Source organism: Erythranthe guttata, chromosome 3, assembly GCF_056151865.1.
Source record: "Erythranthe guttata isolate IM_541 chromosome 3, IM_541, whole genome shotgun sequence".
NCBI lineage: Eukaryota > Viridiplantae > Streptophyta > Magnoliopsida > Lamiales > Phrymaceae > Erythranthe > Erythranthe guttata.
This window is the reverse complement of record NC_142535.1, coordinates 3,657,021-3,729,109: the sequence shown is the minus strand read 5'-3', so window position 1 is coordinate 3,729,109 and position 72,089 is coordinate 3,657,021. Positions and strand designations below refer to the sequence as shown.

At 35.2% G+C, this 72,089-nt stretch overlaps 5 protein-coding genes and 1 pseudogene across 5 annotated transcripts; 4 read left to right on the top strand and 2 right to left on the bottom strand.

The window, feature by feature from the left end:
• Positions 1-25,430: 25,430 nt before the first annotated feature.
• On the top strand, positions 25,431-27,428 carry LOC105962758 (uncharacterized). Its single transcript, XM_012987080.2, has 2 exons — positions 25,431-25,888; positions 25,999-27,428. The coding sequence occupies exons 1-2, from the start codon at positions 25,843-25,845 to the stop codon at positions 27,426-27,428; spliced, it is 1,476 nt and encodes a 491-aa protein (XP_012842534.2). The 5' UTR covers positions 25,431-25,842.
• Positions 27,429-30,025: 2,597 nt separating this feature from the next.
• Positions 30,026-30,977, bottom strand: LOC148771559 (uncharacterized; annotated as a pseudogene).
• A 10,461-nt stretch (positions 30,978-41,438) lies between these two features.
• Positions 41,439-42,937, top strand: LOC105973952 (uncharacterized). Its single transcript, XM_012998998.2, has one exon. The coding sequence runs from the start codon at positions 41,609-41,611 to the stop codon at positions 42,767-42,769; it is 1,161 nt and encodes a 386-aa protein (XP_012854452.1). The 5' UTR covers positions 41,439-41,608; the 3' UTR covers positions 42,770-42,937.
• A 5,943-nt stretch (positions 42,938-48,880) lies between these two features.
• Positions 48,881-51,966, top strand: LOC105973937 (uncharacterized). The gene is made up of 2 exons (XM_012998981.2): positions 48,881-50,363; positions 51,554-51,966. Exon 1 carries the CDS (start codon positions 49,179-49,181, stop codon positions 50,340-50,342), a length of 1,164 nt encoding a protein of 387 aa, XP_012854435.1. The 5' UTR covers positions 48,881-49,178; the 3' UTR covers positions 50,343-50,363; positions 51,554-51,966.
• A 6,258-nt stretch (positions 51,967-58,224) lies between these two features.
• On the top strand, positions 58,225-59,982 carry LOC105973938 (uncharacterized). Its single transcript, XM_012998982.2, has 2 exons — positions 58,225-59,569; positions 59,774-59,982. The coding sequence occupies exon 1, from the start codon at positions 58,225-58,227 to the stop codon at positions 59,527-59,529; it is 1,305 nt and encodes a 434-aa protein (XP_012854436.2). The 3' UTR covers positions 59,530-59,569; positions 59,774-59,982.
• A 2,201-nt stretch (positions 59,983-62,183) lies between these two features.
• LOC105973921 (F-box protein AUF2) lies at positions 62,184-63,528 on the bottom strand. Its single transcript, XM_012998962.2, has one exon. The coding sequence runs from the start codon at positions 63,412-63,414 to the stop codon at positions 62,395-62,397; it is 1,020 nt and encodes a 339-aa protein (XP_012854416.2). The 5' UTR covers positions 63,415-63,528; the 3' UTR covers positions 62,184-62,394.
• Positions 63,529-72,089: the final 8,561 nt, after the last annotated feature.

Sequence of the window (72,089 nt, the reverse complement as noted above, 5' to 3'; positions counted from 1 at the left end):
TTACTTGAGTTCATGGTTTTAATAATGTGATAGATGAAAGTAGGGAAAAAAATGAAGCATAATACATCATCTATAAATTAGGTTAAGTCCTATGAAATTAAAGATATTAGATTTTCATTGCATTAGTAAGTTGTGAAAGTAATTGTAATTGTATTCTTTTGTTTGTACAACTTCAATATGTAGTTACGCTTGAACCGAAAAATAACTGAAACCGAACCGAAAAAAACCGAAACCGAACCGAAACTGAAAGAAACCGAACTGATAAAAAACCGACATACACGGTTTTTAAATTTACAAAAACCGATATATTCGGTTCGGTTCGGTTTTTGGCTAAAACCGAACCGAACCGACCGGTGCACACCCCTAATTACAATTTCCTTAGTGTTTAATTTAATAATTTCATATTATTTGATTATGATTACGAAGTCAACATGAATGTAATGTATGTTATTTTTATAGTTAACTAAAATATTTAATTTTTAATGTTAAACAATCTAAATCGGTTCTTATTACATATAAACTCTATTTAAATTTGAAACATTACCCAAACCTCCCTTGACGTTCAATTTGTACTAATTGTTGATCCTATTTGATGGGTTAAATTGTTAGAAATTGATTTTAACTAATTTTTTTCTTATCCAGTATTATGATTGAAAAGAATTACAATCACTCAGATTTGACGATTAAACGGCTTAAGAACCACTATGATAACATATTAAAAACTACTAACTAAGTTATTCACAAAATATCGATTAAATTATTCATGATGTTTCATTGAAAAGGTACTTTTATGTGAATAAAAATATCATAATTGAGTTTTTGATAAATTTTAAATCTTAATTGATGGTGATTTAAGTAATATTTTCAAATATGAGGGGGTCACATGTAATTGTAAATAATTTTAGGGGGGGGGGGGGGGGGGGGGGGGGAGTGTAATTAATTCAATATTTGGCCGAGATAAAAAATTAAAGGGATTATTAGCAAGACCCCCTCATCTAGGAAATGTAGTCAAAGAAAACCCCCCACCCAATAATAATTAGAGAAACCCCTTTACTTTTAATATAAGTCTCATCACAATTTTAGTTACCCAATATACCCTTCCGTAAACCTAGTCTTATTATTATTTTCTCTCTCCTTTTCCAGTGTCGACCGCATCGTGAGTAGATCCCATCCTCCGTCGTTTTCTGCTCTCATTCACGCTGCTCTTACAAACCTCCAAAACCAAAAAATCCTCGACCTTAATTCGACGAAAAAAAAAGATATCGCCGGAGAAGAAGATCGGACTCTTCACCGGCTCCGTTCGCATCTAGAAAATTATTGACCATCCTAGATCTATCGTTGGATAATATTTGTAGATCCATCGTCGTGAGTTTGTAGATCCATTCTCGGACAATCATCGCCGGACGTTCAACAGGTATGAAAAACTCTTGTGTTTTGGTGACAAGATTTTTTTCAAAGTGGATTCATTTTTATTATGTCTTTCGTTTTTTTTTTGAATTATGTTTTTCAGTTGTGTGCGAGGCCATCATCAATGAGGAGATTGTAAAGAAGGTGCTCAAGACTGATTTTGCTTCATTGCTGGAGCTTTCATTGGTGGAGCTGAACATGCTCAAGAACCTGACGGGTTCGGCCATGGCAGGAGCTCTGGGTGGTGTGGTGACGATGGGGAGGCTGATTTTGGGTTTTTTTGTGGATCGGACGGAGGACGGCGCATGTAGAGAAATTCGCGCAGGCTGAAACCTTAATCGACTATGTACATGTTCACAGTCGATTAAGCTAATCGACTATGTTCTGGTAGTCGATTAAGTTTGATCAACTACAGTTTATTTTTTTTTTTGGATTTTTTGTTTATTGATTTCAATTGTATAAATCATTTATAAATTTTGTATATTTTTTGTTTTTGTAATATGTAGTTGATTTTGCATTTTTTTTGCTGTTGTGATTTGTTATTTTTAGTAGCAGATTCTTAATCGACTATGTTTTACATCATAGTCGATTAATATGCTTCATTGACTCCAATTTTTTATTTTTTTTGTGGATTTTTTGTTTATTGATTCCAATTGATAAATCAATTATACTGTTTGTATATTATTTGTTTTTGTAAAATATAGTTGAATTTGCATTTTTGTAATTGTGATTTGTTATTTTTAGTAGTCTGTTCCTTAATCGACTATAGTTAATCATAGTCGATTTAATATTCTTCATAGTCGATTAACATCCCTGATAGAGATAAAAGTTAAAAAACGATTTTTTTTTTTAACTTTAAAAAAAAAAAATTTAAATATTAAAAAAAAAATTAATAATAATAATAATAATAATAATAATAATAATAATAATAATAATAATAATAATAATAATAATAATAATAATAATAATAATAATAATAATAAATTAATAATAATAAAAAAATAATAATAATAATAAAATAATAATAATATAAAAAAATAAAAAAAAAATAAAAAAAAAAGAGAAAGACATGGCTATGGGTCATGGGGATGTGTAAGGTGGAGGGACATAAAAGGAAAAATGGGTGGCTGAAATTTGGAGTGAGTTTTTCTTAAATGGTGCAAAATAATTTGGACATTCATTCCCCTATTAAAAGAAGTATTGAGGGGTTATATCAAAGAACCCCAAAATTAAATACGAATAAGCTGTGATGGTCAACTGAGGTCAATTGTAATCAAAATCAAATTTATTCATTCGTGTAGTTTTTTAAACTCGGGGTCTTTAATTACATTTAATTTCAGTGAACATAGGCGTAATATGCCAATATTAATTATACAAGTTTGAATCAAAATCGTTTGGTTCTGAAAATTTTAAACCAATAATTACGCATCTCAAAACCATTTATCTTACTTCAACCAACAAAACGGTATGATTTCGAGTCTAAACTCTGATGAATCCACATCCAATGCCGTCTCATATGAGAAGACATCTCCCATAATATTTTCAGAAATTCTACTACCAGCCCCGCTTTATGTTAAGTGTCGTTTAAGGTTGTTGACATTAATTGTCTTAATTTGCTCTCTATCTCTCCTTTCTCTCCCCTAAAGACACTTTACACGTATTAAATTGTAGTTGAAGATTAATCTTCTCTCTCTCTGAAACGTGTAAAACCTCTTTCTCTTCCACTATTCAAGTTCTCCATCTTCATTCTCCCTCAAACTCTATTATCGAAAATACTTCTATAACATTGAGCTACAATTCAACTTATTCCCCAAAGATTTATCTCTATCTTCTCGCTAAAAAGCTAAAACATCACTTATCGGTTCAATTTCTCTTAAAATTCCTTCTCCATGGCTTCGTCTTCCTCTCCTACTCATGCTAGAAATTTATCGTACATACATACGAATTCCCAAGAACCAACATGCTTGAATCAACGAGAATTAAACCTAAACACGGAAGCGTACCTTACATCATGAAATCGAATCTTCGAATCTTCACTGGATTTGGGACAGGTCTTCCAAAGAATCCGCAGTTCCTTATAGCATCTCTCTAACGATGGATTTTAGAAGAGACATAATAGTTGCGTTTCTTTGGGGACCACGACCCTTTATTTAACTGTAGAGTCCAGTTATATTATAATTGTGATTCAGCCCCATCAATAAATCACAATTAAACCCTAATTGTCTCTATAGTCTAATACCCATAAGTCCAAATCCATTCTATAGCTATATTAAAAAACAAGATGCAAAAATTTACCATAAATTCTTAACCATCGTGAAAAGAGCTTAAAGTGTTTTCATAACATCCATGACGAAATAGCTCAATCACTTAGGTCTATATTAACCAAAATGGATCTATACTTTATACACGTCATAAAACTCAAAATCAAAAATAAACCACACGATCTCCCAAAATATCTGATGTTGATAAATGAGCATGTGTATATAACTTACATTCCCTATAATTATTCTATAACCGATTTGGCTACTTTGTAAATGATCCACTTTATAGGGTTATTCAAATATCTGCCTAACTTTATGCACGCCGTAACCGAATGCGTACATTCTTTTACTTTAAAAATATTTATTGGGCATTGAAATGAGACTTAACAAGTCTTCTTTGGTGTAAGATTATCTCCCACTGATCCTTGGGTATGAACAATCATTCACTTTATTTATCTCAAGGTGCATATGTGATAATTAACTTAGGATTGTAACATCATTAACGGGAATTTTAATTTCATTAATGGACTACTTTAGTTTGCAATCAATATCCTTCAAATCTTTAAATATTAAGATTGTATTGTTGCACTTTATTGTTCCATAAATTTCTTAATAAAGTCGATATGAGTGAAATCTTTAAATGACTAAACGTACCATATATCTTTCAATATTGCCCATTTGAATTACATTTGGTCTCAACTATTTGTAACCAAAGAATTTCACACCTTGTGGCAATTCAATAAGATCCTAATGTCTTGTCATTCTAAATTTCAACTCATCTTTAATACCTTATTCTCTTAAGGTTGTTGAGTTTGCTCTAAAGTGACAATTACCAAAGCTTGATTGGGAATTGTTCAACATTGTCTTATCAAAACTTTAAATCTATTTTTCAAATAATGACTAGTATAAAAACATGTATATTGTCAAAACTAGTATTAGGAGTCAAATTGATTACTCTTTAAAGACAATGTCTATAATCTAAATTTCTCCCCTCAAACTCAACATCCTTAAAAGATTTTAAATTCCCCTTTTAAAAAAAAGAGTAAATTACACCCACACCCCTGAGGTATGCTTAAATAACTTTAAGGTCCATGTGGTATCGATAATTACACTCACCCCCTTGAAACGTAGTTATAAACTCTAATGGGATAATGCATTGGATACGTTATTACGATAGAGGTCTAACGGACTATTGGTTTCAGGAAGTGGTGGAGACAACAAAGAGTTATGGGTAACTTAAAAAATATTGGGGGAGCCATGTAACCCCATAACTCTCCGTAACTCTATGTTATCTACACCACTAGCTAAAAATAATAGTCCATTAGAACGCTAACGGAATAATGTATCCAATGCATTATCCCGTTAGAGTTTCTAACTACGTTTCCGGGGGGTGAGTGTAATTATCGATACCATAGGGACCTTAAAATTATTTAAGCATACCTCAGGGGTGTGGGTATAATTTACCCTAAAAAAAACATATATTGCAGCAATTAATGTTTCTCCTAAATGTACCTTAGTGAAGAAGAATGACTTATCATACTTCTTTGAATGTCCTTGAATGTTCTATTCTTGAATTTTGTACCATTTTAAATTGCTTATGCAAGATTTTACTCTATGAGACTTTTACTTAAATTATAGGTCAAATTTTGAATTATGAAATAGACCAAGCTTAATGTTTTCAAATGAACAAGCTTACCGAATTTTTTCAAGAGAAAATCTAAATCCATTTAATGACGGTACCAAAAGTCTATTTCATAATTCAAAATAAAACCTATGAGTCCTCATAGCCTCAATTCTAGATGTCTTACATAACCTTTATAGATGTATATATTTCGACATCAATTAAATGTTGGTTATGTGAATAACCCTTTATATACACACTTACGTGAATAGTGTAACCCAGGATCTATTCACTAAATGTGTATAGGTACAAAGTCAAAATATATTTTAGAACAAATTAAAGTGAGAAACAAACATAATTACGTTATTCAACGTACATGAGATGTAAACTGCAATTATAAATATTTATCTTAAGGGTGTACTAGTCAAATTTGCACTTAGTCTTTTCTCTCTTAATTATTTATTCTTCTTGTGTACGGTCAAAGTTTTATTCTTTACGTTTTACAACAAACCTTATGTTGACCATTCACGGAGAAAAATAAATTAAACCATATTCACTTTCAAGTCAGCGAAACCACACTAACTGAAGTGCTATAACTGAAAATGAGATTAAACTATTACTTAATGTGCTCATTTATGTTCCTTTTCTTTATACCTTATTCAAACAATAGATGTTAAAATCTAATTTGTTGCAACTTTATCGTTTTAAAATAAAACGTATCCTTATTATCTTTAAGGAACCTTCTAGTACGTCGCCCCTACTTAAACCTTATGCCCCCAAAAATTATTTAAAATAGATGCACCTAATGATCTTAAATTTTATAATTAGAACGATGATATAGTCTAGGTTCTTCAATTGTTCTATCCAAAATAAAAAATAAATTAAGATCTATGCACCATAATAAATAATAATAATAATAAATATTTGTGCAACTAAGCACAAAAGTGTTATAGACAGATAATGTGTAAGCGGATAAATAAATACATAGAGAACGTAAATAAAATCAATATGCTCACATTATGATCCAAAGTTTGACTTTGAAAACTTTAAATAATTATGGAATACATCTCAAGATGCCTAGCACAACATTAATATGGAGCCGAGGGGACAATAATATTAACTGTAAGTGGCACTCTTGTTGTAGTAATCAAACATTGATAGTAAATCCTGTCAAATAATAAGTCCATCGAGGGATGCAACTATCATTAACATGGAGCCCAACAACCATCACATATTTATTACCACAGATGCATATGTGGTTCGGCCAAATATGAACATACCGAGGGGTATAGTTAAATATTCGCATGAATTCGCATGAATTCACATACACACAATAATCTTGACATTCTCAATAAGCTAACTTACGCAGAGAGGTCACGAGGGTGGCTTCATGCTTCAATTAGTTCTTTTAAATGTCAGACAAACTTAATAACAAGTCATTAGATGTACCCGAAAAATTATTCAAAAATTTAAAGTCGTTGTTAAACGCTAAGGCTCTAATGACATCACCTAAGCGCTAGCAGACTGTATCCAACACTAAGGTTGCCTCACCGTATTGTTTTTGAATCAAACTCAGCAATATGGTTATTCAACAAAATGAGTATGAATTGAAAACATCGAATCCATCTTATTTTGAATTTGAGCTAAAGATAATGTGGGGCTCACAATTCAATCTTATTTAGATTTAGTGGCCAAAATAAACTTTTAACCAATAAATCTAACCTTATATGGATTGGAACTAAATTAATAAACTTATAATTAGACTTAAATAAAAGCTTTGAATCAAATATCGAAAAAATCAATCCTTATTTGGTTAATAATAACCACTACCCATATTTTGACTCAATAACGATGAAATGACAATGGATCAGAAGCTTATTAAAAAATAATTTGTATCCTTAATTTTGACCCATTACTCAAAAAATTAAGTCCAAACGACATCAACTTTATAATCTGAAAATTCACCAAATTAGCCTTCGAAAGAATCTGAAATTCAAAATGAATTTCACTTTATTGACCAAACAAAACCTCAAAAGAATTTAAAAGAATTCACATATTAGTTCGGTCCCTCAAAATAATTGAAATATTTTAAACGGCCCCAAAACCTTAAATTAACTTTTTAGTCCTTAAAAATTGCCCTTGCCCCAAAACCAGAAAATCTTTCAACTTAAAGGACTGAATTGAAATTTTGAAAGAAAAGCCTTTGAGTGAAAAGGGATTTAAGATTCAGAAATACTTAATTTGAGATTTATAATATATTTTCGAAAAACATATGACTGCTTTGGGAGAAACTTTAAAAGTGGGGACTGAAATGCAGTTTTCGAAAGCTTGAGGTCTGTAATACAGATCTTTCATCATTTCAAATTGACCCCGGCTGAAGATCAGGAATAACCAACTGAACGGAGATGGTCCTGAGTGTGGCTGCCTCGTTGGCTGCCCTGAATCGGGATGGATTGATGCACTCGTCTCGCCAGAACCAAATGGCGAGATAGGCGAAAACTGGAAAAAACCCATTCCCCGTTTCCCTTATGTGTCTGTAGTTTGTGGGAAATATGAAAGAAAGGATGGTGGTGGCGTTCACACGCCAATGGTGAGAGACCCAAATTAATTTCCTTTTCTTTCCTGCTTAGGGCTTCTGCGTAGGACTTCTTCAATTTCTCCATTAATTTTGATTCTTGAGCAATATAATTGTTCAATTCCAACAAACTATCAACTCCTCCAAGGGCATAACGCATGGGTCAAGATTATTGAGAAGGATTTGCTAATATCAGATTTTATCCTTCTTTGTTAACTGTTGAATTTTTTTTTTTTTTTTTAGTTTTTTTTCTTTGAACTTGGTTGTTGTTTGGGCGTTATTGGCCTGCTTGTTGCAATAAATTTATTGAATCATATATTATAATCATGAAACAACTCTCTGGATGTCAAAAACGAGAAAAAAAGAAGAACGAAGAAGAGGAGGATAAACGTTAAGAGATTCAATTAAAAAACTTTGGAGTAAGAAGTTCAATGTCACGGTAGAAAATTCAACTCATAATCGAGAGAATGAAAATAATTTGAGTGATGAATTTTTTGAGAGTGAAAATAATGTGAATGAAGAACTTTTAGAAAATGAAAATAATTCTAATGAAGATGTTAATGAGAATGAAAATGATGTGAATGAAGAACCAAGTTATATTTTGAATATTTATGACCCAAGAACATGGGATGGTCTAGATAAAAAAATGAGAGATTTGCTTGTAGAAAATGGTCCTAAAAGAGATGAAAATTTCAAGTTTCCCATGGATAAAGAATCCAGACGTTTTTCCTATACATATTATGTTCAAATGTTACCAAATGGTGAGACTCGCGATAGAAAATGGTTGGTCTACTCAAAGGAGTTAGATAATGTTTTTTGTTTTTGTTGTAAGTTGTTTAAAGTTATGAACACCAAAAGTACTTTAGCAACCGATGGAGTGAATGATTGGAAACATTTAGGTGCCAAGTTGAAACAACATGAAAATAGCGTAGAACACCTTATTAATTTAAGAGCTTGTGTTGAACTACAAATGAGATTGAACAAAAATAGCACAATTGATAAAGAATTACAAGAACAAATTAAAAGTAATACAAAACATTGGAAGCATGTTATGTTGAGAATAATTGCCGTTGTTAAATGTCTTGCTACGCATAATTTGGCATTTCGTGGTACACATGAAAAAATTTACGAAGATGGCAATGGCAATTTTTTGGGCATACATGAAATGATTGCGGATTTTGATCCTATAATGCAAGAACATTTTCGACTAATTCGAGAAAAAAAAAATTCATTATCATTTTCTTAGTCATAAGATTCAAAATGAGTTGATGTGTTGCTTAGCCTCAAAGTCAAAGAAGCAATAATTAAAAAAATTAAAGAGGCAAAGTATTTTTCGGTAATTCTTGATTGTACACCGGATGCAAGTCACAAAGAACAAATGACTCTTATAATAAGATGTGTAGACATGTCAAATTCTCCAATTAAAATTGAAGAATATTTTTTAGAGTTTTTGAATGTTGAAGATACAACTGGTTTGGGACTTTTCAATGAATTGCAAGTTATTTTACAATCTTTAGAACTTGATATTGATAATGTGAGGGGGCAAGGCTATGATAATGGCTCTAATATGAAAGGTAAACATCAAGGTGTGCAAAAAAGATTGCTTCATATTAATCCTAGAGCATTTTATATGTCATGTGGTTCTCATTGTCTCAATTTAGTTGTTTGTGATATGACAAATTCTTGTGTTAGAGCAAAATCATTTTTTGGAGCATGTCAATGCATATACAACGTATTTGCTAATTCTACAAAGAGATGGAATGTTTTGCTTGAGTATGTTGATGAATTAACTTTGAAATCACTGTCTACAACAAGATGGGAAAGTCATATTGAATCTGTAAAAGCAATAAAAACTCAAGCCTCTAAAATTAGAGAAGCTTTGTTTAAGTTGGTAGAAATCAGCGAGGATGCGAAATTAAGTAGAGATGCCGAAACTTTAGCATCCGGTGAACTTTCAAGTTTTGAATTTATTTTAAGTTTGGTGATTTGGCATGATATTTTGCAAAAAATTAACTTAGTCAGCAAAAAATTACAATCCGAGGACATGCGTCTTGACATTGCTGTAAAACAATTGGCCGGACTTCTTTCATTTTTTGAATTATATAGAGAAAACGGGTTTGCTTCTGCCATAATTGAGGCAAAAAACATAGCTTACGAACTAGAAGTTGAACCTCTTTTTCATGAGAAACGTAAAATTTGTAGAAAAAGAAACTTCGATGAGGTTTCTGTTAAGTGTATATTTTTACACTTTATCGTACCTTTTTATTTGGGCTTTTGGTGTGTTTTAATGATAATTGGTGCTTAAAAAGTTGATTTATTGTATTTTAGGTACAAATTGAAGAATTGGAAAAGTATGGGGTCAAAACTGCAATTTTGGAGAAAATATGGGCCAAAAGTGAAAAAATCAAAATTCTGAAGATTTAAAGCTCGGACCCCCGTCCCAGTTTTAGTGCAATTCGTGGGACCCCCGTCCGAGACTCCGAAGTTGCGCAGAAAAGGGATTTTAATTGCACAAGGAAACTGCCTTCTTCCCCAAGTTCTTCACCCTATATAAGACCAAGTCAGGCACACAATTAGGGACTTTTTTTATCTTTTTTTTCATCTATCTTAATCTTTATTTTTCTACACGCAATCAAGGAGCAAGAGAACGAAGACGAAGACTTGACGATTCTTCATCCTAGTTTTCCTTTTTCCTTTTCTTTTCTAAATTTATGAATTCTCGTATTTTTCTTATGCTTTTCGTTACGAACATGAGTAGCTAAGTTTTTATTCTAGGATTTTATTGGAACCCTATGTGGTGATTCGAACCTATTTTTCTACTTTATGCAAGTTTAATTCTTCGATTATTTCTTCTATCTTGATCTTATTTAGTGCATGAGCGTAGCTAACTTATGTTGCTATTTGTTATTGTTAGAATTGATTGACAGATCGTTTTAATAATTAGAACAGGGATAGAAGAGCCTTCGAGTAGTTTTTCACCGAATGCGTGTGTTGATTGCATGTATTATCGTAGACATACAGATAATACCTTAGGTAGCCGTTTACGAGACTTGTTATTTAATGCTTTATTTATACTAGGTTTGCATAGACATATAGTGAATCTTTTATGAATAATAGGTTTATAGCGCAGCGACAGCTGGTTATGAATAATTTCGTGTCTTGGGTTAATAATCGGGAATCGTAACTTGCATGATAGGAGATTAATTGGGTGAAGAATTATCGCATAGGGGGAAGATAAAATCCTAGATCCGTTTTATATTGATATTTTCTCGTGTTTAATTGCTTTCTTAATTAGTTTAATTTATTTAGTTAATTAATTTGACAACCCTGCGTAGGCTGGATAAAAATAACAATTGTTAGAATTTGGTACTTAGGATTAAATAATTTGCGTATTCCCTGTGGGATCGACATCCGACTCTCACGAGTCTACTTTACTACTTGTTTGCGATACGTACACTTGCGTGTTGGTATTTAGCACCCAACAAGTTTTTGGCGCCGTTGCCGGGGAATACGGCTAAATTATTTATTTATCCTAATATTAAATTTGAACAATTTTTCTTACTTCAGCCAATTTTTTTTATTTTATTTAATTATTATTTTTTATTTTTTTTTTAGGTACTTTTTATGCGAAGAGGACACGACACGAGCTTGCTACCTCTTGACCCCGAAATTGAGCGAACGTTTAGGCAAGCCAGGAGAAATCAACGGTTAGCCCAAAACAATCCGGCAACGATGGAGGACGAGAATAATCGTGGAGAAGGTGACCAAAGGCGCCCACCGAATGTGGCAAGAGAAATCGTCAACGAGCAAGAGCAACGCCAGCTGATTAATCCACCGCCTCGTCAACGAGCACTGCATGAGTATACCGTCCCGACACTCAATGGGTTCCAATCGAGCATCCAGCAGCCCCCCATTGAAGCCAACAATTTCGAGATTCGAGCGGGACTCCTCACGATGCTTCAAAACAATGGTTTATTCAGCGGATTGGCTCATGAAGATCCACATCTCCACTTGGTCAATTTTCTCGAGACGTGTGATTCGCACAAAATGAACGGAGTATCACCCGAAGCACTGCAACTCCGCCTGTTCAAGCATTCCTTACAAGGCGCAGCCCGAGAATGGTTACAAACTCGCGCACCGCATTCCATCTCGTCTTGGGCCCAGCTAGCACAACTTTTCATGAACACATACAACTCCCCAACAAAAACTGAGAGAATCCGGAGAGAAATTCAAAATTTCATACAAGAAGCCGGTGAAGCACTATTCGAGACGTGGGAGCGGTTCAAACAGCTAGTAAGGAGGTGCCCGAATCACGGACTTCAAGAGTGGCGCCAACTGCAAATATTTTACGATGGGCTACAAGACAACTCGAGAACCGTGCTCGACTCCGCAGCTGGAGGAATGTTCATGAGTTTGACTTACGATGAAGCATACGAGCTTTTGGAGCGAATCGCTAGAAATAAATACATGCGGGCATCGGACCGGTCGAACAGCGGAGCAGTCAAGACAGGAGGAATTTTGGAGTTAGACGGGGTCACTGCAATCACGGCCCAGTTAGAAAAACTATCGAAGCAAGTAGCGGCTTTGCAGACTCAGCAAGTCCACACAGTCCAAGTTCCCGACCAACGCATAGAAGAAACGGAGTCTCTGAATTATGTGCATGACACCAACCGTCAACAGAGGAACCCGTACTCCAACACGTACAACCCCGGATGGAAGGATCACCCTAACTTTGGGTGGGGAGGAAATCAGCAAGGACCAAGGCAAACACCACCTCAAGGTCAACCGCCTAATTATTCACGACCAGCGCCCGGCTTCCATAATCCGCCTCAAGCTCAACCTCAAGGCGGAGATCTCGCAAACATCTTGGCGCAGTTCATGACGACCACCCAAGCCTCCATCCGAAACTTGGAAACACAGATGGGTCAACTTGCAACCCAACTAACAGCGAGGCCATCGGGAGCACTGCCATCAAACACGGAAGATCCTCGGAAGAACAACATCGAGCAGTGCAACGCTGTAAGTTTAAGGAACGGGAGACAATTGGAGGAGGCCCCACGAAAGGAGAAGCAAAACACAGTAAATGAGGAGCCGAATGTGATTTGGGAAAAGGAAGCAACTCGTAAAGAACCACCATCACCCACAGTGAACTCGCGAGTCCCTCAAGTCCCATATCCTCAAAAGCTTAAAAAGAAGAAGCTCGATGCCGAACACCAAGGATTCTTGGACAAGCTGAAGGAAATCCACATCAACATTCCGTTTATCGAAGCCATTCAAAAGATGCCAAAGTGGGTGAAATTCCTCAAGGAGCTCGTGACAAAGAGGAATAAATTGCAAGGGAATGAGATCATCCAACTCACGGAGCAATGCAGTGAAATTCTTGTACGGCCTCTTCCACAAAAACTTGGCGATCCAGGTAAGTTCACTATCCCTTGCACTATTGGAGGTAGAAATTTTAGGTCACTCATTGATTTAGGTGCTAGCATTAACCTTATGCCTTATTCCATTTACAAAAATCTTGGGGTAGGTGAGATTGAACCAACGGCTATAACTCTTCAATTAGCCGATAGGTCTCTAGTTTACCCAAAAGGTATTTTAGAGAATGTGCTAGTAAAAGTGAACAAATTTATCTTCCCTGTTGATTTCGTTATACTTGATATAGATGAAGATAGGGAAATACCTCTTATTTTAGGAAGACCGTTTTTAGCCACATCGAAAACTCTAATTGATTGTGCTAGTGGTGATCTTTCAATGACAGTGCATGATCAAACGGTTAAATTTAACGTTTTTAGCGCTAATAAAAATCCATGTGATGACAATGATTGTTATGCTATTGATCTTGTGGATTTTACAAATCATGAAGATTTTGACGTTTTGATCTTAGACCATGGGAAAGGATCTTTGAGTGCAGGAGATGGTGGCGGAAAAGATAGTCGGACGGAGCAAGTTTATTGTGCGAGCTCAATTTCAACTCCGCCGAGAGACAGTCAAAAGAGTTGGGGTGATAACAATGATGAACGTGCAAGGTGGATGTGGCCACCTAAAGAACCAAACGAGCATTATTGGGGAGAGGAATTCAATCGCCAAGTGACTTCGGTCACGTTAGCTTGAACAAAGAAGCAAACAAAGTCCGGCTGAAGACTTTAAACTTAGCGCTTCTTGGGAGGCAACCCAAGCTTTATTGTTTTTCGTAGTTTTCTTTAATTTTTCGTTTCGTTTTATAAATCATAAGCATGCATTCTAATTTATTTATTTGAATTTTAACTTTTCAGGGTCGAAAACATGATCGGGGACTCCAGACGACCGTCCGCAAAAAAAAAAAAAAAAAAAAAAAAAAAAAAAAAAAAAAAAAAAAAAAAAATTTTGCAGCACTGCATTTGAGACGGCCGTCCCAAAATATGCCTATTTTGTGGGACGGCCGTCCCACAACCAGGAAGAAAAAAAAAAAAATTCGGACGGCCGTCCGAAAATCAGCACAAAAACCGGGACGGCCGTCCGACGATTTTTAGGGCGTTTTAACTTTCAAAAATTAGATTCTTTTCCCCATTATTTCTTAAATCCTCCTCTTTCCTTCTCTCAAACTCCCACACACAAATCGAGGCTAGAGAATCGAACCAAATTCTCCAAAATCTACTCTTTCAAGGCATGCCCACAAGGTGTTCGACAATTTGCTCCAACCAAATTTTGAGTTCGATTGTCAACCAATTCGCACCGAATTTATTCCAACCTCTCTCCCAACTACGTCATCCAATAAACGAGGCCACACGAGCTAAGCATCATCTTCCAAAGGGAAGGGAAAGGGAAAGAAAAGTGTCACCGTACCCGAGCTTTCCAATGAGGACGAGCGTGAGAGAGCGAGGGAGGAGCACCCCGATCACACCGACTCCGAATAAATCAGGTGTTTTCTATCCTTAAAACTTTGTGCTAATTTCGTTGAGGGCAACGAAAATTTTAAGTTTGGGGGTGAAAAACATGTTTTTGTGCTTATTTGTTTTAGTTTGCATGCATTAGGTTTTATTCGTTTTTATTGTTTTTCTCGTTTCTCCGGAATATAAAAAAAAAAAAAAAAATAATTTGCTTAAGTCGAATGCATCTATGATTTATGATGATGGGAGATGATCAATGTTTGATGATGAGATTGCTTGTTTTGTGTGATAAAGATTTGATGTTTGTTTAGCTTTCGATTCAACGGGACTTAGAAGCGAATTATTGCTAGGAATCACATTTTGTGCATTGCTTTTGTTGAATGTTTTGTATTTTAAATTTGGAATTAATTTGTGCTAGATCATGCTATGTTCGGTTTTAAGACTCACCTTAGGAAATTTATGATACGAAGTATTGAGTAGTAAGTGATTTGGGATATGATTTGGGCCTTCTTTGAACCGTTTGAGCCTTTCAAGCCGACCTTTTTATCGAAATTCCTTAGAACCTTGATTTGAGCCCCGGAGAAAAGGTGTTCTTTCTTTTAGCCATGTGTATAAGGTAGAGAAGTGGAGACTCTTGAAAAAAAATTACCCCTTGGAGTTCGGTCGAAATTTTTTATAAGGTCCTTCTTCTTCGAAAAAAAAAAAAGAAAAAAAAAAAAAAAAAAAAAAAAAAAAAAAAAAGAAATAAAGAAATAAAAAGAAGACAAATATCTATGCTTCTATATATATAAAAAAAAAAAAAAAAAAAAAAAAAAAAAAAAGAGAAAAAGAGAAGAAGAAGAGACTAGAAGGGAGAAATAAGGACTAGTTGTTGAATTATTTTTGAAAACTCGATCCATTGCCTCAAAAGCAAAAGTGGAGACTTTTGAACTTTTGAGAATCGAGTTTATTAAAGTCCGTAGAGGTGAATTCATTGTTTCAAACGCCTATCTTTCAAATTTTGGCGTAATCACCTAAATTCAAGAAGAATAGCCACACATACCCATATTTCCTACCTCGAACCAAAGAGCCTAACAATTGAAAGCCACAAAGCCCCAATGATCCCAATAGCTTAATGTTCGATATTAGTATAGTAGAATAATTTGGTGAGTATTTGGAGTCAAGCATATGCATGTAAGTATAAATTCTTTCTATCTTTAATTTGCAAATATTGGATGCTTGAAGCAATTGTATGAATTGTGGTTTTTGGTAATGGTGAGTGACTAAGTGTTGTTGAATTTTGAGCTTGCGAATGCCTAAGAATTGTCATTATAATTACAAGTTCTGAAAACGTGAAGTTGATCATTGATCTATGTGATGAGATGTAATAGTTGAGTTATTTGCTTGAGGACAAGCAAAAGTTCAAGTTTGGGGGTGTGTTAAGTGTATATTTTTACACTTTATCGTACCTTTTTATTTGGGCTTTTGGTGTGTTTTAATGATAATTGGTGCTTAAAAAGTTGATTTATTGTATTTTAGGTACAAATTGAAGAATTGGAAAAGTATGGGGTCAAAACTGCAATTTTGGAGAAAATATGGGCCAAAAGTGAAAAAATCAAAATTCTGAAGATTTAAAGCTCGGACCCCCGTCCCAGTTTTAGTGCAATTCGTGGGACCCCCGTCCGAGACTCCGAAGTTGCGCAGAAAAGGGATTTTAATTGCACAAGGAAACTGCCTTCTTCCCCAAGTTCTTCACCCTATATAAGACCAAGTCAGGCACACAATTAGGGACTTTTTTTATCTTTTTTTTCATCTATCTTAATCTTTATTTTTCTACACGCAATCAAGGAGCAAGAGAACGAAGACGAAGACTTGACGATTCTTCATCCTAGTTTTCCTTTTTCCTTTTCTTTTCTAAATTTATGAATTCTCGTATTTTTCTTATGCTTTTCGTTACGAACATGAGTAGCTAAGTTTTTATTCTAGGATTTTATTGGAACCCTATGTGGTGATTCGAACCTATTTTTCTACTTTATGCAAGTTTAATTCTTCGATTATTTCTTCTATCTTGATCTTATTTAGTGCATGAGCGTAGCTAACTTATGTTGCTATTTGTTATTGTTAGAATTGATTGACAGATCGTTTTAATAATTAGAACAGGGATAGAAGAGCCTTCGAGTAGTTTTTCACCGAATGCGTGTGTTGATTGCATGTATTATCGTAGACATACAGATAATACCTTAGGTAGCCGTTTACGAGACTTGTTATTTAATGCTTTATTTATACTAGGTTTGCATAGACATATAGTGAATCTTTTATGAATAATAGGTTTATAGCGCAGCGACAGCTGGTTATGAATAATTTCGTGTCTTGGGTTAATAATCGGGAATCGTAACTTGCATGATAGGAGATTAATTGGGTGAAGAATTATCGCATAGGGGGAAGATAAAATCCTAGATCCGTTTTATATTGATATTTTCTCGTGTTTAATTGCTTTCTTAATTAGTTTAATTTATTTAGTTAATTAATTTGACAACCCTGCGTAGGCTGGATAAAAATAACAATTGTTAGAATTTGGTACTTAGGATTAAATAATTTGCGTATTCCCTGTGGGATCGACATCCGACTCTCACGAGTCTACTTTACTACTTGTTTGCGATACGTACACTTGCGTGTTGGTATTTAGCACCCAACAGTTTCTAATAATGAAAGAGAAAATCAATCTGCCGAAGAATCTTTTAGAATTGATTATTTTCTTTTTATTGTAGATATTGCTATAGGTCAATTGAAGAGCAGGTTTGAACAATTGCAATACTTTGAATCTATATTTGGTTTCTTATTTGATGTTACGAAATTGATTTCATTGGATGATAGTGATTTGATGAATGCTTGTGTGAAACTTGAAAATGCTTTGAAACATGGTGATGCTTCTGATATTGATGCAAAATGTTTATGTTCAGAATTAGAAGTGTTACGAGTGATGTTACCGAATGAATCATATGATAGAAGTAAGCCATGGGCCGCTATTCAAATATTAGAGTTTGTAAAAAGATGGATATGTTTCCGCATGTCATGATTGCTTATAGAATATTGTTGACGATACCCGTAACTGTAGCATCTGCCGAGAGAAGCTTTTCAAAATTGAAATTATTAAAATACTACTTGCGTACCACAATGACCCAAAGTAGAATGAATGCATTAGCAATTTTATCTATTGAAAAAGATATGTTGGAAAATATTCAATATGATGATATCATTGATGATTTTGCCTCTAAATGTGCAACTCGAAGACATCTTCTATGATTCATCTAACTACTAGTTTATTCTTGTAGGTAATTGGCTACTTGAAGGACAAAATGGTGACTCTTCGGCTATAAAATTTTAGTTTATAGAAGATAAATAGTTAGTAGATGAACCTTTTCTTTTTTTGTTTTTTGTAATGATAAATGATCGGGTACTCTTTTTCGTTAATTTATTTTATTAGGGGCACATTTTGTCGTGCTCGCCCAGGGCATTCAAAACTGCAGGGCCGGCCCTGCACGCCGGCAACCGGTTGTGGGGTTTCAAAACTGGTGGTGATGTGATGACGGCGCCCCGAAACCGGACGGCCACCGTCGTTAATTCACGTTGATTCGGGATTTCAGATTTGTTCTTTTAAACCTTATAATTGTTCATCCCAAGGGTTGAACCGAAGAACCATAATTCAATTCATTAAATTAAACAATGAACTTAATTCAAAAACAAATCAATCAGATTATAGCCACTAATTTCACGAAACTTAAATTTAATTCCAAATTACAGACTTTCAATTAATCCTCCTACTTCGTTAAATTATGCAGTATGAATCACCAAGATGTAACCGCATAATAATATATCATGGAAGAATTAGAAAAAACCCTAAATTTCCTTTACCCTTACATCAACGCATAATTCAAGAAATCAAATAAGCATAACATAACTTTCGTATCATACTTAACCAAAGAGAATTAAAACATAAATCCTCGATAATCCAAAACATGGTGGCTCTGATACCACTTGTTAGAAATTTATCGTACATACATACGAATTCCCAAGAACCAACATGCTTGAATCAACGAGAATTAAACCTAAACATAAACACGAAAGCGTACCTTACATCATGAAATCGAATCTTCGAATCTTCACTGGATTTGGGACAGGTCTTCCAAAGAATCCGCAGTTCCTTATAGCATCTCTCTAACGATGGATTTTAGAAGAGACGGAATGGTTGCGTTTCTTTGGGGACCACGACCCTTTATTTAACTGTAGAGTCCAGTTATATTATAATTGTGATTCAGCCCCATCAATAAATCACAATTAAGCCCTAATTGTCTCTACACATTAGGCCCATAATTATAGTCTAATACCCATAAGTCCAACCCAATAATCTTTATTAGATCACAATTAATTTGGACTTTCTTTTAGATAGCCATACACATTTACGTCACATATGCGAGCCCACATAATTATTGAAATAATTCCAACAAGTCAAAGTCCTAACAATGTCGCCGGAGGTGCAGCAGCACCGGGAGAGGGACAAGCGCATCAACCATATTCCTGATCGACAAAGACATTGAAGATCTTGTTCCACAATGTATTCGTTTAGTCAGTCATGTCACAAATCAAAGAGGCAGGGTGCTAGGATTTCACGCGCCGGCAGAGGCCAACGAATGGGAAGAGGTCTTCTTCTTGCCGATGAGGACACAAATGATGAAAGGGCTGACCCTACCTTCAATGAAACAATGGTTGAAGATAAGACACCTTCCGAACCAGAAGTCACCATGGGAACAGAGAGAGTTCCTTCTCCCCAAGCTGAGATTGAGGTGGAACCTAATGTTGTTGAATTGTTGAAGGTACTGGTGATCAAGCTCCGATTGAGGAACCAATGCCCTTTTTCTTTATTTATTTTTTATTAATATCTCTAGGTCCTATGAAAAATACATGTCATGTACTTAGACGATTAAACTAAAATTGTATGACTATCTAATACCAATGATGCATGGTAGTAAATTACCTTTTTTGTTTCTTTTGCTAGATTCACCATTTTCCAATTGAAAACACTTGTTAATATCCATCCAATCTATATTCTCTGGTAAAGTTGGATCTTCTCTTTCCGTTATCCATTCATTATTAGATTCCATATCCGATAGACAAATAGGATCATTGAACTTGCCATCTTTAACCCTCTTTTGATGTCTTGCTTCAAGCCTTAAATTATACTTCGTGAACGCAAGTGCATTAAGTCTTTTTTGCACCCAATCGATCTCTCCTTATAATATGCACCTATAAAAAAACTTATAATTAATATTTGACATTCAATAATATGTTCCTACTAAGATCAAGAAATAAAGTTTCTCTCATACCTGATCAAATACGCTCCAATTTCTCTCACATTCCGTGGCACTACATGTTTGGCAAAGAATATGAATTGCAAGTTTCTGAAGTTCTGGACAAGCAGCACGTGGGATTCCTACCATTAAGCTATCAATTGCAACCAAATATCAATCACTTTATAAATACTACATTTAAAATTAAAAATATTTTCATGTTTAAACATTTAACTGATTGTTTCTTCTTCCTCATTTGAACAGCCATGGAAATTCCAAACATGAGTTCTCATCTATGAAAAATATCTAGTTTTTGTTCTATTTGTTCTCGTAACTCTGGAGTGAGACACATTGATATGCGTAAAACCTACGTATGAAAAACCGCAAGTGCACAGTATCGCGTTTTCAAGAATAGTGAATTCCAGATATCGATCCACAGGGAATTAAGTTCCTAAATTTACCAAGTACCGTAATTATACTATCCTAAACTTTATCTAGAAAATTTGAAAGAATGGGAGAAATGAAGCTAAAAAAGAACCAAAAATAAAAACAAAGGACAAGCAAGGAATTCCGACGTATGATGGCTTCTAGGGTAAATCCACTAGTGTACTATCGATATAGATCAACAAATCCGAATCTAATGTCAATTCTATATTTGCTAACCCAGACACTAAAATTCCCTAACCCCTGTCTCCTGTGTAGTTAGAGTCTACCCACAGGTCTGACGTCTCCGTTCAGAACCTGATATTAAGAGAGCACTTAAGTCAAGTCCTTAAGGCTACCCGAGGTGCATCACGTTTCCATTTCCACAATCCGAGCTATGTTTCCTAAAATAAAACGAGAAATCCTCTCTCGAGTTCATTCCCATTTACAATCAATTCAACTGTTGGCCAAACAATCGAAAGAATTTAGTACAGGAAAACATAAACTGAATCAAAGAACGACGAATAGATCACAGATCTGGAAATCAAAATCAATATATAGAAGGTTTTATTTCCCTAAAATAAAGTGCTTAGTTCATTACAAACATAGCATCAAAATGAAGAACCCGAGAAATCATAAACTAAACGTAAAAAAAAAGCTTATAAAAAACCCGAGTCAAAACCCTCGTCGAAGCTTCCCGCGAAAAACTGGCGAAAACCGAAGAGAAAACCTATGAAGAAGTCTTCAAGAAGTCGAAAATTGGAGAGGAAAAAATGAAGAAAGGCCTCTTCCTATTTATAGTGGGCTTGCAAAACACAAATACCTTGCCTCGAAAAATATGCACCACCTTGCCAGATCGCGATACGAGAATGCTGGATCCCAATATGGGTCTTGATAAAAAAAACACATTCTGTGAGACCCCCCCAGTGCGTGGTACTAGAAGGCTGGATCGCAATCTGGGTCCTGATACGATCCTAACAAGCTCCAAGATGAAGAATTGGAAGACGAGAAAAAGAGTGAGAGTAATGGAGCCGTTCGTGTTGGAATTGAAGAATAAAGGCTTGAATCAGGGCTTTGAAGATTCTTTAATTTGGAATTGTAAGAAAAGGAAAAGGAAAATTCGTTGGACAAGTCGAATTTCATGCATCCCAAAAGTCACGTATGATTCTCGTAGAGTTTACCATTCAACTTCTAACTCTCTCATCTGAAGTTCATTTAACCTGATTCAAAATGATTCGGAAAGCTACCTGAAAGATCCACAACTTTGATGTTTTCAGAGAAGAGAGATCCGAAGTGGAACATTTTCGAAGTCGAGATTTAAGTGCATGCACGTGCACAACAAAATTTAGAGGGTAGATCGAGAAGTCTACTTGAAGATCAAGTTATCTAATTTATTTATGCACGTTTTAATATTAGGATTTAATATATTTTTATTATTTTAGATTTATTTATGGTTACTATTTGCTTATTTATTAGTTTCCTTATTATAGTTTAGGTATGAGTCTTTTTCCTTATGAAAATGAATCTTTTTAGCGCTTATAAATAGGTTGCCAATTTGGCATATTTTAAATGGACGAATTTTGATTAATAATGTTGAGATTATTCTCATTAGTGCTTTAAGAACTCTTCGAATGTATCGGAAGATTCCGTGCATTCACCTCGACTTATCAATCGATCTTCCACAATCGATTGTGGTGTCTTTTTATAGGCAACGGGTCGTGGTTCCATCCCTTTGATTCCTTCTTAAGGACACTCCAGGATTTGATATCCGAAGTATTGATATCGGGTCTCGTCACATGGTTGGCGTGGTGCGTATCATTTGGTACTCAGAGCCATCTTCCTAATAAGGTTTCGCCTATCCTTTATCTTTTTGTTGAGTCAGTCTTTTTTCGTGTCTTTGTTTTGCTTTTTGTTTCGTGTCTATTGTTGTTGAGTCTTCTAGTCTTTCTTTTTGTTTATTTAGAGTCCATAGACCAAACAAATTCGAATTTCTGTTATTTATTTTGAGCTTCTTAGAGTCTAAGTTAGGTTTTGTTTAGAGTCCTTCAAAAAATATTCAAAGTTATTTTTGTTTAGATTTCCTTCCAGCCCAAGTTAGGGTTTGTTAGTGACAAAAAAATATATATATAGATATATATATATATATATATATATATATATATATATATATATATATATATATATATATATATATATATATATATAGATATATATATATATATATATATATATATATATATATATATATATATTTTGATCATGTCAGAGAAGGCCGGTTATAAAGGAGAAAGAGTTCAACAGCGTAGGATGTCGGCAATGGAGAAACACTTACAACCCTTATTTAAAGCACTTGAGGGAATCCACGATCGATTGGAAGGACTTGAAGCCCAAATATACGAACCACACAAAGATCAACATGTTCGAGGCTCATACGTACGGCGTGATGTTTACCAACCTGTTATACCTCACCGTGATAAAGAGGTTTATGATGATAGAAGTTTTGGTGTGATCGCTTGCACATCAAGAATGGAGAGTATAGGACGAGGGTCTGGATCGGATAGATCGAGTCGAGGATATTTTGATTGAGAAAGAGACGGTGTAGATCAAAACCCTAGCTCAATGAAGTTGACTATACTATCCTTTCAAGGTAAGACTGATCCCGAGGCGTACATTCAATGGGAAAGAAAGGTTGAGCACGTATTCGATTGTCATTACCATTCTGAAAAGAAGAAGATGAAGCTCGTCGTCGAAGCGTTCATTGACTATGCAATTAGTTGGTGGGATCAATTTGTCTTTACTAGGAGCCGTTGTAGCGAACCACCAATTGAAGATTGGAAGTCCATTAAGGCAATCATGAGAAAGAGGTTCGTCCCTTCACAATATTATGGGGACTTACAATTGCAAATGTTGAGGCTAACTAATAAGTTAGACGACCGAAGTTCACCGAGTTGGGAATCGCAAAGGAGTTCTCCAACTAGCAGAGTGAGAGAATCATTGCAAAAGCAGAAAAATAGAGAATTTAAAAACTGACTATCAATTCAAGACTAAGAGAGGAGAGTGTCCGAACAAGCCATTAATGAACTTGTGGTCGAACATTGAGGATGAATCTACAAAGGAGAAAAATAGTATTTACATGTCACCACCTAAGAAGAATGATAAAATTGAAATTTCCATAAAGGAACACGTTGTAGACATCGTGGAAAACATTGGTGCAAAAATTGAAAGGATGCAAGATGAGATTGTTGAGTTGCAGCCCGAGGAGGATGAAAAGTGCAAAACCGCCCCAGCACTTGAAGAAGAAAAAGAAGGTTAGGATTCGAAGGCGAATCCTTTTGAAGAGGTGGAGAATGATATGATCCAACCATGGATCGAAGTTCGAGCTAAACAAAGTGCAAACTCTCATAGTGAATGTTGATTAGATAGCGGTGCCTAGAGAGATGCTTCATTCATTCTCTATACACCTGTTTGACGCATTGGGACTTCAAGCTACAAAATACTCACTTTCATATCCACTTCAATGGCTGCAAGATGGTGTGTTCGGCGATGTGTAAGTTTTCTACCGAACGGAGAGATCGATTATGAGATTGATTTTGTTTGTACTTCTTCTGAAATTTGTCTGGATTCGAGTATTAGAAGACGAGAAAGCGAGTGAGAGTAATGGAGCCGATTGTGTTGGAATTGAAGAATAAAGTCTTGAATCAGGCCTTTGAAGATTCCTTGCTTTGGAATTGGAAGAAAAGGAAAAGGAAAATTCGTTGGAAAAGTCGAATTTCATGCATCCCCAAAGTCCCGTATGATTTAGGCAGGGTATACCTTTCGGCTTATAACTCTCTCATCTGAAGTTCATTTAACCTGATTCAAAATTAATGGAAAGATAACTGAAAGATCTACAACTTTCATGTTTTTAGAGAAGAGAGATACGAAGTGGAACATTGTCGAAATCGAGCTTTGAGTGCGTGCACGTGCACAACCAAATGTCTACGCGAGTTTAGAAGGGTGATCAAGAAGTCAACTTGAAGATCAAGTTATCTAATTTATTAATGCACGTTTTAATATTAGGATTTGATATATTTTTATTATTAGTTTAGAGTTATTTATGGTTAGTATTTGCTTATTTATTAGTTTCCTTATTATAGTTTAGGTAGGAGTCTTTTTCCTTGTAAAAAATGAGTCTTTTTAGCGCTATTTATAGGTTGCCAATTTGGCATATTTTAAATGAATGAATTTTAATTAATAATTTTGAGATTATTCTCATTAGTTCTTTAAGAACTCTTCGAACGTATCGGAGATTCCGTGCATTCACCCCGACTTATCAACCGATCTTCCACAATCAATTGTAGCGCCTTGACATACCAAAGCTCTTGCCTCCTTATAGGCAATAGGTCGCGGTTCCATCCCTTTTATTTCTTCTTTAGGACGGTCTAGGATTTGATATCCGAAGTTTTGATATCGGGTCTCATCACATGGTTGGCGTGGTTCGTATCAGGTCCTGATCGAAAAACCTTATTTAAGTTATCGCATATCGCGATATAGAAAGAGTGAATCGCGATCTGGCCTCTACGTTAACTTCAAACACTATTTTGGCCATTTTTCAGCTCGAATTTGATAAGTATGCATTTCACAAAAGTTGTACCCCTTGCAGTTGGCTTTCTAACTACAGGTGAATCAGCTCAATTAGAGGTCATATGAGAGAGTCAAATACCGAACACTGCCATAGTCCGCTAGAATGCACTTTTACACGTGTTTGATTTGGTTCTCGGCTTCGCTTCCAAAATCATTTTGAATCGGCAAAAATAAGTTCGCTTTACCTAAAATAGAAATAAAATAAGTAAGACATAATATGTATGAATAAAATTGAAAACTCGAACGAAAAAAAACCAAAACTAAAAAATTCGATAAGTAAAAGTTGTGCAAAACGAACGGGATAATTACACTTTTCGTCCCTATACATTACCACTTATACGATTTTCGTCCCTAAACAAGATGAAGTTACAATTTTCGTCCCTAAACATGTCACTTTTATGCTGTTTCTGTCCCTCCGTCCATTTGTCCAGTTAGTTTGGACGGAAAATCGCACGTGCGCCGCACGTGACACACAAAAGCAGCTCAACACCTCAAAACGTTCAATCACGCGTTACAGGTAAACACAATCTGCCCTAATTCTCTCTTGAAATCCAAATGCCCCCTTTTCTAAATCCCTAATTTCTTCCACATCTCACCTGTAAATCCCTAGTTTGTTGAAGTAAAAAAGTGTTCAATCACCAATATTATCACTGATCACGATTTTTGGAGTAGATTACAATTTCTGGAGTGGAGCTACGGAATTGCGACAAATACTAGGGTTCTTCATCTAAGGACAACAAAAATGTCGAGAAGAGCTTCACTGATGCTAGAATGTACTCCGAATTACGGTAAGTTTCCTTTGTTTAAATTTACTTTTGTTTGAGCGAAATTGTTTGCCTTAGCTGATTACTGATTGGAGTTTTTTTTTTTTTTTTTTTTTTAATTATTTTTAATAAAGCTTGTGTTGGGGAATTAACATGTTTCACCATTAAAATGAGACATGGTGGAATTATGAAGCACTCTCCAAAAAGAGAGTACATAGGAGGAAGTCTTGAATGGTTTGATTTTGTCGATATAGATCAAATAGGGATGTTTGACTTTTGGGGTTTTGCTGAGGAGCTGGGGTACACTGAAAAATGGAGTCTTAGGTTTTGGCTTAAGCATGGAAAAAGTTTTGATAAACACTGCAAGTGTATTGAGACTGATAGTGATGTGTTTAATATAAGAGGGCATATTCCAAAAAATTGGGAAGTTGAGATATTTATTGAACATCTCAATCTGGGAGTGGATGTGGAGGGTGAAACTGGGGGTAGGTTAGTCAATGAGGCTGTTATAATTGATGATGTAGGGTTGGAGGGAGAGAATAGTGAATCTGATGAATTTAGTGAGGATGATGATGTGTTTTATCAAAGTGATTATGACATGGAAGATGATGATAAATTGTTTGAGCAATTTGTAGATCCCGAGGCTGAGTTTGGGGGGTTGGGTAAGGGTAAGTCTGTTGCAGATGATGATTTCATTAGTGAGGAAATGTATAATAGGCTGCAAAATGAAGAAGGTGATGAAGATTGTGTAGTTAGTGATGATGATTTTGACAGCTCAAATGGTAGTGATGAGGATGAGGGTAAGGGTAGAATGAAGTTCCCCAAATTTAATCCTAAAACTGAGAATAAGAATCCAGACATCATGCTAGGCTTGATTTTCAGTTCCAAAAAAGAGGCAAAATTTGCTATTGAGTCTCATTGTTTTAGGAGGGGTATGATGGTGAAATTTCCAAAAAATGATGCCATTAGACTCAGGGCTGTGTGTAAAAAAGAGGGTTGTGGATGGTACATTCATGTCTCCAAAATGCAAAATGACCACTCTTGGCAAGTGAAAACCTATAACCCAATACACACTAAATGTTCCTGGAATTATAACAATACAAGCCTTAAGTCTGGTTGGATTGGCAAAACATTTATGAAAAAATTGAAAGACAATCCAAAGTTGGGTACAAATGAATTCAGAAGTGAAATTTGTACAACTTTGAAGGCCAATATAACCAGATCACAGGCTTACAGAGCAAGAAAAAAGGCAATTAAGATAATCCAGGGAACTTTGGAGGAACAATTTTCAAAAATTTATGATTACTGTCTAGAAATTGAAAGAACTAATCCAGGTTCTACAGTTATCATGAAGCTGACTGAGGAGAGAAGATTCCATAGGTTGTACATGTGTTTCAATGCATGCAAGGTAGGGTTTAAAAATGGTTGTAGGCCTATAATTGGGGTAGATGGTTGTTTCTTGAAGGGTGGGCATGGAGGTCAACTATTAACTGCAGTTGGGTTAGATCCAAACAACAACATCTTCCCAATTGCATATGCAATAGTTGAATCACTTCTGAATTGAGAGGAATTAAAAGAAACAATAAATGTAATACATGTGGGGGCACAAACCATAACTCAAAAACCTGCAAGAAAAGAAAAATTTCTGCAGTTGAGCAGGTGCAAGCAAGCCAAAGTGGAACTGGAGATCCAGTTGGCCAACAAAATGAGTCTGTATTTGAAGTTCCTCAAGAGTACTTGGCCACTCAAGCTTCTGTTTCAAGTGTACCACCACAGAGAAAAACAAAATTACAGGTTTCAATTATTTTTTTTATTTTTCAGTATGGTTAAAATATATTTATAGTCTTTTATGAATTAGTATTTAATAAACTTATTTGGGATAATTATAGGTTAAAAGGCCTTCTCAAAAGAATGTGAATGTTAAAGGAAGGACAAATACAATTGCTTTTCAAGCCATCAAATCATCTCCAACAGTTAACACTCCTGTTATTGTCAAAGGGGGACTCAATTTTATCACTCTGAACAATCTGAAAGCAAGTGTGTCACATTCCAAGTCTGCTGGTGCCTCACATTCCAAGTCCAAGTCCAAGTCTGTTGGTGATTCTTCATCCAAGTCCAAGTTTGTTGGTGGTTCTGCATCTAAGGCTGTTGGTGGTTCTGCATCTAAGTCTGTTGGTGGTTCCAATCTTGCATCTTAGTCTTAGATGGCATTTTTATTTTGAAGACAATCTTGTGTTTTTAGGAATATGTAATTTGTTCTATGAAGTACTTTGAATTATGAGTGTTTTTGTGAACTTGCAGTTTAGTTTGATGTACTCTAATGTGAGATGTCATTTGAAAACAAGTTTGTAATTTGAATCATGTTTGCAAACAAATCATATGTTTGTACTTTGAATGATGCTTTTGGAATCTAAATGATGTTTTTGGAATCAATAATGTACTCTATGTTTTATTTTATTTTTTGTAAGTGATGCTTGCATTTATTTTGTCAATCTGCTAACATGTACCAAAAATGCAAACATAATTGAGATACAAACTTGCATTATATTGGACAAGAAAAACAACAATGTTATCACAAACAACTACATCTTAACCACTAATATTAATCACTGAAAATTCTAACCACTAATTTTCATCATTACAATGACAATTAAACAACCTAAGACAATCAAAAGAACTTTCAAGATCTTCATTCTATTGTTATACATCACAATTAAATTCTCCATTTTCTTTATTTTTCTTTCATAGGACTTCTTTTCCTTTGCCATCATATCTTCTTGCTTTGCCATCATAGCTTCTTCATTTGCCCTTATATCTCTTTTTTCCTTATAGCTAGCCAATTCATTATTCAAACGGTCTATTCTTCTTATCAATCCAGGGATAATATTCTTTGATCTAGCACACATCTCAGGATCATGCCATTTGAACACATCACAGTTTTTAACTCTCTGTTCCAAAAGAAACACAATTGTGTGTGACAAATAATATCAATACACACACACACATACACACACACACATACACACACACACACACAGACAAAAAAAAAAAATTACCTCATAGTTTGGACAGGCACGAAATCTTCTTCCTGGATTACTAGGAGTCCATGAGGTCAACAATGGCATCTCATCTCCACATTTACAATAAAACACTTCATTTCTAGCAGATCTTGAATTGTAGCTAGAACCACTATTTTGACTCATCCTTCAAGCTCCATTCCCCAATATAACACAACAAAATCTTAATTTTTGTTTCCAAATTAAAATCTAGGATAAATAAAGAGAGAAGAAAATTTACTTCGAATTCGCGACCGCAAGAAGTGAAATTATCTACCTGCGCTGAAGAAGCTTCAAAATTTGAATTGCCCACTTTCTAATTGTGCTTTCAATGATGAATTCATAAGGAATTGAGAGATTTAGAAAATTGGGGCTTAGGGCAGAGAATTTTGAGGTGTTGAGGTGTTGAGGTGTTTTTGTGTTGAGGTGTTGAGCTGCTTTTGTGTGTCACGTGCGGCGCACGTGCGATTTTCCGTCCAAACTAACTGGACAAATGGACGGAGGGACAGAAACAGCATAAAAGTGACATGTTTAGGGACGAAAATTGTAACTTCATCTTGTTTAGGGACGAAAATCGTATAAGTGGTAATGTATAGGGACGAAAAGTGTAATTATCCCCAAAACGAACACTTATCACATATCCACTCGATTGTTTTGTAAAGTCCCCTTTTTTATCTCATAATCCGCTTTGAAATCGGGAAAATAATGAAAGCTACACCTACACATATTTATAACTCAATGTATAATCTCTAAACTAAACTAGGCTAACAAACAATTGGTATCAAAATAGTTGTAAAAAAAAATAAATAAAATAACAGAAATGAGCAAGTAACATGTAATATCACCTTGGATTAAGATAGTAAGCAGCCGCATGAAGGGGTCTATGCAATTATGAATTCCATCTCAGATCAATAATTTTCCAAATAGGCTAGTACCTTTTTTAGCATCTTTAAAAGATTTCTTTATTTGTTCTTTTGCATGACCCATGACACATATTTATAACTCAATGTATAATCACTAAACTAGGCTAACAAACAATTGGTATCAAAATAGTTGTAAGAAATAAATAAATAAAATAACAGAAATGAGCAAGTAAAATGTAATATCACCTTGGATTAAGATAGTAAGCAACCGCATGAAGGGGTCTATGCAATTATAAATTCCATCTCAGATCAATAATTTCCCAAATAGGCTAGTTAGTACCTTTTTTAGCATCTTTAAAAGATTTCTTTATTTGTTCTTTTGCATGACCCAGTGCTTCATAACTATATCTCATAGCAGGCTTGGAATCACCATCTATAAGTCTTAAGACTTTTACTAATAAAAGTATGCACTTCCAGCAGTATTTTATGGCTGACTAGAAATTCTTGCAGGGCCTGCCCTGGGGTGGGGCGAGCAGGGCCCACGCCTAGGGCCCAATTTCATAAGGGGCCAATTTTTTTTATTTTTTTTAATACATATATATACTTACATTTTTTATGTGTGAAAAAATAGTTTTCTACTGTATAAAAAGTTTATTCTTCTACTGTTGAAAATAAAATGTATTCGATTTATAAATTTTAAATCTTAGTTTAGAATATATACAGTTTAAAAATCTTTATTTTATTCAAAAAAGAATCATTTCATACATTTCTAACATTTGTTTTATAAAAATATTTAGATATAGATTAGTATTTTCAATATTTTATTGATAACGAAATTTAAATTAATAAATATTTATTTATATTATTTCATCAAAAATATAAATTAATAAGAAAGAAGAAAAAATGTTGGGGTGTTGCCCCGAAAACCTATATTATTAAGGGCACAACATATATTCTCGCCCCAGGCCCCCAAATACGTCGGGCCGGTCATGAATTATTGTCAGCTATAATTATCTCACCAATAGCCCGTCCATCGGCTTTCTTTGCATATGAACTTTTTTGCCAGACTCCAGATCCAAACATTGTCGTAAGTGCAATCTTTAATTCAAGCAAACGTCTCAAAGTTAAATACGATGTTGCAAATCTTGTAACAACAGGTCTTGTTAACTCGCTCCCTTGTGTGAATTCCCTCATTAAGTTCAAAACCCAAGAATGCCTAAACATAAACATAGTAAAAGTTAAAGGGATATAAAGTAATCATATAAGTTACACATTAAGTATATAACTAAAGAACCAAATAAAACATTACAAAAAAAAAAAAAAAAAACCAAATAAAAAGAAAAACAATTACATGTAGATGTATACTGTAAGCTTCCTTGCCTTGGCCATTGTGTCTCTGTGTATAGATATATCTCAATATCCTTTAGAATGAGATCCATACAATGTGCAGCACAAGGATTCCAAAAAATATTTATTCTTGATTCCATTAATATATGTCAGGCTTTTTCATAAGTTGTTGCACTGTTAGTAACAACTTGAACAATAATGTCCAGCCCAATTTGCACAATAAAATTGTCAAGAAGTTTAAATAATTCATTAGCATTCTTAAACATATCAGAAGTGTCAATACTTTCAGAAACGCGGCTCCTTTTGAACTATTAACTAAGAAATTCGTGATAGAGCGATTCCTATTATTTGTCCATGCATCAAACATAAGAGTACATTATGTCGTTCTCCACTCCTCTTTGTACCTTTTGATAACTTCTTGGGTTGACACAACTTTCTTTTTCAAAAAATTACCCTGACCTCACGAAAGAAAGGAGGTATTAACCCCTTCCCATATTCTGCAACTGAGTGCAACATAAACTTAAAAAATGGATCCTTCATCAAATTAAGACATCTAACAGAGGCGGATTTAGGGGGTGGGCATGTATTCCATGAACCACCTTAGACCCTAAAAACATGTTTGGTGTAGTGGTAAACTTGTCTTAATATGTTTTAGTGGTCATGGGTTCGACTCGTGCATGATTCACAAATTACTAATTTTAATTTTTATTTCATTCTTTCTCCCCTAGTTTATTTTTTTCAGTCTTTTTCCCTTTTTTTTTCTACCTCAATTAATCTTTTTTCAGCTCCTCTTAATTCCTTTTTTCACCTCAATTAATTTTTTTTCAGACCCTCTCCCCTAAAACGCAGAAAATTTTAGTTCATATATTTTGTCTCTATTAATTTTTTTTCAGCCCCTCTCCTCCAATTATTTTTCAGCCCTCTCCCTTTTTTTTTTTGCCCCAATTAATTTTTATTCAACTCCTATCCCAAAAAATGCAGAAAATTTTAGTTTCTTTTTTTTTGCCTCAATTAATTTTGTTTAACCCTTCTCCCAAAAAAGTGCCTCTCCCAAATCAGAACCCTAAATATCTTTATTTCAAGCCACGAGTAAGAGTAGAATGTATTTATGCTTGGACTCGAAATAAATTTTCAATCTGAGTTGTAATTGAAACATTGGTACATTTTTACTATTTAATACTCGAATATTTGATTATTATTTTTTCTATGCGGCATACCCTGATTTTCATCCTAGATCCACCACAGTATCTACATATATCTCTACACACGGACTCTCTATCCTTTGTCTTTCATAACGTATTCAAAGTAGTCTTTGAGTCCGTCTCTTCTCCAGAATTTTGAAAAAACTTGACCATTTGTTTTTGTCCTTTTCCAGAAATTTCAACATCATCTTTGACAAAATTTTCATCATCCCCATAATCTCCTTTCTTTTTTTGACTTTCCAGATAATTTAAAAAATATTCCGCACTTCTTCAGAACATTTTGGACATGGTTCAACATCTTTTCTAATTCCAGCTAAATGATGTTTTATGCGATATACACCTCCCCAATAAATAACATCACAGTACACACATCTTATTTGCATGTTCTCTTCATCAGCTTTTTTGTAATGTTGCCATCCTAGATCCTTGTTGCTTTTGCTTCTCTTACCCTTAGACTTTCCCATAACAGATATGCAAAATAATGACAATATACAAAATAATAAATACATTATATAGTCTATAGAAGGATGTGTAAAGTGGAAAGTAAGTACTTTTCTCATACTCTAGAAATCGGCCAAATGGAATCAAATGCAAAGTATGACAAGTCTGACCAAAAAAAAAAAAAAAAAACCATTTCTTTCATTCCCATTACCTCTAACTTGCTAGAAGACCAAACAAGAAGAAACCCTAACCTAGCCTCTCTGATGGCAGACAATGGGAATTGAGATGTTTTCTGAGAGAAGAGAAATAGTCGATCAGAAGGAAGGTCAAAAGGCAACTTTATATTTGGGAAATTGGGTCTTCTAAAAATATTTTCCTAATTTAATAATATATTTACTCTAAAACAAATTAATAATATATTATTACTGAATAAAACATAGCTGAACGAATCGTTCAACTCGTACAAATCGCACGATTTGAGCGATACAGTTATGATTTTTTAAAATTTCCGATTTACTTGACGATTGAATCAAGTTGGGTCTGAATCAAATCAAATCAAATCGGACGATTCAGGTTGTGAATATTTCGATTTTGATAACCTATAATAGTAGTATCGTTATCAACATTAGTATCAGTATCAACATTCAGTCTCAATTTTCCTGTCTATATTACCATAAATATTATTTTTCCGCCAAGAGTCTTTAGATTTAAAATTATGATGATATTTTTAAAAATCATGTGAAGGAGAACATCGTTTGTGATTAGCCCAAGCATCCTTAACAATATTTTTGAACGAATCATGAGTGGACCAGGATTCGTCCTATTAATCGGAACCGGGACTAGGCACTTTATATCACCCGAACACTCTTCTTCTTTCATGTGCATTTTTGTGACGCAGTGAAATGGAAACAAGAATGCTTTCATTGGATCAATGAAAATAGTAAAAAGGTAAAGTACAATAATTTTCTTGTTTGGTTGTAAAATAAAAATTGTAAGTAAACTAATTTGAATTAAAAATAGAAAATATTTTTTCTCCGCCCCAGGAAAAAACAGAAAATGCTGTGTAAGATTGCTGCTTCCTTTCTTTCTTCCCTCTTCTCCATCTCTTCTTGATATGAGAGAATTAGCCACTAATGGGGAGAAGAAAGGAGATTGAGAGACGAAAAATAAAGGATGAAAAGAAAACTATTATTAATGTGAAAAATAAGTTACATAAGCAGCGAGAATGTGTAAGCGCGTTTAAAAAATAAGGCTTACTATACAAAAATAAATAAAATAAAATAATAAAACTAAGACTATATTCGAATACTTGCACCAAAAGGCGAAATCCATCGCCCCCAGGACCTTCATCTCTTGTCCCGATAAATGTTTGATTGTAAAATAAAAATTGTAAGTAACTAATTTGAAGCAAAAATAGAAAATATGTTTTCTCCGCCTACAGGAAAAAAAAAAAAAAAACAAAAAAAAAAAAAAAAAAAAAAAAAAAAAACAAGAAAAGGTTGTGCAAAATTGCTGCTTCCGTTCATTCTTCCCTCTTCTCCATCTCTTCTTGATATCGAGAGAATTAGCCACTAATGGGGAGAAGAAAGGAGATTGAGAGACGAAAAATAAAGGATGAAAAGAAAACTATTATTAATGTGAAAAGTAAGTTACATAAGCAGCGAGAATGTGTAAGCGCGTTTAAAAAATAAGAGAATGTATAAGCGCGTTTAAAACATAAGGCTTACTATACAAAAATAAATAAAACACAAAAATAAAACTAAGACTATATTCGAATACTTGCACCAAAAGGCGAAATTCCTCGCCCCCCAGGACCCCCATATCTTGGCCCGACAAGTATTTGATGGAGGAATATAAATCATGGTGACTCAACGGCCGGTTAGGGTAGCGGACCAGGATAAAAATCAACCCTCATTGAAGTTGAAATTTCCACACTGGAGCTGCCAATATTAGACTATGTTCGAATACTTCCTCCTCAAGATGGAAGATAAAGATTGTTTAATTCCATCTTGGAGAGCAAGTAGGAGAAGGCAGCAACACGAAGAGGAAGTGTACAAATAGATTTACATGATAGAAATCAGAAAAGTGAGCTAAATAAATAGATGCTTTGTAGATTTTTGTAGTAACGTTCCCTAAAATCCTGTCTTTTCTTAAAGGGTCACCATAGAGTGACTCCTTTTCTACACCACTTATAAAAGTGGGATTGATATGGAGGTGTCTTCCATTTTTTTATAGTCTAAAAGTATCATTTTACATAGCTAGTATTCAAATGACAGGGGCAAAAAATAACTTATGCCTATTTAATTTGTATTTGTAACTGAAACGAAGTAATAGTCCAGTAGTTGCCATGATGTATAAAATTACTTAGTTTAACATTTTCTCAAATACTATTTTTCTTAAGAAAAGGGATACCCTATACAATTAAAGGCCATTTGATTATATTCTCTCCAACATATGCCACTACGTACAACTAATTAGTTTATAACATTTTTTTACTTTTTCTCATTTACAAAAGGGTATATTATGATCCAACTACAGATCATTATTTAATTATATTTTCTCCAACCTAATTGTTTTTTGATAGAAATAGATTTAAAAATAATTAATTGCAAAAAAAATTTACAACTATAGGCGAAAGTTTCATTATATTTTCTCCAACCAAATTCGTTTTTGGATATATATTAGAAAAATAAAGGAAAAATAAAATAAAAACTACTACCTATGCCGATTCTCCACTAACCTATATGAAAACCCCTCATTAACTCATTAAAAACTTATAACGTTGAGCTTCTCAATACTACTCTAAAAAAATAAGGCTACTGTCTAACTAACACCCTTCTACATCTAACAAAGAGGCCCTTTCATATCAGAAAACAATTTTCCCTCTTTGTTTATAATCTTCAAATTCTGTTAAGCTCTTTCTTCATCATTTAAATCGCAAGGTAACCGAAGGATTACTCATCACTCATGAACAAAAAAACCCCTTAAGGAAAATGGTTTCATACAATTGTAAATTATTCACACACAAAAAAAGTTGCATATGCAAAAATGCATTCAATCACACAAATAACTGATATCCTATATATACCACTTTTAACAACATCACCTTCACCAAAGATACACACTCAATCAACACTTGAGCATTTTGAACATATGACCGGTAAGTATATTCTTCATATCCGAATTTTCATTGTTACTAAATTCGGTTCTTATCGAATAGGAAACCAACAAAACATGGCCAATGATTTAATTGTGCCCCTTCAAGAATTACAAGTCAATCAAAAAAAATAGACAGCTAACAGTAGTCCGAGCCTGAATGGAGATAAGTTGTTGAACGAAATTAAGTAAATATCGTCACGAGTTCTGATGATGAAGAAACACTTCACGTTTGGAAAAATAAAAACAGAGGAAAGTGTTGCTTTCCGTCAAACTCAACAAGGAAAATGAGTAATCTGCTGCTACTTTGATATATACTTGATTGTCGTTTAAATTTTTGCTTAGACTTTATTAATATTTGAGTTTTTAATTGAACATATTTGCTAATTAACAAGATATATATCAACATGATCATGTGATAAATTTTATAATCGTTAGGTTGTTGATCTGGTTATATAATGATATTATCTGACTTTTTTCTTTTTATTTTTTTGTTTATTCATTATTACACTGGTAGTTAATGCACGTAATATAAAAGCTTTTATCACTTGAATCAGTCATTTCCAATGCTTAATGTCTAAGATTGACCGGTACATATGATGTTCAAGGATTGAGTTTTAAAGAGTTGGGGTTGGTGGGTTGGGGGATGGATGTGGTGGTGGGCGACGGCGAAATGTTTGGTAAAGATTTTTAGTCGGGTGCAGGGCTACGGAGAAGATGGATGCTGACAATTTTTTTTAATGTATATTATTTTTAATTTTTATGTTTGCTAAAATTGAAATATTATTAAATAATTACTAGGGGTAGTTTTGTCATTTCATTGAAGTCAATTCCAAATTTGATGAAAGTGGTTGTGAGCTATATAAAACACATTATAAGAGGGTATTTGTTAATTATTTTAACACAATAGCAATTCGAAATTACACAGGGGCTCCGTGCTATTAACTCTATTTTAGAGTGGTACGGAGAAGCTGAATGTTAGAAGTTCTTAATGAGTTAATGAGGGGTATTGACACAGGTTCGTGGAGAATCGGCATTAGTAGTAGTTTTTTTTCCCGTTTTTTTTTTTTTCCTAATTTACCAAAAAAGAATTTGGTTGGAGAAAATATAATGAAACTTCGCCTATAATTGTAATTTTTTGAGATCTATTTCTATCAAAAAACAATTAGGTTTGAGGAAATATAATTAAATAATGACCTATAATTGGATCAGAATATGCCCTCTTGTAAATGAGAAATGATAAAAAAATATTATAGACTAATTAGTTGTACGTATATCGTAGAAAATGTTGGAGAAAATTCAATGAAATGGCCTTTAATTGTATTAGAACATCACTTTTATGAAGAAAAATAGTATTTGAGAAAATGTTAAACAAATTAATTTTTTGTACATCATGGCAGCTACTAAACTATTATTTGTTTCGATTGCAAATACAAATTAAATAGGCATAAATTATTTTTTACCCCTTGAAGTGTCATTTACATACTAGCTATGTAAGAGTATTTTTGGACTTTCAAAAATGGAAGAAAACCGACATCGATCCACTTTTTTCGCATTTATCAATTCCATACCCATGTTTAAATTGTTTTTCTTTTATATTATTTTCATACTAACTTAGCAATGTCGGGATACTTCACTAATATGAACACAATGGTTGGGTGCTAATCAATGCTAACATATAAGTCAAGGAACTAAATCTTCACATGTTTTTTGCAATACTCTCCCATAAATGTGAGTAAATGAATTTACAGGAAATAGTTGGCAAGTATAGAAAAAATACTTCTCTCACAAAAATAAATAAATTGATCTATGTTTTTTTAATCTATGTTGTCATCTTCTACGGTAAATTAGACCAACAATCATTTTGATATCCAGTTATTTTCTCATTTACGGGCATAAGAATATTGAGCGAATCTTATTTATACGAAAAGTTTATTTAGAAGATAGAAGAATAAACATTTACATTGATTTAATCCTATGCTCATGAATGACTTTTCCATAACACCTCATTAAAGTTCTAGGTAACATTTTAAAAGGTTAGCACAATAGAGAGTTTATAAATAGCTACTAGAAATCTCTACAAACTTTATTTTCGCAAATCTCGTATAAGCCCATAGGTGCCTAGTTATTTTCATTATATTCCAAAAAAAGTCTCTTCTACCTAAAGTGACATCAAGCCCATCAAAGTCAAAATTACTATTGTTTTATATGCCAATAGAAATCTACTCATTATGTTGAGACAAATTAATTGTTATGACAATTACTATGTTGCAACTTATGTTCGTGGGTAGTTATGAATTCTTACTATTAAAAGTAAATAAAAAGCCACACAGTATAAAGTGGTTCGGATATAAATGTATCTTGTATCGACAAGTTATCATTCTACCAAATATCTTCACAACCTTACAACTTGCTGATATCTTCACAAAATCAATGACATGTCAGCGTCATAATTTTCTAGTGAACAAATTGATGCTTCTTGATTTACCTGCAACATCAATTTGAGGGGGATGTCAATGGAATTAGCAGTGCATTTAAGGCAGCAGATTTATGTTATTTTACATTAAGTTAGGTTATTGTAACTGTAGGTTGTAATTGCATAGATTTGTACAGTAGTTACCTTTTTTAGAAGGATGATAATCAGCTGATACTTCTAGTATTTATAATGGAAATGGTCCTCCAAGGAAGACACACATTCAAGATCAATTCTTTCTAGATTAACATCATGGACTTCTGTATGCGTGCCAAATTTTATTGTAAATCCAGTAACGTGATATATTTATAACTATGGAGCTACATTCATTCTGGAGTACCATACACGTTGAAAAACCAGAAATACTGGAAGCACAGGTAGACTGCGAAGCGGATATGAGAGATCGGATAATTACACTGGCCACCGAAGTGTTAGAAAATGATTACATGACTCAAAAAATGACTGTTGATTACATGAATAACACTATTAATCATGACACGATCCACTTGGTTGAGCTTGCATATGTTAAACCGAATGAGCGGCCAAAGGATAAACCGACGAAGAGAGATAAATCCGGTTGGGAGTACCCACCGTTCCCACCGAAGTCGTCTACTGATGAAGAAAAGGGTAATTGTCTACATGTTTTAAGGGTCGAAAAAATATTTCTACCGGAATTCCACCATCGAAAGTAAACCGATCCCGCTTGCGGTCGGGGACGGGTGTGTGGTCGGGTTAGTGGTAGATCAAGTGATGAATCTACTGTCAATCAGAATCGTATTACGAATGCTCGAAAGGAACCGGACGAAGAGCTCAATTTCAGATCTTACATCCCATGTTTTGTGGCAGGATCTATTGCGTCTTATGTTAATGTTGTCGCGGATGAAAACTGTGGGTACATATGTGTTGCTTAACGGTAGCTTCAAGATTCTTAAATCCCCCGTTGAGCACGTAAACTTGAAGAATCTTTAAGTTTTCGTGTTCTGCAGAACAGGGGATTCAAAATTTAAACTTTTTTTTTGAAAATTACCTAGATCTAATTCTAAACATGCGTTTTTACCTAAATTGTAAATGAAATTAATTAAAATTAGGGAATATGAAAAAATTACCGGAATCGAGCCTCGTTTGCTACGGATTGAAAGCCGAAATGTGCTCCAAATGTAGAATGTATTGAGAGAGTTTAAGAGTGGGAGAGAGAATTTCAAAAAAAAAATTAAATGAAAAAGATTCCACTGTATTCAGTAATAATACCACTGCAAATACCAACACCCTAAAAATATTAGTCCTTAATTAAAAATATTTGAATCGGATTGGACGAAGTAAAATTAACACAAAAAACAGTATAATTGAAGGGGTTTTTATGCATAAATCCCCAACCAAATATCTTTATTATTCTAGGTTTAAGGGATATATCTCTTTCACCAATAAGCCCATCCATTTAACATTTATTATAAATAAATGAAACATTCATGTATATCCCAATAATACCCTCAACCATTTAAACCCAATTCTTAATTGAAACCCCAATTTAATCAATTTTGCCCACAAAAATCCAATTTTGACCACAAAAATTCAATTTTGACTTTTTTTAGCATACTTTAATATGCTCCAATTTCATCATTAACTTAATTTAATCTCAACTTGACCCCAAATTTCACAAATTATTCAATTTTGACCCAAAATTTTTTTTTTCAAAAAAAAAAAATTTGCCGCCGGATTGCGTTGACTTTTCAATTTTTTTTTTTCTTTCTTTCGGATTTTTTCGCCGGTTTCCGGCGTTGACTTTTTTTTTTTTTCTTTTCTTTTCTTGCGGATATTTTAGCCGGTTTCCGGCGTTGACCGGCGGTCTCCTGCGTTGACTTTTTTTAGTGTTTTTTTTATGTTTTTTCTTCTTTCTTTTTTTTGGTTTTTTTTACGTCCGCCGCTAAACGTTGACCGTAATTGTGCTGCCACTGACAGTAAATTAAGGTAATTATACTGTCAATGACAGTTAATTAACGTAATTGTACTGTCGTTGACAATACATCTATGTAATTGTTATGCCGTTGACAGTAAATTAACGTAATATTATTTTTTGTTATTTTTTGTTATTTTTTTAATTTTCTTTGATTTGTTGACAAGTCAACGTAATTATGTTACTGTCGTTGACAGTAAAATAACTGTAAACACAATAATATTACTGTCAACAACATCAATATTATTATTTTTTTGGGTTTTTCTGTTTTGTTTGAGTTATTCACGGAGTAACGTAATAATATTACTGTCTATTATTGTAATATTACTGTAAACACAATAATATTACTGTGGTTGACAGTAATATTACTGTTGTTATAGTAATATTGCTTTCAACCACATCAATATTATTATTTTGTTTGGAATTTTTTGTTTGTTTGAGTTATTCACGGAGTAACGTAATAATATTACTGTCTATTATTGTAATATTATTACTGTTGTTATAGCAATATTACTGTCACTCACAGTAATATTAATTCTTTTGGCTTTTTATTATGTTTACATTTGTTGAACGGTCAACATAGTAATATTACTTTATTACATACTAATAATGAGTTTTGTTGCGTTAATATTACTGTGCTAGAGATTAATATAGCAATATTACTGTGTTAAACTATAGTTTAGTTAATTTTACTGTGTTTAACAGTAATATAGTTAATATTACTATCAATCACATCAATATTGCTGTTTAAACGAAAAAAAAAAGAGTTACAGAAAGAAAGAAAAGAAAAAAAAAATTGAAAAGTCAACGCCGTTGACCGGCGGAATCCAGGGGGAAAAAAAATTTGAATTGTTTTTTTTTTTTTGAAAAAAAGAATGTTTTGGGTCAAAATTGAATAATTTATGAAATTTGGGGTCAAATTAAAGTTAAATAAAGTTAAGGATGAAATTGGAGCATATTAAAGTATGAGGGGTTATTTTAGTTCTTTACAAAAATCTGGAGCATATGTGTACTTATTGTTAAAAGAGTTTTTTGTGTGGATCTCTTTATGAATAAGTACCAATTGATGGGCTTATTTGTAAAGTATTGAAACATGAATTTTGAAATGGGACCAAACTTGACCTACGAAAGAAACCTGAAACAGCGGCAGCAGCCATTGATACTCTTAGGGTTCTTCCGTCGGCTTCAATTTTCCAGGCAATTCATGAAAAAACCCACTTGATTTCACATCTCCATTTCCGAATTTTTCGCCAAGATGATTTCACATTTCGTACGCAAAAATCTCGCCTGTTTTATCCCGAAGCAAATTTTCAACTGTGCCCAAATCCAATGTTTCTTCTCCTCTTCTTCTTCTTCGCCGGAAGAACAACCCGCCACCAGCCCTACAGTCTTCGATTTCTTGCTTCACAATCACAATTTCTCACCCGAAGCAGCCGAACGAATCGCCTCGATTTACCCTCGTCTAATAAACCCAGAAAAGGCAGATTCAGTACTCTCATTCCTCAAAGAAACCGGCTTTTCACACACCCAGTTGGAGAAAATCATCAGACACAGGCCTAGGTTTCTGTCGGCCAAGGCTGACGTCAGCATCAAGCCCAAAATCAAGATTTTCCAGGATTTGGGCTTTTCGTCCGCCGACATTTGCTCGATTATCTCGAACGATCCCGCGATTCTGCATATGAGCGTCGGCAATAACATCAAGCCCTCGCTCTCTGTTCTAAAGGACTTATTGGGATCCAACTACAACGTGGCCCGGATTTTGAAATTATCCGCGTGGTTCGTGACGTCAAATTTAGAAACGACAATGGTGCCGAATTTCGAGTTCTTGAAGAGCGTAGGCATACCTAGGGATCGTATATTGCTCCTCCTTCACAATTACCCGAGGACTTTCTTGCTCAAGCCGGAAACTATAAGGAGATCCGTGGACAAGGCGGAAGAAATGGGGGTCGATCGGAGTTCGAAAGTATTCATTTACGCCGTTCGGGCGCTTTCCTCGATGAGCAACGATGCGTGGGAAGTCAAGCTGCAAGGTTTTAGGGATATCGGGTTTTCGGAAAGTGACATATTGGAAATATTTATGAAGGCACCGAGTTCTTTCGTTTCATCCATGGTCAAGATCAAGAAGATAACGGAGGTTATACTTGGTACCGGGAAGTACACTCTGTCGTGTATTGTTAAACATCCGGTTTGCTTTTCGTGCAGTGTCGAGAAGAGGTATAAGCCGAGGTTTCGGATTTTGGGAATTCTCGAGAGTAGAAATCTGATTGAGAATTGGCCCAGTCTCGGAGAAGTTTACATACTAACGGATGATAAGTTTTTCGAGAAATTCGTTCGGCCGTATTCTGATGTAGTTGGCGATGATGATGCGTACGTCAAGACGAGTTTGGTCAGGGGCAAAAGGGGGATTAAGTACTAATAATCCTTTGTTGGTGTTAACTGAACGGAAGTAGGTACGTTGTTTAATGCAATGTGCAAGCATTTAAAAAAAAACGATTATTGATCGATCATGTAGTTTCAAAACAATAGATTATACTTTAATTTGTTGAACAGTTTAATTCTAATCAATCTTGTTAATCCCCGTCAATATTCCCGATTAAGTCCTCGTTACATTTATGATGATTATGATGCTTTCATGTATAATGCAATTTATTCTGTTAGGCCTCTTTTGGTTTTGCTGATGGGATTCGATGGTATTGGATTGATTGAGTGGATGATTATATATATCTTGTTTTGTGCTTGTGATTAGAATTTTGTTTGGACGTTTTTCAATTAAGTTCGATTGTAAAGAAAAAGACCAAATTGCCCATATTTCCATTCATTTGTGCTCGAGTACTATTTATTCCCTTTGGGCTCTCTTTTGGTTGGATGGTTTGGATTGATAGGTTGGGATATGATTAATATAGGGATTAATATGATCACGTCTTTTGGTTTGCGGGATACCCCATGGTTAAGATTGTGTAACAATTACAATCATATCTCATTTGTTTTAATGATATGTGGGGATTTTGTTCAAATTATCAAAAATATCCCTTCCATTTTTCGTCATTTAATTGATGCTCTCTTTGTTCCATTCTATTTGTGTGTCGGTTAAGGCATACAACGATACGATAATCCACAGTTGAAAGAAAACATACACAACCGAACAAAAAATGAAAATGACGAATTAGGATTTCACTAGAAAAGGGGATTGGGCAAAATCTATTTATAATTGGGTGGGGTACCATACAGAATTTCGAAAGGTGACTTACCTCCGAGAAGTGGTGTTGGCAATCGGTTTGTGATGTAAGCCGCAATGCTAAAAGCATCAACCCATAATTGAGTAGAAATGTGGGAATGAAAAAAGGAGGGCCAATCCTGTCTCGGTAACATGGCGATGTTTTCTTTCTGCACGACCATTTTGTGTTGGTGTATAAGGACAAGATAGTTGGTGATGAATGCCAGAGTTACTAAGGTGTAGAGTTATTAAGGTGTGCTTTGAAGCGCGTTAGTAAATTCTGCACCACCATCACTTTGAAAAACTTTTATATGAGCAAAATATTGGTTTTCAATTTTTTTTTTTTGAAATTGAATAAAGGTGTTGAAGAAATCAGATTTCAATTTCAAAGGATAAAACCAAGTGAAACGAGAGAAATCGTCGATAAATAAAACATAATACAAAAATGCAGAATTAGATTTAACGGGAGATGGCCCCCATAGATCGCAATGAATAAGATCTAAGACCTTTGAGGATCTATGATCATTACGTGAATATGGCAAACGGTGATTTTTTGCAACTTGACATGTACTCCCTCCGTCCCAATTTAAATGACGTTTTGGGTTGTTTCACACATATTAAGAAAATTAATAAATGTGTATAGATTATAGTAAAAAACATAGGAAATTACTAATATATCCTTGACATTAATTGTTTTACAACTTAACTAATTAGGAATGATAAAAGGGTAAAATTGAAAATAATGCAATTAATGATGCATTGAAAATCTAAAATGACAAATAATTTGGGACAAGAAAAACTCTCTAAAAAGACATATAATATGGGACAGAGGGAGTACTACATAATACAGGAGACGACAATAAAGAGGTAAGATGAAGTTGTTCTTTTTTATTCATAAAAGAGATAACATAATGATTGACATGTCCAAGGCGAGCATGCCATAAGTCATATGAAGCATACAAATATTTATTTTTTAGGATAGAAACAAAAGCTGAATTTTTGCGTTCTACCACATATAGGCCGCCATCTCGTTTACCGGTTGCCACCACTCTTCCCGTTTGGCGATTCTGAATGGTGAAAAGAATATCAGAAAAAGTAACGTTAACTGGAAAATCACTCGTTAATTTACTAATAGACAAATTGTTTTTAGTAATGTGCGGGACAACAAGAACATCCAAGAGTTGAAAATCAGGGGAATTAGATATTTTACCGGTATGGGTAATTGGTAAAGATGCTCCATTGCCGGCAATTACACAATCCTTACCAGTATAAGAAGTGGACTGATTCAAGAATGATTTTGTTGGGGTCATATGAGCCGACGCCCCCGTGTTTAGATACCAATCTGAGGCCTCATTTCGGAGATAGAACACGTCGCTTTGCTTCGGCAAGTTGAGCTTGAGGAGTCTGACTATGGCGTTCATACCTTTGTCTACATCGATCTGCATAATGACCATCCATGCGGCCGATTTGACAACGTGTGATTTTTTTACCAGTGGAACCTTCGTATCTACGTCCATTGCCTCGAGTCGATTGATACCGAGAATAGGAGCCTCGCTGATTATATTTTTTAGGCTGACGATTGGTGGCTATAAACGCTGTAGATGTTGGTGCAATCGACTCCAATGATTTTTGAAAGAGTTCAAAACTCTCGGCTTTTGGGAAAAGATCCATGAAAGTCGATAAGGATGGAAGGGACATTTGGGCAGTGGAGAAGCTCCAGAATTCCGAGCCAAGACCGTGGAAAAATCAATGCACTTTATCTGTGTCATCAACCGGTCGTCTGATTGCATGGAGTTGATCACAAAGGCCCTTGAAGGAACGGGCATACTCCGAAACAGATTTCGAGCCTCGTTTCAGTAGTTGTAAGTCATCTTTAAGGCGAATTTCACGGGCTTTTGATCGGTGACTAAAAGTATTTTCCAAGGCAAGCCACACTTCACGGGAAGTGGAGAGTCCCACAACTTCAGCCATGGCCTCCTCGGCAAGAGAGGATAGTAGAAGGCTAAGAAGACGTTGATCAGTTTGTTTCCATGCCACACATGTGGGGTTTGGTGTTTGTGAATTATCAGCAGAAAGACGGGAAGGGATTTGTGTAGTGCCATCGACATAGCCAATTAATTCTTGACTTTCTAAGAGGGGAAGCAACTGACTTTTCCATAAGAGATAGTTATTCTTTTTTTTTTTTAGGGAAAAGAAAATTCCATTAGGCATTAATAGCCAAATTATGAGGAATATGAGTTCCATCACTACAACTTAAACTAATGTTTGTGGCGAACATATGCGCCAATCGGTTTCCACTACGCTTAACAAACGAGAAATCGCAAAATACAAAGGAACCTGCTATAGCCAAACATTCATCGATATAAGCTCCGAACGACGACATTGATGACTCGCCTTCTTTGAGCGAAGTAATAACCTGCAAGCAATCTCCTTCGATAATTATCGAGCTCCAGCCAATGGTCCTTTCCCAAAAAATTGCCGCAAAAACTGCATACGAGGTGCATTCGACCGGCTGTGGTTGCCCCAGAAATCGACGAACCGCCCATCTGCAACACCCACCTCGCCAATCACGTGCGACCATGGCAACTGAGTAATAGACCATCCCCTTCGGCAAAGCTGCGTCGACGTTGATTTTAATGCAGCCCTCATGAGGAGGAATCCACGCCGTTGAGAGGTACCTCGTTTGAATTTTCGGAGTCAAGACCATCGCCTTTTGGAACTCGATAAGAAAAGATTGACCCCAATTGATGAGATATTCCGCTTCCATAGCCTCTTCGCCATGAATTAATTTGTTCCTTACGTCCCAGACCTTCCACGCAATAATAAGTGCCAAGAGGAACTTGTCCCGCTGGAGAAAGGCCCTCGCATAACTAATCCAGTTCCACATCGAGCTTTGTGGCCGCATGGGTCGAAGATTGAAGAACGGCGAACTCCAAACCTTCCCCATCTGTTTACACTCTTGCAGCACATGCAAAAAAGTTTCAACATCAGCACCGCATCGCATGCATATAGGAGAAGGGACCATTTTCCTTCGGTGGAGCTCCGCGCTTGTAGGTAGGATATCCGAGCAAGCTCTCCATAGAAAGTTGCGAATTTTCGGAGGGAGGGGCAGATTCCAAATCTCGGTCCACTTATGGTTCGCTGCGCCGCTATGTGATGCTTCATTCCTTCCCCGACTATTAGTTGACCGATGAAATTGTGAAATAATATTATGATAGCAGGTTCGGACCGTAAACTCTCCCGACTTAGAATAATGCCAAATCCACCTGTCTCGTGCATTACGAGTTCCAATAGGAACCGCTAAGATCCGTTCTCTGTCCACTTGCCGAAATTGCGAATTAATAATTCCAATATTCCACGTATAAATCGGGGTCAATGAGATCTGATACCCGATTCGGGTAACTGCTCATAATTGGCCGTCGAGTTAAGACCTTATGATTGCCATCGTCTCGCAACCATGGGTCGGCCCAAATAGATGTCTCATGACCATTCCCGATGCGCTTCCGAAGTCCTTGCACCAAGAACGGGCGTGCCTTCAGCATACTCCTCCATGTAGCCGATGGTCGAGAACCGATTGCCGCTCGAAAAATATCTCTCTGTGGGAAGTATGGGGCCTTAAGAATTTTGGAGAGGAGAAGGTCACGTTTAGTAATTAATCTCAACACCTGCTTAGCAAGCAAAGCATAAGGTCGCATATCTAGACAGAAACTAAGTTCCCACTCATTGAAACTACGCATATCCCGAAATCCCATTCCCCCTGCCGATTTTGGTGTACACATTTTCTTCCAAGAAATCCAAGCTATCTTTCTACCCGAACCCCCACCCCACCAAAACCCACGGATGGTAGATTCAAGATCAGGAACCAGGCCTGCAGGTAACTCGAAGCAACACATCAAGTATGATGGAATAGCTTGTAACACAGATTTAATAATTACCTCTTTTCCCGCTTGCGACAATTGCTTTTCCTCCCAACCCTTAATTTTAGACCATAGACGATCCCTCAAGAAGTGAAAGATGTTGTTTCGAGATTTACCTAAGGATGCCGGCATACCCAAATATTTGTCATGGCGATCTACCACTTGAAATCCTAGTAAATTGTAAATAGAATCTTTCACTTAAAGTGGTGTAGCTGGACTAAAGCACATAACAGTCTTCTCGTAATTAATCTCTTGGCCAGATATACTGGCATATTGATCAAGATTTTTCTTCAGAGCAATTGAGTCCCCATCACTTGCACGACAAAAAAAGAAGAGTCTCGTCAGCAAAGCACAAGTTCGAGATAGTAGGCGTTGTCGAAGCAATTTGAACACCGTGCAATTGTCCAGCAGTCACAGCCTGTTGGATCATAGTAATGAAGATCTCTGCACAACAAATGAACAAATATGGGATCGACTTTTCCATAAGAGATAGTTGGAAGAACATAATTTAACTGTTATCATATGAACGAGTGTATTGAAGGGTAGAAGTGTGGAGGAAACCTAGTCTCTTGAAACCATGAGAGAGTTTGAGAAAATCACCACACCTTTGTGGTGAATATAATCCGTGTGTATATATATATATATATATATATATATAATTACATGCATGTATGGTAATTACAATTATGAGAGAATCAATTACATTAAATATATAGCTACAATTGAGAGTCAAAGATGATATAAATAAAAAGCCTTGAACTAAGGCTGATGACTTGGAGCATGATTCTCGGTTGGCTGAGAATGAGGAGGTTGAGCTTTCACAACAACGTGTAAATTTAATGCATTCACTAAAAATCGGTCTCCAAAGCAAGAATTGAAAATCCACTATTTTCTCATTAAAACCCACTACGAAAATTATCGAAATCCACTAAAATATTAACATAATGCACTTAGATGTTAATATTAACATTCAACAAGGATAGGGTTGCACTCCCTTATGGCGGTGGTGGCAACGGCCGCGACATCTCTGTCGGTCGGGCATCTATATATAGAGATCGGAGGGGGCGTCCCAGGGAAGGCCTGGAGAGGCTTTGGTGACCCAACACAACACGGAGGTGCTCCACCATAAGAGCAAGATGCCTTTTTCCCCTGTGAAAATGGTGGTCAGTGGATTTGCCTAGCGAGAATGGTGGTCGGCAAAGAGAGAGATGAAGAGATAGAGCGTGATTGGAAAAGAGATAAATACGGGTTGAAATTGGGAACGTGCAAAATAAATATAGAACAAATATACTTAATTCCATATGTACATAAGCGTATTATAGCGAAAATATAATAAAAAATACTGCTTAAAAATATTTGGATTTATCACAAAAAAAGAAAAAATAATGAAGAGTTTGACTTATTAAAAATAATGAAATTTCCATAATAAGGGGTTATGCCTCTCATTAACCCTTTTATTTTTGGGTAAAGAGGTGGAAGAAAGAAGACCGAAGTTGAAGACCCACCCCTGAAACAGCGCCGCCGGCTGCCATTTGATTCGGCGAAAGAAGAATCATCGGCGGCGGAAATTTTTCCGATTAGCGCTTTACTCTCTTAGATTCAACCACCCATCGCCGGAGAAGCTTTTCTCTTCCCCTTTTAAACCCAAATGATTTAATTTTTTTTCCAGCTGTGATTTCTTCTTCTTCTTAAAGATGATTAACCTCGTACGCAGAAACCTCGCCTCCTCTTACATTGTGAAATCCCATGTTTCTTTCTCAACACCTCTCCGTTTTTTGTCCTCCTCTTCTTCTTCTTCTTCGAGTGAAAAACAACAACTCCTCAGAACGAACCCTAAGGTGTTCGATATATTGCTCCACAGACACCATTTCACACCCGAATTGGCTTCACGGGTTGCCTCCGCTTTAGCCCATTTAAAAACCCCAGAAAAAGCTGATTCAGTACTCTCATTCTTCAAAGAATCTGGTTTTTCGAATACCCGGTTGGAGAAAATCGTGAAATACAGGCCTCGACTTCTCTCCGCTAGTCTCGAGGCTAGCATTAAACCCAAGATTAGGGTTTTTCAAGATTTGGGTTTTTCTTCCGATGACATTTCAATTATAATCTCGAGCAATCCGGCAATTTTGCATTTGAGTGTGAACAATAACATCATCCCCACATTATCTTTGCTCAAGGGTTTGTTGGGATCCGATTACGATTTAGCCAGATTATTAAGATTATCCGCTTGGTTTGTGACAACCAATTTGGAACAGACGATGGTGCCGAATTTCGATTTCTTGAAGAGCTTCGGTATACCTACGGAGCGTCTGTTTCTCATCCTCCATAGCTATCCGAGGTTTTTCCTGCTGAAGCCGGACATATTACGGAGATCTGTAGACAAGGCGGAAGAAATGGGGATCGATCGGTGCTCCAAAGTATTCATATATGCTGTTCGATCAATTGCCTCAATGAGCAACGAGGCGTGGGAACTTAAGCTGCAAGGCTTTCGGGATTTGGGGTTTTCGGAAAACGAAATATTGGCAATGTTCGTGAAGGCGCCGTCTGCTTTCTCTGGGTCAATGGTCAAGATCAAGAAAGTCAAAGAGGTTCTACTTGGTACTGGGAAGTTCAGTATGTCGTGTATTGTGAATAATCCGATGTCGTTAGCCTGCAGCATTGAGAGGAGATTTAAGCCGAGGATTCGGATTTTAGAGATTCTGGAGAGTAGAAATCTGATTACAAGTTGGCCTGGTCTCGGGATAGTTTACACCTTAACGGACGAAAAGTTTTTCCAGAAATTTATCAGCCCTTATATGGATGAAGTTAGTGATGTGTACGTTCCGATGAGTTCGGTTAGGGGTAGAAGGTTATTATGTTGAAGCTAACTGCGTGAGAAATAGGTTAGTTGCTTACTTACGTTTCATTCGTTCGGTATTTCTTGGATTTATAAGATGGTTGTTCGACTCTATATGTTTTCTTTCGTGTCTGCTGATATTATTGTACCCTTAACTCTGTGTGAAGTGTCGGTTCAATGCCTTTTTCTTGATTTTAACACTAGGTGAATTAGAATAAGAGGATGTTAGAAAGAAGGGTGTTTATCTTTCGTAAATTGCGGTTACTATTTCCGTTTCTTAATAAATATGGATTGGAACGTCTATCCCGAAAAGGTCAAGCCCCAAAATGATTGACGTGCACGTGTATCTGACTGAGAGAATCTTTGACCATTTTATCGTAATTTTATTAGAAAATTCGCTTATTTAGTTTTGATGCAGTAGAAAATAAGATGCGAGGTCGTACCTTACGCTATAAGATTTTAATTTGTTGGCTATATTCTCTATTCAATTCAAATGTTTGTATGGGTAGGATGTTGCTTTAAACTTTGGATAATTGCTTTGCTAGCAGATTGTTTTCCTAACTGAAATGTTAAATGTCGTTTCAATTTTGCTAATACCGTTTTGACTTCGAACGTGGTTTTGACCCATTTCTAATCTGATTTTGGCAATATTCAAACACGGAAATTGTAGTGCTTTGAATTGCCTATCTAATCCAACTTGAATCAGCTAGATTGGATGCCCTATGGCAAAGTTATGCATGAATACATTACGTTTTGAATGTAAGATAACTCAAAATTTCAATGTTGTGAGCACTGTTCATTGATTCATTCATATCATTCTCATCTAGGGTCCAATTTTGGTGATTCAAGTTGGATTAAAAAGCTAACTCAAAGAACCACATATTTCGTGTTTTGAGTTTTGCGAAATTCAATCTCGGAAATGGTGAAACCCTAATTTAAAATCGAAACGGTATTTTAAAACTGAAACGTCATTTATCACATCCCTTTTCCAAATTGGATTGTAGAGGGTAGTCTTCTTTCATTTAGTTGTTTGAGATGGATTTATAGATTTTGAATTTGAATTTGAGATGGTTTGAATTTTTTGAGGAAGAGAAACATAGAATCTGAATTTCTCCTTCATTTTTTGTCGGACTTCGTTTATTTTTGTAGTTCTTTGGATTTAATTCCGTAATTAGTTTCATCCCAACAAATTTATGAATCGGGACTCTACTCTAATTATATGACCTTTTTTCTAAGGGAGGAGAATCAAGAATCGAAGGCCAAGGGGGCAAGGAAAGGAACGGAAGTCTCGACCATGTCCTCACATATAACATGTGCCAGGTAGTACCAATGCCAAGTGGGATTCGATTATATAAGGCAGTTTTAGAATTTTGCATTTTATATAATTAGTGCAAGTAAACATTCGAGGAAGAAAGAACACGTTTTTTCATCGAAATGATTCTTTTTTTTGTTTTTTTTTTGTTTTTGTTTTATCTATTTTGCAAAGCTGTATGAAATAAGTGTTTGAATCGAAAAACAAGGAAAAGTCGAAAGTTTATTTTATTGAATGAACCTACAATGGCATAGAGATGGAAAATGTAAAAGCAGTCGTAACATTCATTAATTTTGTTACTTTGAGCTATGTCGACTAAAGGCATTTTATTTTTCTATTTTTTCTCGTAATACTAGAATATGCTATACATATTTATTTAGAATTTTAACACGCTGATGGAATCCAATTGTTTCGACGAAAATCCCTTTTATCGGTGCATATTGTTTGATATTGCATGTACTGTAGTACTAGTTTTCGAGCTATGCTTCATCTGGTACAGAATGTCCAGAACACTTATTAAGTATGTAGCTTACTCCGATTTTTTTGTTCTCTTTAGATACATTGGCGTTTCGTTTCAAATGAAGAAAGTTTGGCTTTTTTTAATCCAAATGTTACAAGTATATATATATATATATATATATATATATATATGTGTGTGTGTGTGTGTGTGTGTGTGTGTGTGTGTGATTATATGAAGATAGAGAGTTATATAATACATAATGTAATTTATGTTGTGTAGCATAGAAGGAATGATGCTTTTATATGATTTTGAACCTTCAATGTTACATAATGTGAATAATTTTAAGGGTAAATTCCAGTTTACCCCCTTGTACTTTGGCTGGATATCACCTTACCCCATTGTACTCTCAATTGCATCGATTTGCCCCCTTGTACTTTGGTTCGATATCACTTACCCCCTTCTACTCTCAATTCATCGATTTGCCCCCTTGTACTTTGGTTCGATATCACTTTACCCCCTTCTACTCTCAACTCATCGATTTGCCCCTTGTACTTCTAAGTTTGAAAAATTTGTGGCTGGCATCGTGGACTATGTTTTCTCTCGGTCTTGAATTTTTTATTATTTTTTGTTTTTTTTTTTTTTTTTAATAATTATTTAAACAAGGATGGGTGGGTTTTTTGTAATTTTCAAACTTAGATCAAACAGTGTTAAGGTTAAAGGTCTGAAAACTAACGGCGAGGGCCACATTGAGATAATTTTTCAAGTAAAGGGGGGCAAATCGATGCAATTGAGAGTAGAAGGGGGGTAAAGTGATATCGGGCCAAAGTACAAGGGGGCAAATCGATGAATTGAGAGTAGAAGGGGGTAAAGTGATATCGAACCAAGGTACAAGTGGGCAAATCGATGCAATTGAGAGTACAAGGGGGTAAAGTGATATCCAAACAAAGTACAAGGGGTTAAGTGGAATTTACCCTAGTTTTAATTATACAAAAAAACTCTTAGTCTCGAAGCAAACGGAGATTTCAAAACTGCAAAAGAAGATTTCAAAACAGCAAATTGGGAAAGATTCTTAAATAGGCGGGGCAAGGACGAAGCAAATACAAAATGAGATTTCAAAACTGCAAAAGATTCTTGTCATTCGATTCTTAGATATGGCAAGGTAGGGGCGAAGCAAAAACAGAGATTTAATTCTCAGCTATAACAGAGCAGGGACAAAACAATTTCAAACAAAGATTCAAAACTGCAAACTGTGAATGATTCCTAGCTATGGCAGGGCATGGACGGACCAATTACAAAAAGAGATTCAAAACTGCGAACGATTCCTGGCTATAGCAGGACATGGACGAAGCAATTACAAACAAAGATTCATAACTGCAAACTACAAACGATTTTTAGCTATAGCAGAACATAGATGAAGCAATTTTTTTCTAGACATGTTCGGTTTTTCTGAAGTCAATTAAAGATTTCGGAATCGGAATACCAATATCGATTACATATATTTTGGGGAGAAATTTGGGGATTAAAAATTATACAAAGTAAGCTATTATTTTGGAGATTTTTATTTCCATATATTGTTAGGGGTACTTTTGATATTATAATCACAATATATTTACTTAAAAAATTAAGAGTTATTAGTTGAATTTATACATATAAAATCTCTTATAGGAGGACCTATAACAACTGGCCCCATTTGAATATAAGGGTGAAGTTAGGGGTGGTAATTGGAATGGAATTTCTGAATTCCGCCAATTCCGATCCGAAAATATCCGAATTTAAAACATTTTTTTTCATTCCGATTTTCGATTTTTTCGATTATTTTTGGAACGGAATTGGAATTACATATAAAATTATTGGAAATTCCGATTTCTTATCTGATTTTATACTATATATATATATATATATATATATATATATATATATATATATATATATATCGTATTTTTGAATTGTTTTTCTATTCATGTTTTGCAAGAACTATTTTTTCTTTGATAAACTGATTATGTTGTTTTTACAAGAGTTCACATTTCATCTTATTGATCTTTGTTTAGATTCTTGCCTTTTGCCGGAAAATGAAGAAAATATTACAAAAAAAATTCTAAAAATTACCATTATTTCCGATTTTGAAACAAAAAATTGAGAATTAATGCAATTTCCGAAATTCCGTCGATTCTGAGGTATTCCGAAATTGGAATGGATTTTAAAATTCCGTTTTTTTAACGCAAATTGGAACCTATTTTTAATCCGAAAAAATTGAAAAATTTCCGAAAAAAACATTTTCGATCCATTCCATCCGATTTCACCCCTCGATTAAGTATAAAAATAATTGCTGAGGTATGAATTTTAAAAACATAAGTTTTTTAATATGTAGAATCTTCTATATAGGTTGACCATGGCCCCAAGTGGCCTCAGGGAACAATTAGCAATTATTTCTTGTTACTCTTCATCATTATCATAACTTTGTATAACCCCTTGAATCCACATAGGTTGGATTATTGTCACTTGATTCAAGGTCTTCCCAATTTCTCTTTTGGAGAGTGCATCAGCTGCACTATTCTCAGTTCCCTTCTTATACTCTATAGTATAATTGAAGCCCAATAGCTTGGCTAGGTATTTATGCTGCAATGGTGTAGAAAGTTTTTGTTCTAATAAGTATCTCAAGCTCTTCTGATATGTTCTTATCACAAAAGTTCCACATATTAGGTAGGCTCTCCACTTGTGTACTGCAAGAAGTATTGCTAGGAACTCCTTTTCATATATGGATAATCCTAGGTTCTTAGATCCAAGTGCTTTGATTAAATAAGCTAATGGGTGCCCTTTTTGCATCAATACTGCTCCAATCCCATAATAGGATGCATCAGTCTCAACCAAAAATTTATCCTTAAAGTCTGGCAGTTGCAGCACTGGAGTAGTAGTCATGGCTTCTTTCAGCTTCTCAAAAGCTCCTTGGGCTTCTAGATTCCACTGGAATTGCCCCTTTTTTAATTGTTGTATCAGTGGTTTGGCTATCTCACCATATCCCCTCGCAAACTTTATGTAATAACCTGTCAAGCCCAGAAACCCTCTAGGAGCCTTCACTGTGGTGGGAATGGGTCAGCTCTTCACACTGTCTATTTTGCTAGGATCTACCCCTACTCCTTCTTCAGAGATGATGTGCCCCAAGTACTCCACTTTTCTTTGATAAAAACTGCACTTACTCATCTTGGCATACAGTTGATTGTTCTTGAGCAGCTCCAATACCTTCCTCACATGTTGTTGGTGAGTTTCCATATCAGGATTGTAGATGAGCATATCATCAAAAAATACTAACACAAACTCCCTCAGCTGATCTCTGAAGACATCATTCATCAATGCTTGGAATGTTGCAGGGGAATCAGTGAGCCCAAATGGCATCACTAAGAACTCATAATGCCCAGCAGAAGTTACAAATGCAGTATTTTCTACATCTCTTTGATTCATTCTAATTTGATGGTAACCAGCTCTGAGGTCAATTTTGGAGAACATCTTAGCTCCTCCAAATTCATCTAATAAATCATCAATTAGAGGAATGAGCTATCCATCCTTGATGGTCATGGAATTCAGTTTCCTATAGTCTACACAAAACCTCCATGATCCATCATTTTTCTTCACTAGCAGCACTGGTGATGCAAATGGGCTGTTACTGGACTGTATGATTCCAGCATTCAGCATCTCTTGCACCATGGTCTCCATTTCTTTTCTCTGCATGAAGGGGTACCTATAGGGTTGGGATTTGAATGGTTGAGCATTGTCTTTGAGGGGAATTGAGTGTTCAGCCTTCCTAACTGGTGGTAGCTCAGTAGGATTTTGGAATACTTCAGCAAATTCACTAATCACTTCTTTGATTTCAATGGGAACTTTCTTCTCTTCCCCTTCTATTTCCGAGTGTTGCATCATTACCAAGCATCCCACGTTGATCTCTCTACTGTGTAGCATGCCTTGTAATTCCTCCCCATCAATCATCTGAAACCCAGGCTCTCCATTTACTCCTTTGAGTATCACTTCTTCCCCTTCATAATTGAATGTAATCGACTGAACATTGTGATCAAAAGAGAGTGGTTCAAACTTTTCCATGAAGCCCACTCCTAGTACTAGATCACATCCTCCCAATTCTAAAAGAGTCACACTAATCTCAAACTTGCATCCCCTCATCTCTCACTGGAAGGCTGGGCAAAATGAGTCACACTCCAATTGGAGTTTCCCAGACACTTTCACTTTAGTTCTTTTTTTGCACACCGTCTCACATTTTAACCTTAATGCAGTTTGAGGGTCCAAGAAGCTATGTGAGGCTCCAGTGTCTAGTAGTATGGTTATAGGCTGCCCTTTGTACCTTCCCAGTATTTTGAGTGTGGTTTGAGTGACTTGGCCAGTGATAGCATTGAAGGATATTTGCATACACTCTTCTGTTACTTCTTCTGCTAGTACTTCTACTTCCTCTTCAACAACTTCATCATCTGGTAATGGCACACATTCAATATGGAACAACTTTTTGCACCTATGCCCAGGAATGTACCTCTCATCACAATTGTAACATAACCCTTTCCTTCTTCTTTCCTCTAATTCTGGTCTAGTCAGCTTCTTATTATTCACCCCTCTTCTCTCTGTCTGTTGGACTCTAGGGACTTGTAAAACTGGTTTGTAGATCTTCAAATGGGTGGTGGCAGACTTCACAGTGCTCTTGATTTCTTCAGAGATATGATCAGCAATCCCCTCTTGTAACTTGGCTTGTTGTATGGCTTGGGATAGGGTCATAGGTCTCATCATTTTCACCACGTTCTTGATGTTATCTTTGAGCCCTTCAACAAAACACTCCAGATAATAATTTTCAGTGAAAGATCTATGCTTCTTACTCACAAATGCCTTCAGATGTTCGAAATTCAATCTATATTCTTCCAATGTAGCTTCTTGGCGTAGTCTATTGAATTCGGCAGTTAAGCTGACCCCTTCCTCTTCTAGGAACCTATCCAGTACCATATTCATGAAATTCTCCCATCCTAGCCCTTCTAACTGTTCAATGTAATCAGTGTACCAATCTTCCACCTTGCCCTCCAGGTGCATGGATGCAAATTGCATTTTTTCCTGTCACTCATAGGGTTCGGAGCGAAGTATCTATGGCACCTCCTCAACCAAGTTCTAGGAAATTCCCCATCAAACTTTGGAAACTCTACTTTGACAGCCCTATTTTCTCCCCCTCTACCCGGGCTGTTAAGATTTCCTACCTCTACACGCATTTGGGGCAGTGTAATGTGTATGTTTTCAGAAAACCATCGAGGGTTTTCAGAGGAATTACCTTGAGTACAAGGAGCTTTTCCATGGTTCCCATTGACAGGCCGCCATTGTTAACTGAGAGACACCATTCTTGCAGGTTTTATCATCAACTGAGCTAAAAGACTGAAGAAAAGGAAAAGTTCGTAACATTTGGTATCTAGAGCCACCGTTTCTGGCTATCATCACCCTAAATGATGACTAGAAGTCACGTGAGAACAGGGTCGAGTGATAACACCAGATCTTCAATCCTCTAGTTAGTTTCCACTCTTTCTTTAGCCATTTCAGCTTGAAAATTGGCTTGTATCTCACTCATTTGTCGTTGAATCTTCTTGTTGAAAGCCAATTGTTCATCCAGATAGACTTCTGCATCAGATCTGGTGTTATCACTCGACCCTGTTCTCACGTGACTTCTAGTCATCATTTAGGGTGATGATAGCCAGAAACGGTGGCTCTAGATACCAAATGTTACGAACTCTTCCTTTTCTTCAGTCTTCTAAGCTCAGTTGATGATAAAACCTGCAAGAATGGTGTTTCTCAGTTAACAATGGCGGCGGCGGTGATATTCTAGGGTTGGTGTGGTAGAATGAAATGTAAACTACTCTAAGATAACCTAAGAATTACCAGTGATTTCATAAGAAAGCTGTCAGCTCCCATTTTGTCTTCTTATACTGCCACCATGTGCAGCAAGAGTTGAGGGTTGTGTGTGGTGCTTCCCATGCAGCTCAGGTGTGCCCACGTCTCTGATCTCTCTAAAACGACACCGTTTTGCCCCCTCCAGTAATAAATAAATAAAACGCTGAAATAACAAAAGCGCGCCCACACTTATATAAGTTGGACGACACCGTTTTATTCATGGATTTAAAAATCGTTTTATTCGGTTATTACAAAAAAGAGCTTATAAGCTCCAAGTCATTTTATAAACTTTCTTTAGCCACAGAGGATCGAAAGCCAGTGAAACCTAAAAAAACGAAAACCCAGCCGACCGAAGTTGAAGACCCCCTGAAACAGCGGCGCCGGCCGAAGTTGAAGATGATTAACCTCGTACGCAAAAACCTCGTCTCTTACATTGTGAAATCCCATGTTTCTTTCTCAACACCTCTCCATTTATCCTCCTCTTCTTCTTCTTCTTCGAGTGAAAGACAACAACTCCTTAAAACGAACCCTAAAATTTTCGATTTATTGCTCCACAGACACCATTTCACACCCGAATTGGCTTCACGGGTTGCCTCCGATTTAGCCCATCTCAAAACCCCAGAAAAAGCTGATTCAATACTCTCATTCTTCAAAGACATTGGTTTTACGAACACCCAGTTGGAGAAGATCGTTAAATACAAGCCTCGATTCCTCTCCGCTAGTCTCGAGGCTAGCATTAAACCCAAAATTAGGGTTTTTCAGGATTTGGGCTTTTCTTCCGACGACATTTCAATCATAATCTCGAGCAATCCGGCAATTCTGCATTTGAGTGTGAACAATAACATCATCCCCACATTGTCTTTGCTCAAGGGTGCGTTGGGATCCGATTACGATTTAGCCCGACTCTTGAGATTATCCTCTTGGTTTGTGACGACCAATTTGGAGCAGACGATGGTGCCGAATTTCGATTTCTTGAAGAGCTTCGATGTACCGACGGAGCGTGTACTGCTCATGCTCCATTGCTATCCGAGTTTTTTTCTGTTGAAGCCGGACATAGTAAAGAGATCGGTGGAAAAGGTGGAAGAAATGGGGATCGATCGACGCTCCAAAGTATTCATATACGCTGTTCGATCAATTGCCTCACTGAGCAACGAGTCATGGGAACTTAAGCTGCAGGGCTTTCGGGATTTGGGGTTTTCGGAAAACGAGATATTGGCGATGTTTGTGAAGGCGCCGTCTGCTTTCTGTGTGTCGATGGTCAAGATCAAGAAAGTCAAAGAGGTTCTACTTGGTACTGGGAAGTTCAGTAAGTCGTCAATTGTGAATAATCCGATGTCGTTTGCGTGCAGCGTCGAGAAGAGATTAAAGCCGAGGATTCGGATTTTAGAGATTATGGAGCGTAGAAAACTGATTACGAAGTGGCCGGGTCTTGGGAAAGTTTGCACCTTAACGGATGATAAGTTCTTTCACAAATTTATTAGCCCGTATATGGACGAAGTTAGTGATGTGTGTACATTCCGATGAGTTCAGTCAAGAGCAGAACGGAGATGAAACACTTATCGTAGTAAGTTGCTTACGTACATTTTATATTGATCGGTATTTCTTGGCTTTATAAGATGGTTGTTCGACTCTATAAGTTTGACATCTATCGCCCGAGTAACAAAACAAGAACTCGAGGACATGAAAAAAAAATTAATTCTGTAATTAATTTCATCCCAATAAATTTTATGAATCGAGACTCTGCTGATTGTATGACCTTTTTTTCTAGGGGAGGGGAATCAAGAATCGAAGGAGAAGTGGGGAAGCAAATGATCGGAAATTTCGACCATGTCCTCACATATAACATGTGCCAGGTAGTACAATGGCAACTGGGATTCGATTGTTATAACGCAGTTTAAGAATTTTGCATTACATATAATTAGTGCAAGTAAACATTCATGGAGGAAGAAAAAAAACACGAATAAATGTTGTTTTATATATATATATATATATATATATATATATATATATATATATATATTAATTAAGACTTTAGATTATTATGCATGATGTTGAGTGTTTGTATACTCGATGAGTTACAAAAAAAAATCAAGTAAGAAAATGCAACAAGAATAGTTGTTTCAGTAGGGTCTTGTTGAATCAAGATTAAAGGAATAGTATGGTAAGTTGTAACTGATTAATTTCGTTTAATTATTTAGGACGGTGGCCTATTAATTGTTCGAATAAAAAAACTAGAAAAAAAGTCTAAAGTATATTTTATCGAATGAACCTATATTTGTAACATAGGAAATGCAGCAAAAATATCTTACCAAGCTTGCAATGTTATGGATGAGAAATAATTGATGTAGTTTGGTTCGATTGTACGATTCTTGTCCTTAAGCTACCATCTAAATATTCGTGTTCATGGTTATCAAATTGAGTTACATCGTTTTCATTGAAATTTTAGCAGCTTTGCATACGATTTGTAGTCACTTGGTTTGAAATACGACTGTTTTTTTTAAGTTTACTCTATGCTACACTCGATGAACTTCATCCGTTATAGTTTTCACCATACACGTGTGCATATATATATATATATATATATAACATGTATGTATCTAAGCTTTCGAATTTGTAGAATCTTCATTATAGGTTGACCATGGCCCATGAGTAGGAATCACCTTTTTCACGGGTCGGGTCATGAAATTACGGGTAAGGGTCCGATCAAATTTCAGGTCATTGAATCCATAATTGGCCTTGGCCCACCACTAGTGAACTCAATTCTGATCTTGAAATTCTTAAGTACATTGGTCGATAAATTCTTCAGTAACAATGTATTTTGCACTACTTTTAATAGTTAGTTAAATATCTTGTGATACAATACTACAACAAACGGAACGACACGATTCGATATGTGAAGGAAAGCGACGCGCAATACTTTTCCGATTTGATAAGAACATGATATAAACAAAAGGATGAAATTTTTGTCGAGGACAACAAAGTATGTGGTTTTGAAATGCTCTAATCCAAGTGCCCAATGGCATTTGCGTAATTCATACACAGGGGCACAATCGTATTTACCACCGAAGTCATCCAATGAGTAGTTGTCCCGTTTGATTTTCTTTTCAGAAAACTAAAAAAATATCGGCCTCATACTCAAAAGTGCAGTTTTCCATTTTGTTGTAATGCAGAGCAAATGTCAACAAGAGAATTGATAGATGAGGGAAAAAGAGGAAGAACCCTCCTTTTCTTTCACACTCACCAGCCCCACTGAATTTCTAACAAATAACGGCATTTTCGCAATAAAAATTTCTAAAAATCTAATAAAAAAGGTTTATCCATCGTATCCTCCTATCCGAGAATCAACAAGTTTCTATTATCTTCGTCCCGCAAGGGATGATCTAATGGCTGGAGCAGGTGAACTTGTGTCAATTAACCCAAGTTCGAATCTCTTTACCAATAGTCGCTCGATCGAGCTTGTAACACATGGTTAATCTAGTGTGGTTTACGTATCTCGTACAGTTTGCAAGCTATTATACAAGATTGAAAAAGATTGAAAATTTTATCCAGTGTTGTACTTACATGTACTTAAAGTGGCCGCAGGTTCCTTTCATTACCCAAAAAAAAAAAAAAAAAAGGCACGTTTCTATTCGACATTGTTAACAAAATTTCGATACCATAACTTGCAATGACAAAGAAGATCCTTAATTTAAATCCATTTTTTTTAGTACATGAAAAAGAATTATTGGTTTTAAAACAATTAAGACACACCACCAGTTTCTGTACTAAAACTAAATCTAACAGTACATGCTCCAAATTCAGTCAGGGTCAAAGGGACCATCACAATTTGTTTTTGTCAAATTAGCATATTTTATCAAGAAACCATAACTCATTCTAAGCTTACTACACCCAAAAATAGCCACAAAACAAATTCTACCCTACTTATTACAAAGTCTGACGGGAAATTACATGTTACACCTGGTTATTTACAGTGGGTGAGTTTCAATCGCAGATATCCACATAATCACACACTCTCCCATATGTATGTGTGCTCAGTGGATAGTTATTTAATCAAATCGACAATTCCCCGATGTAAATAATCAGACGTAGCATGTAAGTCGGCCAGTAGCCTCAATTGGATTTATAAAAAAAGAAGGAAAAAAAAAATTGATGGCAAGAATCTAACATCATCATAATAGTGGTTAAATGTATGAATGAATGCTCAAGGTTGTAAACTCTATTACATGATACATTCATTCATTGTTAAAACAACATGTTTTTTTTTTCCTTTTCTTTTTTCTCCGACGAAGAAAACATCAATTGCACATGCAAATATTACAACATTTGTTTTCTATTTTGGTACAATACCTGAAATAATGAATTGATGTTCATTTGAATTGATGTGGGGGATCAAAAGGAGTTCATTTCAAGAATGTAGCTCCTGCTCTTGATCAGCCTCTGAACCGCCTCGGCCCACACTCCCTCCTTCCCAAACGCCTCCTCCACTAACCACTCATCGTCATCTTCTCCGCCACCGCCGCCCCCCACCGGCCGCACCACCACGAGCGTTGCTCCCTCGAGCACCATCCCTCCGGATAACTCCATTTTCGCCTCGTGCCTCATCCTCATCCCCACAGCGGGCACCGTCGTCCGATTGTTCCGCCACCACATTCCGCCCCCGCCGCCTGCCGGGTTGGTTTCCTCCGCCACTTCGCCGCCGCTCTCTCTGGACTCCGTCAGCCCGTCTTTGTCCATGATCACGGTCCCCTCGTTGTCCCTGTCGTAGACGACTAGGCGGGACAGAGAGTGCTGCTCCCTGACCACCTCGGAGATCATGAAATGCCTGGCGGAGGCTGCAATCAGCGCGCTGATCGTCCACACCACCCGCATTTTCAGGCCTCCACCTCCGCCGCCGCCGTTATCGGCGGCGGCGGTTGAATCGCCACCGTTCTTGAACGCGAGGATGACGCAGCTCCGGAGGGTTTTCCCGAATCGGGCGACCCATTTGATGGAGGTGCCCTTCTCGAGGCGGAGGTCGCCGGAGGGGAGCTCGATCCGGAGACTGGCGATGGCGTCGAAGCTGCGGAGGATCTGGGAGGGGGAATTGGGCGGCGGCGGCGCGGCGGTGATGGGGTTCTCGGGTGGCTGTTTACCGGTGGGGGGAGGGGAGACGAGGTGGTGGAGGGAGGTGAGGAGGGATTTGAAGAGGGCGGAGAGAAAGGAAACGCCGTCGTCTTCGTCGGAGGAGGAGATGACACGGTCGACGCGGAGGAGGAGGGAGTCCGCCTGGGGTACGGCGGAGTTGAAGCGTTTGGAGACGGATCTGCAGCGGAGGAGGGTCTTGATATCAGAGACCCGGTTCAGGATAAGGAGGAGAATCGGGTCGGGTAGGAGGTCGAAGAAATCGGAGCTATCCGGCCCGGAAGCCATGGATAGAGAAAAAAGAAAAAAGGAACGAATTTGTTGGGTGTGTTGGAAATAGTGGGTGGGTTTTTGTGGGGTTGGGGAAACAGTTGTTGAATGGAGAAAAAAGAGGAACAAAAGGGTGGGGGGGCAGATAGAGGGGGGTGGAATTGACCGTTGACTTTTTGTGTGGGGGTGGGGTCCTCCTTTGGTTTCATTGGCTTGCTGCATTTACAGAGCCTTTGCTCTCTGTCCTTGGACCTATTATTATATTATATATATGCTTTATTCTGTACATTTTGTAATATTTAATTAACCTATGTATTTACTCTAGGGGTGGATTCGGTACGGTTGCCAAACATTTAGCTCAATACCGTGTACCTACCGTACATTGCGGTATTGAAAAATTTCATACCGTTACCGTACCAAAAAGTTCGGTATACCAATGTTCGGTATACCGTTATTTTCGGTACGGTATAATCGGTACGTGGTATTCTACCGTACTTGGCGATGCATCAAAGATTAAAGAACAAATGACTTGAATCTATATATATATATATATATATATATATATATATATATATATATATATATATATATAGTTACTCTTGTATGAGTTATATCTTATTTTCTAAGAAGGTCCGGTGTATAATCAGAATAATTAACATAATTTTCTTCATTGAAACAAGAACATATACCATGATAATGTAAATGTTGTTTAATGGAACAACTAGGTATTTGTTAGGAACTTGATTGTACTTAATAATTATTACATACAATAAATACTTTACTAATGCTATACATACATGTAGGTAAAAGAATAAAATATTCATACATCATATATAACAAAAATTAGTTGGCTATAAGAAACATAAAAGACAATTTAGTAGAACATATATGTTGAATTACAAAATTCAACTTTGTAGAAAAAAGAAAAAAAAAAACAAATACACTACACTACCACTAACTTAAGGAAAAAATAATTGATGACATTTAAGCTTCAAAGTAAACAAAATAGAATTACAAAAAATAATATCGAAAAAAATATATTAATCGGATTAAAATATAAATTGCGGTACGGTACGGTATTACCGTGGTATTAGAAATACAATACCAATACCGTACCATATTGTAATGGTACGGTACTAATACCGTACCGTAGACAATGGTAACCGTTGTTTCGGTAATTTTTCGGTAATCCTTGGTTGGTATACCATGGTATATGGTAATCGGTATTTTTTTTCCAGCCCTAATTTACTCTATCTATCACGGGGGCTATTTAATTTTCTCGACGTTAATATTTATTACTTACGGTGGCATCTGTGGGTGAAAATTAGAATGTAATTTTCAAACTCTGATATGAAAATATAAATTTCGAATCGTATTTTTCATTCCGATTTTTTAAGTTTGGATATCCGGTTCTTTTGAATTTATTTGGAACGGAATCGAAATGGTATATAAAATTATCGGAAATTCCAATTTTCGATCCGATTTTAGTTTCAAATATTTCTATGTTTCTTCGAAATATACAACGTAGTTTCATGTATGGTAGTTAAACTCGCGAGATATCGCGATACGGTACGGTCCCAATCAAAACGCTACGACTCGCACTCTGTATCCACTATGTTTAAATATCGGAAAAGTATCGCGATATATCATATCGTATCGCCGTATCACGATATTAGTCAAAATATTTAAAAAAAATAAAAAACTAATAATAAAAAAAATTCACAGTTTCAGGGCTAGAAAACGGATTTCAAAATAACCCTTCAAATTCACAACCCTAATCCACATTTTTCACTTCAATTTCTTCAAAAAATATCACAATATGACAACCCTAACTCAATTTCTATAGATTATTGTTATTTTTTTTGCCATTCAAGTGCGAATTTATGAGTGATAGATTAGTTTTTTACAAATTATGAGTGATAGATTAGTCTTTTAGAAATCAAGGATTCGAATTTGAACTTTGTTGATGTTATTTTAAGAGTAATAATTTTTTTTTTCCTATTTTATAATGAAATTTGAAACTTGATTTGACTTTAAAATATTAAATTTTACATGTTTATAGTATTTCTATTATGTAAATATATATATTTTATTATTTTTAATACTTGGTTAAATGTCGTACGATACGATAACGATACGATACGCTACGCTGATATTTTCTTATTCGATAACCATGGTTTCATGATATATTTTGTTATTCCATAATATAACTTATCTTATATTTTATATGAAAAGGAATTTTCGAATTCCGATCTTAAAATATCCAAATTTTGAACTGTATTTTTCATTCAGATTTTTGAAGTTTTGATATCGGGCTCTTCCGAATTTATTTCGAACGGAATCGATATGGTATATAAAATAACCGGAAATTTCAATTTTCAATCCGATATATATATATATATATATATATATATATATATATATATATATATATACATACATAAATTTTTCTAATTTTAATTAATATATTAATTAATAATTCAAATGAATATATTAATAAATTAATTTATTAATATACATGGAAATAATTATATATAAACTATATCATTGATTGATATAAATTATATCAATCATATTAATCAATCAATTAAAAGTAGACATTCCGTATATTTTGGTGTCATACTAATTTGGATATATTTTATTTCCTTTTGCAAATATAGTTTATTTATGGACTTGGATGTTTAAAATTTTTGAATTTAATTAATTTTTTGTTTCAGATATTATGAAATTTATATTTTCATTACTATAATACGAAAAAAGAAAAAAGAAAAAAAAAATAGTGTGTATATTTCATATATTTTGATTTTTATTAAAATTCGGATATTCATTTATTATCTAAATCTATATATACATATGTATATATACATATATATCATCAATATCATATCTATTATATATTGATAACTTATGGAAATAATATCACCATAATTAATTTTAATTTATGTAAAGTTTTACTTTCAATTATTAATTATTAATAAATTATGTGAATTTGCATCAGATAAAATCAATCACCGGATTTGAGGTCAATCATGTCCATTTTTTATTTTATGAAATCAATTCACATTTATTTTAATTATGTCCAATCATGGTGAAATATATATGTATACATGTTTTAGTATATATGCATTTATATATACATTAACTAATATAAACAATATATGATTTCCTTAAAATCGTTTTATGTACTTATTTAGTGTGTGAAAATTAAGTATAAATACCCTCAATTTCAACCCCAATTCATTCATCTCACTCTCCATCTACATATTTTGTTATAATCATGCTAAGATAAGGTCCTCATCCTAAAACTCTTTTTTTATTCTTTTTGTTTTGTAAATTCATAATGAAATTAGTATTTATCGATGTGTTCGCTTGAAGCATTTATTTGTCATTGAATATTTATGATGTTATTCATTTATTATGTATGTGTACATATAACAATCTAACTTATGTTTGTTCTGTTTTTTTTTGTTTTTGCAGATCCATGGATAGCATCGTTTGTGTTATACGCCACAACATTAGCAAGAGAAAAGCATGCGACGTTGTTTAACACACATAAATATGATCCGCGTATATTGTAAGGATAGATTTAGGAAAAAAATAGTTATGCATTTCCATCTTTTGATTATACGTGAGATGATTGTATGCTTGGTTTCGATGAAAAAGAAATTGAGATTAATGAACTTGATTGAGCATGTAATAGATTATTTAGCGTTTACATATTTTTGTAACAATATTAATTTTTGTGTCCATTAATAATGCTTATTTTTATCTATTTTGATCATATGTACATACATTATTATTAATTTGTACGTTCATATTATTTTCAATGATTTTATTTCAATAAATTTGGATTATATTCATGTGTTTATTTTTATTATATTGTAAATAAAATTGTATTTACCATCTATATATAATATAAAAAAGGGGTTCTTTGAGGAAACCCCCCCATTACTTTTTTTAATGGACGGAGGTCCAAAATATTTCAGTCCATTTGAGAAAAGCCCACACCCATTTTGAGCTATTATGCTTTCCAGCTTTGCCCACACCCGCCACATTATCACTGGGTCACGCGCTCAGCAAATTTGTTTTTTTTTTTTCCATTTTTCCGTTTTTTTTTTCCCTTCTTTTCTGTACCAGTTTTAATTGACTATGGAGCATAGTCGATTAGCCTTAATCGACTATGTTTCATAGTCGATTAAGGAAATTCTTTAATTTTTTTTTTGTTTTTTAATATTTTTTCTATATCAGTATATTAATCAACTATGATGAAGCATAGTCGATCAAAAGTCTGCTACTAAAAATAACAAATAAAAACTGCAAAAAAATGCAAAATCAACTATATTTTACAAAAAAACATAAATATAAGAACATTATAATTGATTTATACAATTGGAATCAATAAACAAAAAAAAAACCAAAAAAAAAAAGAAGATTGGAGTCGATCAACCTTAATCGATACCAGAGCTAGTCGATTAAGAATCTGCTACTAAAAATAACAAATCACAACTGCGAAAAAATGCAAAATCACCTATATATTACAAAAACAAAAAATATACAAACATTATAATTGATTTATACAATTGGAATCAATAAACGAAAAATCCAAAAAAACTAAAAAAAATTGGAGTAGATCAACCTTAATCGACTACCAGAACATAGTCGATTAGTTTCATCGACTATGAATATGTACATAGTCGATTAAGGTTTCAACCTGCGCGAAATTCTCTACACGCGCCGTTATCCGCCCAATCCAACAAAAAACCCTAAATCGCCTCCCCATCGTCACCACACCGCTGCCACAATACACTATTCAACCAATCCCTAACAAGAATAAAATAAATAAATTTAATAATTCATACAAAAAAACTTAAATTAACATTTCAATGTCCGAAAAAAAAAAAAACAGAAACGATTCAGTCATCATCTTCAACGTCGTCGATGGAAACCACCGCCGCGAACTACAGATCCATCACCACCCTTCACGCGGCGGCGGGAGGCAGCGACAAACACTCTCCACCGCCACCACCACCATCGGTCGATGTCTTGCTTTTTTTCCGAATTTCAGTCGAGAAGAGAAGAGAGAAGACGAGAAAAGAAGAGAGAACGACAGAAGAGAAAAGACGAGAAGACGAGAAAAAAAAAAAGAGAGAACAGCAATGGGTTAGGGTATTGAAGAGATTTAATATTAATAAGGGTGGCTTGTGAATTATTAAATAATATTTGGGTAGGATATTAGGTAAGGGGGTTTTCTCTAATTATTTTTGGGAGGGGGTATTTTCTTAACTCATTTTCCTAGATGAGAGGGTTCTTGCTAATTATCCCTATAAAAAAAAGGATCTATACCCTATATGAAAGACATGTGGCAAATGTCTATGTCATATCTCCAAATCGCTTAGTTGGAGTTCAATTGATGATGTGTATTCCTCAGTTGATTAGTTGACATTTTGATTTTGGTACGTATTTAATTTCTTATATATTTAACATTTCTACACTCATTTAAATATTTACCACATATGTATATATTATTTCAAAATTTTATATTCTATAAATTCAAAAGCTATTATCTTATTTATAATTTTAATTTTCCGAAAAATGTAATATTTTGATTCTCATGTGGATGTCGAGTGGACATCTCCGATGGATTTTGAAAGATTGGAGATTGGATTTACAGTTGCCAGAGCCGCCGACGCTAGAGGTAATCGATCAGATCCAATTCACGGATGGCGGATGTATTCTGTAATTCCCAAACTTCAATTCTTGGTCGGTAGAGAGAGGCGGCGGAAATGGTGGCTTTGGAGAGCAGCAGGGTTTTTTATTTTTGTGCACAAACGCTGAGGAGCAGGATGAATTGTGGAGGTGGATCAAATTATACAAGGGTGCTGGCAAAAAAAAAAGGAACAAATAAACAAAAATCGAAATTTGAATTGAAAAAATGCAGTCGATTAACCGCGGACATCCTCCGCTGTACCGTTCTCTGCGCAATCCACCCAAAAAATTCTAGATTTGCTCTCCATCGTCACCACACCATCGCCACACCATCACCATCCCCACCTCCACCCGTGATGTCCTCGATGCAATCTAGCCAAAAACCCTAGATTTGCCGCCGTCAAGTTCGAGTTCTCTCGTCGCCATATGTCTGTGTCTCCACCATTGCTGCCGTCACAAAAACACCACTCAACAACAAAATGAAGAAATGCACTGAGAAAAATTATTTCACTCCTTGGGATAAGCCTCTTCGTAGTTCAATCTACTGGGATCCGCTTCTCCATTGGAGGCCACCGCCAAAGCTCTCACGCATAATTGTCATCACATCAGCCGAACGAAGAGGAAGAAAAAACGGAGAGGAGAGAAGACGGGAAAAAAGACGATACGGGAAAGAGAGAGAAAATAATAATACGATTAGGGTTTGGAATGATATATTGGGCAATTTAAATGTGAGAAATGTTATATCTAAGGCAAAGGGATTTTCTCAAATTATAAAAAAAAAAAAAAATTCTACCTTACATGATTTTCTGGGGGGGGGGGTACTTGTTTAATGTCCGAATTATGAAACAAATTCATATGTACGTTTTTAAACATTGTTATTTAATTTCGAATTAAATATATATGGTATGCTTATTTGTCCGGGAACGATTAATTTTTATATACACGTATGTATGATATATATATATATCGTTTATTCAGTTGAATAATTTTAAGTTTCCGATGCGTATACGTGTATTGATTCCGATGCGTATTCAGTGAAATTTTAAGTTTCCGATGCGTATACGTGTATTGATTCCCAACAACATGATCCATCCTCTAATTATGCACCTCTCATTTTGACTTGGCAGAATAAAGTGAAACATAAATCTCGATTCATATTCCAGAAAATGTGGAAGATCGTGATTTTTTTTTCCTTTGGTTGAACATAAATGGAGTCATCGGGAGGTTGGTACTCCTTGTTAGAGCAACTCCAATGGATGCACTAAATGAGGTATCAAACTAAAAAACTACCACTTTGATGCTCTAAAATTAAAAAATTCTGGAGGCATTAAATGGAGAATTATTTTGATACTCAACTACCCCGAGGTGCAAAAATACTCCCTGGAAAATGAGGTATCAAAAATATAACCACTCCATTAACCTATCACAATTTGACACGTGGCATTTAAAAAAAATAATTATTCATATATTTAAAATTTGATAATTTATTTGATGCTCGTGGTTGGAGTGAATTTTTTTTCAAGAAGTATCAAAGTATTATATCAAGTATCAAATGAATATTTAATGCTCCATTTTGATATCTCCCATTAGAGTTGCTCTTATAAGATTACTACCAAACTCTATAATCTTATAGAGGCTTTGAAATAGTGGAATTGGAATTTTTTTGTAAAGTTGAAGACATAATCCAAAGTTTGAGGAATCAATGTGAAGTGCTGGAGTTTGATCTTCAAAATCAATGGATTAAAGACACTGAAAATAATCTTTGGAAGCTTAAACAATGAGTAAACTGCACAAATACCACTGTGTAATTTTCAAATAGCAAAAAATCCTCTGTAATAAATAAACTAGCAAAAACTCCACTGTGAAATTTAATCAAAGGCAAAAACCTTCCTGGTTGACTTTTGTGTAGCTCACTTGCAGGATGCGCGACTGGTAGTTGGTTTTTGGACGTGAAATGACGAAATTGACCCTCAAAATGTATGTATATGTATATATATTTTCTTTTTAGTTTAGAAATTAAAATATTATTAAAAAATTAGTAAACAATCAAATTGAAAAATTATTAAAAAATTGGTAATCAAATTAAGTATAGATTTTATTAAGTACATAATAATGGAATTTAAGTTTTCTTTCGATATAGGGATAATTTAAAATATATACAGAAATTATGTGATAATAAAAACAGAAATAAATTAAAGACCCCATTGTACCTTTATAATTAATTAAGATATAACATAATTAAAATATTTAAAAAATATAAGAATTCAAGCCACAAATATAAAGGTATCTTTATATGATTAAAATAATTAAAATATTTAAAAAATATTTTAATTATTTGTGGCTTAAAGACCCCACTGTTCGAATTCAAGCCCCATTGTACCTTTATATGAAGTCCAAAATTCAAGCCAAAACTCTAGACGACTGTTCGAAGAAGTTGCAACAAGCTGTGAACCTACGCAAATTGGGACGGTCGTCCCAAAATCAAGCCAAAACATAGGACGATCATCGGAAATCTTCCCTGATTTTTCTTTTGAGGAAAAAAAAATTGCCCAAAAGAGGAAGAGATGGAGAAGTGCAATCCGGGGGAGGGCGTTTCGATCCTTAAACTTCGTTCTAACAACATTGAGGGCAATGTTGATTTTTAAATTTAGGGGTGGGAAATCACTTTTTATGTGCTTTACGTGTTTTAGATTGCATGCTTTAAGATTTTTATTTTAATTGCTCTAGGATTTTTTTCTTGGTAATTGTTTTTGTTGACTTATTGATTTTTTATTAAAAAAAATTATTAAAAAAAAAGAATGCTTGAGTTGAATGCATCGGTGAATTGTGATGATGAAAGATGTGTTTGATGATGAAATTGGTTAAATTGTTTTAACTATGATTAAATTTTGGTGAACTTTTGATAAATTTAGGGCATCATGAATTATGCGTTGCTTTTGTTAAAAAGTTTGCTTTCTAAATGTGTAGTTAATGTTAGAGTAGGTGAC

Coding starts and splice junctions, on each gene's coding strand:
- LOC105973921 (XM_012998962.2), bottom strand. CDS start 63,414: ATGGCTTCCGGGCCGGATAGCTCCGATTTCTTCGACCTCCTACCCGAC.
- LOC105962758 (XM_012987080.2), top strand. CDS start 25,843: ATGTCGAGAAGAGCTTCACTGATGCTAGAATGTACTCCGAATTACG. Junction 25,889..25,998: donor AGAATGTACTCCGAATTACG/GTAAGTTTCCTT, acceptor TTTTTAATAAAG/CTTGTGTTGGGGAATTAACA.
- LOC105973937 (XM_012998981.2), top strand. CDS start 49,179: ATGATTAACCTCGTACGCAGAAACCTCGCCTCCTCTTACATTGTGAAA.
- LOC105973938 (XM_012998982.2), top strand. CDS start 58,225: ATGGATTTAAAAATCGTTTTATTCGGTTATTACAAAAAAGAGCTTATA.
- LOC105973952 (XM_012998998.2), top strand. CDS start 41,609: ATGATTTCACATTTCGTACGCAAAAATCTCGCCTGTTTTATCCCGAAG.